Source organism: Lepus europaeus, chromosome 5, assembly GCF_033115175.1.
Source record: "Lepus europaeus isolate LE1 chromosome 5, mLepTim1.pri, whole genome shotgun sequence".
Classification (NCBI taxonomy): Eukaryota; Metazoa; Chordata; class Mammalia; order Lagomorpha; family Leporidae; genus Lepus; species Lepus europaeus.
In genome coordinates, this window is record NC_084831.1 from 19960626 (window position 1) to 20028634 (window position 68009).

At 56.8% G+C, this 68009-nt stretch overlaps 4 protein-coding genes across 4 annotated transcripts; 2 read left to right on the top strand and 2 right to left on the bottom strand.

Moving 5' to 3' along the window:
- The first annotated feature begins 5564 nt into the window (after positions 1-5564).
- ZDHHC18 (zinc finger DHHC-type palmitoyltransferase 18) lies at positions 5565-28635 on the top strand. The gene is made up of 8 exons (XM_062190711.1): positions 5565-5878; positions 9270-9430; positions 22607-22756; positions 24064-24201; positions 24313-24361; positions 24813-24915; positions 26078-26190; positions 26823-28635. Exons 1-8 carry the CDS (start codon positions 5565-5567, stop codon positions 26938-26940), a joined length of 1146 nt encoding a protein of 381 aa, XP_062046695.1. The 3' UTR covers positions 26941-28635.
- Positions 28636-35608: 6973 nt separating this feature from the next.
- SFN (stratifin) lies at positions 35609-36445 on the top strand. The gene has a single exon (XM_062193189.1). The coding sequence runs from the start codon at positions 35699-35701 to the stop codon at positions 36443-36445; it is 747 nt and encodes a 248-aa protein (XP_062049173.1). The 5' UTR covers positions 35609-35698.
- A 7958-nt stretch (positions 36446-44403) lies between these two features.
- GPN2 (GPN-loop GTPase 2) lies at positions 44404-57334 on the bottom strand. The gene is made up of 5 exons (XM_062190713.1): positions 56708-57334; positions 56021-56177; positions 54790-54950; positions 51848-51978; positions 44404-47789 (listed from the first exon to the last, which is right to left on the bottom strand). The coding sequence occupies exons 1-5, from the start codon at positions 57116-57118 to the stop codon at positions 47717-47719; spliced, it is 933 nt and encodes a 310-aa protein (XP_062046697.1). The 5' UTR covers positions 57119-57334; the 3' UTR covers positions 44404-47716.
- A 264-nt stretch (positions 57335-57598) lies between these two features.
- On the bottom strand, positions 57599-64549 carry GPATCH3 (G-patch domain containing 3). The gene is made up of 7 exons (XM_062190712.1): positions 64117-64549; positions 62799-63217; positions 60218-60392; positions 59628-59687; positions 58962-59083; positions 58708-58835; positions 57599-57991 (listed from the first exon to the last, which is right to left on the bottom strand). The coding sequence occupies exons 1-7, from the start codon at positions 64541-64543 to the stop codon at positions 57790-57792; spliced, it is 1533 nt and encodes a 510-aa protein (XP_062046696.1). The 5' UTR covers positions 64544-64549; the 3' UTR covers positions 57599-57789.
- Between the last annotated feature and the right edge of the window lie 3460 nt (positions 64550-68009).

The following is a 68009-nucleotide window of genomic DNA, read 5'->3' on the forward strand; positions in this document are numbered from 1 at the left end:
GGCAAAAAAAAAACAGACGTACAGGCTAATGGATCAGAACGGAGACCCCAGAAATGAATCCATGGATCTACGGCCAACTGATTCTCAACAAAGGTCACCAAAAATACAATGGAGAGAAGACAGCCTCTTAAATAAGAGGTGCTGAGAAATCCATATGCAGAAGATTGAAACTTGATGAGGACCAGCGCTGTGCTTATACTGCCACCTGCAGTGTCGGTTCAAGTCCCAGCTGCTCCACTTCCAATCCAGCTCCCTGCTAAGGTAAGCAGTGGAAGAAGGCCCAAGTCCTTGGGCCTCTGCTCCCACATGGGAGACCCAGATGAAGCTTCTGGCTCCTGGCCTCAGCCCTGGCCATTGCAACCATTTGGGGAATGAACCAGCAGAAAGACAGACAGAAGGGAGAGAGGGAGGGAGGGAGGGAGGGAGGGAGGAAGGAAGGAAGGAAGGAAGGGAGGGAGGGAGGAAAAAAGAAGAAGGTAAAGCATCATGACCCAAGTACTCAGACCCCTGCCACCCATGTGGGAGACGAGGATGGAGTTCTTAGCTTCTGGCTTAGGCCAGGCTCAGCACCAGTTGTTGTGGGCATTTGGGAAGAAAACCAGCACATGGAAGACCACTCTGTCTCTGACTGTCTCTCTCTCTCTCTCACTCTACCCTTCAAAGAAATAAACAATGTAAGAAGAAAAGAGTAGTGATTGCTATAGACTGGGAAGGGTGTGGGGGAGGGACAGAGGGAGGTTGGATAAAGGGTGGGAAACACAGCTGGAAGTAACAAAGCCTAGTGTGGCACAGCACAGTGGCGTGACCTTGGTTCACACCAACGTATTACGTAATGCGCACTGCGTACTGTGTGACAAACTGGAGGGGAGGGGGGATCAGCTCCGAGTGGAAAGAAAAGATAAGGATGTGGGAATGCTGATGCCTGATTGGAGAACATGCTTCCTACATGTGTTGAAATATTTTATGGCACCATAAATGTGCAAGTATTACATGTTAATAAAAGAAATTTAAAAGTTAAAAAAAGTAGGTAAAGTCTGAAAACAAGGACTCTGAGCCCGAAAGGTTTGCATTAATGAACAATGACCATGGTGCATTATCTGCTCACAAGCAAATCTATGAGGGACAAAGGAGCAAACCACAGTGGATCACATTTCTGAAGAGGGACCCCTCAGCCAGGGCCTCAGGCCGGTCCCTCAGCAGGTGTCCAGAGACAGGAGCGACAGCTCCGTCCTTGTCCTCATTACCTCCTTACCTGTGCAGACCGTTCAGTGAGGCCGTGCGGGCCTAGGCTAATGTGTGTGCTTGTGTCTTAGTTTTTTTTTTTTTTCTTTTTAAAGATTTATTTATTTATTTGAGGGGCAGAGTTACAGATATAGAGAGGGAAAAACAGAGAAGTCTTCCATCTGCTGGTTCTCTCCCCAAGTGGCCACAACGGCCCAAGCTAGGCTCATCCAAAGCCATGAGCCAGGAGCTTCCTCCCAGTCTCCCAGGTGGGTGCAGGGGTCCAAGAACCTGGGCCACCTTGCACTGCCTTCCCAGCCCATAGCAGAGAGCTAGACTGGAAGAGGAACAGCCAGGACCAAACTGGCGTAGGTGGAGGCTTAGCCCACTACGCCACGGTGCTGGCCCCTGTGTCTTAGGGTTTTTTGTTTTTTTTTAAGATTTTATTTATTTGAGAGGTAGAGTTACAGACAGTGAGAGGAAGAGACAGAGAGAAAGGTCTTTCATGTACTGGTTCAGCCACATGGGAGGAGATGGCACAGGTGAATCGGCAGGTGCAAGTCACACGAGCAGGGACTTTTCCTCTGACCGCAGCTCCCGCCCCTCACGGAGAGCTCCCCGTGCCTGCCTGGGCAGCAGAAACCTCAGCCTGGCTGACAGATGGTCCTGCACCATATGCCGCACCGCAGGACAGTGGAAGGCTGAGGCGAGAGCTCCGCCCAGGGCTGGCCCCCGAGGACAGTGATGTATCCCCACTGAGGATTCAACTCCTTCAGAAATGAAGGTTTGAGTCACCCTCCCAAGTACACAGCTCTGTACGACGGAGGCCCTGGCAGAGGGCAAAGGCAATATGGGATGCACAGTTGCAAAACAAAGTCACAAATATCACCTATGGCATTGTGACGACTTACAGAAAGGAAAACAGTTGGGGAGCACTGTGGTGCAGCAGTTTAAGCTACCATCTGTAGTGCCGGCATCCCATATGGATGCTGGTTCAAGTCCTGGCTGCTCCACTTCTGATCCAACTCCCTGCTAATGTGCCTGGGAAAGCAGCAGAAGATGGCCTAAGTCCTTGGGCCCCTGCATCCACATGGGAGACCCAGAAGCAGCTCCTGGTTCCTGGCTTTAGTCGTTGGCGAACCATCAGAGTCCTGCTTCTATTTCTATGCAATATACTTCATGGCCATTAATTCTGTGCCATACAGGGTTTTTGTGTGATCAACTTTTGCTTATTTACTTATTTGCATTTTAATGGGGGGGGAGGGAAGAGAGAGAGAGAGAATCTTCTCTTGAATCTTCTATTTGCTGGTCCACTCCTCAAATGCCCACAATAACCACAGTTGGGGCCAGGCTGAATTAGGAGCCAGGAATTCAAACCAGGTCTCCCAATGTGGGTGTCAGGGCCCAACTAGTTGAGCCATCACCACTGCTTCCTAAGTTCTACATCAGCAGGAAACTGGAACTGGGAGTGGAGCCAGGACTCAGGCCCAGGTACTCGGACATGGCTGAGGGCACTGACAGCAGAGTCTTAACTGCTAGGCTAAGCGCCTGCCCTCTTATTACTATGCCAGCACCCACTCCTGGGACACATTTACATATTAACAAGGGTCAGAGTTGCTCTAGGAGACAACCTCCCAAAACCAGAGGCTTATACAACAAAACTTTGTGGTGTTTTTTGTTTTTTTTAATTTATTTGACAGATAGAGTTAGACAGTGAGAGAGAGAGAGACAGAGAGAAAGGTCTTCCGCTGGTGCACCCCCTTAATGGCCGCCACAGCCGGAACTACGCTAATCCGAAGCCAGGAGCCAGGTGTTTCCTCCCGGTCTCCCACTTGGGTACAGGGCCCAAGCACTTGGGCCATCCTTCACTGCCCTCCCGGGCCACAGCAGAGAGCTGGACTGGAAGAGGAGCAACCAGGACTAGAATCCGTCACCCATACTGGATGCCGGCGCTGTAGGCGGAGGATTAACCAAGTGAGCCAGGGTGCCAGCCCCAACAAAACTTTATTTCTTGCTACGTCAGAGTTCAGTATAAGTGAGAAACAGCACAGAGACACTCTGCTCCATACAACTATGCAAGCACCCAGGTCCCCCTCATTTTGTGACTGCTGCCATGTCCGTGCCGCTGTAGGATCTCACATTCTCCTTTGCTCTGCATGCAGATGGGAAGAACAAGGAGCAGCACCTGGGTGTAGCACCGGTCATGTCCACGTGCCAGAATTCAGTCATGTGACCACAGCTAGCTGCAAGAGAGGCTGCGAACTGTGAGTCCTGGGGAGACGAAGTAGCTTATACCACACGACTGTGCTCACTGGTGGCACTTAGGACAGAAGTTGCCGGAGAGTGATGCAGAAGCCAAATTGTTAAAAGTTGAGAAATCATAAGGGACAAGGAAGAGGTAGCTGCTCTTTAATTTGACCTCGATGAAAGCAAAAAATGACAAACCTGAACCAGAGTGAGGAGGTGACCAGTGGTGGAAAGTTCTGTTGGTGTTTCCACCCGCTCTGCAATTGACACAGAATTGAGCACGTGTTGCAGTCTGGATGATACATCTCAAAGAGAAACAGGACGGGAGAGGAGGGCTAGCCATGGGCAGAGGGAGGCCTGCATCTTCCAGGACAGAGAGATGCAGAGTCACCAAGACAGAGAGAGGGGGACACCGTCAAGTAGGCTAGCTCTGGTTTCTGTGAAGTGACAGGGCAAGAAAAGGTGCCGGGTTGCAGAGGACCCAGCTGTGCTGGGACAACAGGAGCAGTGTGTCTAGTCGTGTCACTCTGCCCCACAGCCAAGGAGCAGGCGGGAGCAAGTTCTCAATGTGCTTCACTCCAGTGAGGTTCAGCACACCGGCAGCCTTCGGCCCCAGGGGCGTGGCGGGGGGCAGCCTGCATGTGTACCAATTAGTCATCTCTTTGCAAAAGCTGTTGGCTTCCTAACCCTCCCTGTGGGATAAGTTTTTCAAAGTTTTATTTAGCTAACTCATTCCCCAAATGCCTGTGATGGCCAAGACCAGCGTGGCGCTGAAGCCAGGAGTTGGGAACACCATCCAGGTCTCCCACGTGGGTGGCAGGAACCCAGGTGCTTGACCCAGCACCGCTGCCTCCCAGGATGTGCAACAGCAGAGAGCTGGAGTCGGGAGCCAGAGCCAGGAGTTGAATCCAGGTCTTACCTGGGACGTGGCCATCTCAGCCAGCAGCTGAAGTGCCAGGCCAAACACCTGCCACGCTCTACTCCTGTGTATTTTGATTTTGCTTCTTATTGTCCCCCATCCTAATCCCCAGTGCTCTTTCCCTGCACATTTTGGGTTTTCCGGTAACCCCAGGGTGACGCACAGATCCTAAGTGACCCCAGTGACTCCTGCCTCCTGGTGTCTGTGTGATTCCCTCGCCTCCAGTGCAAGTGGGACCTGTGGCTCGCTTCTGTCCGCAGACCACGGCAAAGGTGGTGGGTTGTCACTCCTGTCATTGTATGCTAAGTTATATGAAGCTCTGTGTTAGCAGGCTGGAGCCAGAATGTCCCTTGTCAGCTTCATGGGTAAGCAGCCAGGCTGTGCAGAAGGCCACATGGTGGGAAACCGTGGTACCCTCTGGGGAGCAGGTGGCTCTGGGAAGTCACAGGAGGTACAATCCGCCCGCAGCCTGAACCGCTGGCAAGTGGCTCCCTCCCCAGTGGGGTCTGCACAAGAGAATGCAGCCTGGCGACGCCCTGGTTGAGAAACCCTAAGCACAGGACCCGCTTGGGACTCCTGTCCGGACCCCATGAGATAATAACGCGTTGCTTTACACCTTAAGTTGGTGGTAATGTGTACCACAGCAGAGAGCGAAACACCCAGAATTCCCAAAGAGCACTCGGGCCCTCGGCACGACCCACGCATTAGGGGACAATCAAGGAAACTGGGGGTCCGGGCCCAGGACCCGGGGCGGGGTGCGGGAGCCAGGGGGTGCGCCTGACACACCCTTCGGGCCCTGCGAACTTCGACGCAGAAGTGAAGCCGCCCCCGGCCTGCAGAGCACATCGTGGTCCCCACACCCACGGCCTCCCGTCCCCCCAGGTGCCCACGGAGGCCTCAGGGACGGGCGACGCCGGCACTAGAGCACGACGCCCGCCCCTGGCATCGCGGCGCGGCTTTCCACGGCCGAGCGAGCGCCCGGCGCCATGCCGGGCCCAGGCGGAGGGGGCGCTGCGGCGGGAGGCCGGGGCGGAGCGGCGCGGGGCCGCCCCCAGCCGGAGCCAGCGAGCGAGCGAGCGAGCGCCGCGCGCGCCGCCGCCGCCTCCGCTGCTCGGCCCGGTCCCGGAGCGGCCCGGCCGGCGCGCGCGGCGCGGAGCCGAGGCCCGCGGCCGGCCGCATGAAGGACTGCGAGTACCAGCAGATCAGCCCCGGGGCCGCCCCGCCGCCCGCCTCCCCCGGGGCGCGCCGCCCCGGCCCCGCCGCGCCCCTCGCCGCGGGCCCCGGGCCCGCGCCCGTCGCCCCCGCCGCGCCGCGCTGGAGCGGCAGCGGCAGCGGCAGCCTCGGCCGCCGCCCGCGGCGCAAGTGGGAGGTGTTCCCGGGCCGCAACCGCTTCTACTGCGGCGGCCGCCTCATGCTGGCCGGCCACGGCGGCGTCTTCGCGCTCACGCTGCTGCTCATCCTCACCACCACCGTCCTCTTCTTCGTCTTCGAGTGAGTTCGCGCCGCCGCCGCCCGCACCCCACCTCCCCGGCCCTCGCCCGGCGCCCGCCGTCCCCGCCCCCTCTCGCAGCCGCCTCCGGCCCCTGCGTGCGGATCCCGGGGCGGCTGGGGGCTGCGTCCGCCACCGGCCCGGCCCTGCCTCGAAGCCCTGCTCGGCCGAGCCCCCGGGGTTGTCTCGGCGCGGCCTCCTGGGGGGGGGCCCTCCGGTCCGCCTGCCCGGGTCCGCTCTCGCTCCCCGAGGGCGCCCTTCCGGCCCGCCTCGCGGCCCCGGTGCGCTCCGGCCCGTGTCGCCCGCCGGCCCTCTCCTCACCTTCCCCGGGCTCCGCTCGCAGGCCGCCTGGGACCCCAAGGCGCCTCCGCGGTTTTTCTCCAGGGCTCCCCCAGCGGCTCTCGGCCGCACCCCTTCTTTGCCATGGCAGGAACAGCTGCAGCGCCCCGTTATTTTCCAAGGAAGACTCCGGAGCGCTTTGGGGTGTCAGGGCCCGTTTGCTCCCCCGACTGGCCCCCGGCGTGCCTCCACGTTGTGGGCGGAGGAGTGGGGGCTTAGGTCGCATATTGCTGTGGGAAATTTTCCTACCGCGCCCCCACCGGTGGTCTCAGCTTGAGCCCCCGCGCGCCCCCACCTCCCAGATGCCCCTGCGGTGCGGACGCTTCCTACTTTACACCGTGTGGCTCAGGACTCTGATGGAATCTCAGCTTCACACACTCAGCATGGGCCGGAGCAGTGGCTTCGCCCCTCGGAGCCCCATTTTTTCCCTCTGTAAAATGGGGTCTGTAATAGTGCTCGCCCCTGGGGTTACCCCGAGGTCACACACGTGGGCTGTGCCTCCCTGGCAGTCCTGCCGCCTGTGGCTTTGGAGAGGCTGTGGGCGCGGCGGCCCCAGGTCCGCTGTCCAGCGGCCAGCCGGGGCCTCTGCAGCCTCCCCGCTCCCCTTGAGGCAAGGTGAAGGCTTCCTGCCCGTTAGCTTCTCCTTTTCACCCTCGGGCTCGCCCTTTCTTTCTGACTCAGGGAGGATGCAGGTTCAGGGATGGTCTCTAAGCAGAAGCACGGCCGCCCACACCCATGAGCGTGGCCTCGGGGCCGAGTTTCAGATCCAGCTCTGCGGCCCAGTGCTCTGGGAAGTGCCGTTTCCAGGCCGTCGTGGCCGCGGCGGCCGCACGCAAGAAGAAGCAGCACTTGGTGTGGTGGGTCCCTGGGGCCCACCCTGTGGCGAGGGACAGGGTCAGTTCAGAAACTGACTTTTGTCCGGTGCCTGGTCTGGCCCGGCGAGAGAGGAGGCAGGACCTCTGGGTTTGGGGACAGCTGGTGCATCATCTCGCCTCTTGTCTGTGCTCTTCCTCTCCTGGGGCGGTAGGTTGGGCAAGGAGGTTTGGTTTGGGCCGAGAGCTCACCTAGGCTGGGGTGAGACCTCCGTAGGGAGCTGGTGTGGTGCCGGCGCTGTTGGTGAGGGGGGAGGGTGAGGAGACACTCACCCCTCCCCTTTGTGCAGGGGCACTCCTGCTGTGAGTGGTTGGGTGCGGTGTTGCCAGGCCTACCCGGGGGCTCCAAGCTTGTGCCCCCTTCCCACCCTCACAGCAGCCAGTGCCCCCTTAATTCCCAGTCAGAGCCCCATTCTCCTGGACTGTCGGGGTAAGAGCAGGGCCCCTGATAATGGGCTTCCTCTGACCCCTGCTCCCCCACCGGGCAGTCCCCTCAGCCCACATCGTTGGTGACACACGCAGGGCCCAGGGAGGGCTGAGGTCTATGGGCAGAGTGTGGCCCTGGGGATCTCTACCCTCCAGGGGAAGGACCTCGATGGAGGCCTCAAAAAGGGTGTGTGCGTGTCCACGGGTTTGCCTCCTGCCTCTGTAGGGGCTCCCGTGGCTGGGCAGCCCCTCCCCCGCTCAGGTCCACCCTGGCTTCGGGAGGGAAGGCAGTGAAGGGTGGTGGTTGTTAGTGCCCCGAGCTGCGTGGCCTGGGGTGGATTCCTTAGGCAGTCTTGAGCTTCCGTTTTCTCACCTGTAAGGTGAGGACTTGGGTGAGAAAGTGGGACCTGGCCCACCGCAACCATCCGTACTTCAGACACTGTCAGTACCTGGCTGGTTAGGGCAGTGTCTAGCACACAGTAAGCCCTCAGTAGATGGGAGCAGTTTTTCTGTCTGACACCAGGCGAAAGCCATTGGATCAATAATGACTGCTTGTGTGTGCAAGAAGGGTGCGCGAGAGAGGGCGGTCCCTGTCTCAGGGGCTTACGTTCTGGCAGGGGAGAGGCAGTCGACACAGATGGACAATCCAAGCGCCGAGAGACGCTGTCCGGGAGCTGGAGTGCTGGGAGGCCTGCTTTGCCGTTGTTGGGGAAGTCCTGAGGGGGAAAGACATTGCAGAGAAAAGGACCAGCAGGTGCAAAGGCCTGAGGGCAGAAGGAGCCAGGCTCCTGCAAGGCGAGGCCTCTGGTGGGCATAGAGGGGCCGGGGAGAGGTCCGTGGATGAGGCTGGAGAAGCCTTCAGTGGGGTGCAGAACGCTGTGGCCAGCGGTGTGGGTGTTGCTTAAAATGTGGCAGGAAGCTGTTGGACGGTTTTAAGCAGAGAAATGACACTCTCAAAAGCTGGCTCTGGCTTCGGGGTAGACAGCAGAGAGCCCTGATGGGTTCACTCTGTCGTGAAGCAGCGCCCCCGCCCCACCTGGCATCCATGGCATGGAGAAGGTTCCTGCCCTACGACGGAGGAGGGGGCTTGGACAGGGATGTAGGGCCCTGTGGCAGGCAGCCTGTCTGGCGGTAGAGGAGGTGTTCTCCCGGCCACGAGGGCCAGGGGCCTGACGGCCGCCTTGAGGACACCATCCCGTGGGTGACAGGGGCAGCAGCTGGTCCGAGCTGTCTTCAGGCCCTCTGCCCCTTCTGCGGCCTCTGGCTTAGGTGGCGTCTCCTGCAGGCGTGCGGCCCCTGTGTGGCGGTTCCCCGTCTCCCTGTCTGGCAAGCCGCGTGGGGGCAGGGTGCCCTTCTTGGTCACTGCCCTTGCTCCTGCTGCTTGGTGAAGGTGACGACCTCAGTGAATGTGTGGAGTGCGTCACTGACCCACTGGATGAACGGTTTGCTCTGGAATGACGGTCGCTCGTGCCATAGTGGGCATCTGAGGCTCTGGGTTTAGAAGGACCGTGAGGATGCAGCTCAGCACAGGGGTCAGTGCTAGGGCCTGTTGGTTACACCTGCCTTGCGCTCCAGGGGAAAGCGCAGGATCTGGTGGTTATCTGGGCTATGGGCACTTGTAGGGGGAGTGGCCGCATTCCCCAAGGGCTGTACCTGCCTCAGGGAGAGGCAGCAGCACCTGCTGGTGCTGTGGCCCAGTGCTCCAGGCAGCCCTCCGGTATCTGCTGATCTCTCTCCCCCGTCTGTCTCGTTCCAGCTGTCCCTTCCTGGCCTGTGAGCTGACTCTCGCCATCCCCATCATCGCCGCCATCCTCTTCTTCTTCGTCATGAGCTGCCTGCTGCAGACGAGTTTCACCGACCCCGGCATCCTGCCCCGGGCCACCGTCTGTGAAGCGGCTGCCCTGGAGAAGCAGATCGGTGAGGCCCCAGCCCCCAGCCCAAGCTGCAGGTTCCCTGGCTCAGGAGGAGGCCTGGTGCTCTCTCCTGACTGCGTGGAGCGAGCAAGGCAGACGGGCTGCCTCTGGCTAGCAGGAGACAGAGGGTGAACAAGTGAGCGAGCGCGTAAGGCAGAAATGCCAGCGAGCGAAGGCTGTGGTAGTGGCCAGCGGGGAACAGAGGACCTTCCGGGGGCCCGGCACTGTTTTAAGCTCTTTATTCGCAGGATCTTTCTTAATCCCCTAATAATCCTATGAGGTAGGTTAGTTGTGATTCTCCTTGTACCGTTTAATTAAGTTGAGACACAGAGAGGTTAAATGGCCCAGGATCACACAGTAAGTGGAAGAGTTGGGATGAGATTCCAGGCAGCCTGGTCAGCGCCTCAGCTCTGAAACTTATGCTTATTCATTTCTTTCATCAAACATTTATTGAGCCCCTACTGTGTACCAGGCACTTCTCTGGATTCTGTAGTAAACAGAACTGACAGTCATCCACGCCTCCTGGAGGCGACATCTCCCTGTGAGGAAGAAGAAGGCAAACAAACACATCGTTTTTATTTTTTTAAGATTTATTTATTTATTTGAAAATCAGAGTTACACAGAGAGAAGGAGAGCCAGAGAGAGAGAGAGAGAGAGAGAGAGAGAGAGAATCTTCAATCCAACTGGTTCACTCCCCAGTTGGCTGCAATAGCCAGAGCTATCCCGATCTGAAGCCAGGAGCTTCATCTGGGTCTCCCACATGGGCGCAGAGGCCCAAGCACTTGGGCCATCTTCTGCTTCCCTAGGCCACAACAGAGAGCTGGAGCGGAAGTGGAGCAGCTGGTACTTGAACTGGCGCCCGGATGGGATGCCGGCACTGCAGGCGGCGGCTTTACCTGCTACACCACAGCGACAGCCTCCAAACAAATAATTAAACAGAGAGGGTGTCAGAGAAGGGGGGACTGGGGGAGGATGTTGTGGCTTTAAACAGGGCGCTCAGCAGACATCTTGCCAAGCAGGATCTGCTGAGCCCGGGCCTGAAGAAGTGGGGGTGGAGGCTACAGGGACCTGGGGACCTCTACGGTGGGCGTGGGGCTGCCAGCGGGTTCTCGCGAGGTGGCAGAGGAGGCCTCTGGGAGACCTGAATGGTGTGGGAATCTGAGGACCTGGAAAGAGGAAAGGCAGGAGCCCCGAGGAATAGCAGGACGTTCCAGTGAGCCAGAAAGCGGCTGGGCTCCCTGCAGCTGAGCTGGGCCCTGATTCCTCGCAGGCAGGTGCCCCGTGGCTCCCCTGGTGGCTGGGCTCTAGGGCCGGCCTTGGTCTCGGCTTGCTCCACCCCAGCCCCTTCCTGCTGAGGAGTGACGCCCGGTGTTTGCACACGCCGGGGTTTCCGCCCCGTGGCTGGCTCCTTCCCCTAACAGCGTGGCTGCACGCAGCTGGCCCTCAGGAGATCTGCTGGCGCACCCTCCTCCACACAGCCTTTCCCTGGGTCCCTGGAGCAGCTCCAGGACCTTCCCCGAGCTTTGTTCTTTGTCTCGTTCTCCTGCCCAGGCCGCCTCAGCCACGCCCATCCTCGCTGCCTTCCTCTCAGCACCATCCAGCTTCCTTCCCCTCTGCCCTCGGCCTCCCGGGTTCAGCTCCTTCCGCGGCCCTGGGCCTGTGTGCCGGCGGCTGGGGAGGCTCGATGGCAGCCTGTCCCCCACCCCTGAAGGTCGGGGCTAATCACAAGGCAGGATTACTGTCCTGCTCAGCCGGGCAGGTCTGGCCTCCTGTGGGCTCTCGGGTAATACCCACAGCTGTAATCCCCGTGTTTGGGAGTGGTTGGCATGTGCTGAGCGCTTTGCATCCGTTAGCCCACAAATCTTCACAGCATCCTGGCGAAGGTGGCCCTGTTAACCCGGGCAGCAGACTGCTCGGCCAGGGCAGCAGAGATGGAGTGTGTGCCTTCTCCCAGACCCCTCAGCCTTGTCGTCTTCTTTTTCTTTTCTTTTCTTTTTTATTTCTTTCTTTCTCTTTCTTTCCCTCCCTCCCTCCCCCTTTTCTTTCCTTTCCTTTATGTATATCCATCCTCCCTCCCTCCCTCCCTCCCTTCCTTTTGTTAAAGATTCATTTATTTGAAAGACATACAGAGAAGGACAGAGAGAGAAAGAGATATTCTGCCCATTGGTCCATTCCCCAAATGGCTGCAGCAGCTGGGACTGGGCCATTCCAAAGCGAGGAGCTCCATCCAGACCTCCTGTGTGGGTGGCAGGAGCCCAAGTACCTAGGCCATCTTCTGCCGCCTTCCCAGGGAGCTGGCTCTGAAGCAGAGCAGCCAGAACTCAAAGCGCTGCTCATATGGGATGCTGGCGTTGCAGGCTCTGCTTAACCCACTGCACCACATGCTGGCCCCAAGCTTTGTCTTCTGAGATGGGAGCAGGGACACACCCCCTTCATCCTTGTCTCCGGTGTCCTGTGCTCTGGGAACCGCCCCCGACCAGGCACTCCTGGAGCGTCCTCTCCTTCCTTCCCTGTCCCCATTGTGCGATTGTCCTTTCTGCTGGGCTGTGAGGGCGTGGGACGTGAGTGCCTGTCCACCTGTTGCCCTTTTGTGGCTCAGTGATGCGCCTCGTGGGTGGGTGAGTGAAGAACCGCAGGGTCTGCGTGAAGGCCCTGCCTGCTGTCCCGAGGGGAAGGATGGAAAGACAGTAGGAACTGCTCCCAGTCAGGAGCACCCGTGTTTGCTCGCTCGATTGCATGTTAATTCTGAGAGAAAGAGGAGGAGGTGAAAAATAGATCCGATGTAGAGCCTGCCCTCCGGAGGTCTGCAGTCTGGGTCAGCCGGGATGGAAGACCCGCCCGGCCAGCAGGAGCGAGACGAGGAGCGTCTCCCTCCTGGAGGACGTGGGGAGGCCACCGGAGAGGTGGTGCCTGAGCCAGGCCTTGCAGCTCGGGTGGAATTCGGCACAGGACGGATGTGTGGAGAGAGCCCTCTGGGCAGGTGGGACTGAGGGAGGAGAACAGGACTGGGAAGAGGAGGGGCAGGAATGGAGCCTCTGAGCTGAGCAGGCCATGTCGGCTGGCGTATGAGGCAAGCCTGTGGGTAGAAGATTTTCCTTCGAGAACCGTTCCCAAGCCTTAAGGAGGCATCTTTGGGACCTTTGGACTTTGGATTCTCTCATGCTTTTTTTTTTTTTTTTTACTATTTATTTATTTGAAAGGCAGAGTTACAGAGAGGCGCAGAGTCAGAGAGAGATGTTCTGTCTATGGTTGCAATAGCCAGGCCTGGGCCAGGTGGAAGCCAGGAACCTGGAACTCCATCTGGGTCTCCCATGTGGGTGGCAGGGGCCCAAGCACTTGGGCCGGCTTCTGTTGCTTTCCCAGGTGCATTAGCAAGGAGCTGGATCAAAGGAGGAGCAGCCAGGTCTCAAGCCAGTGCCCACATGGAATGCCAGCATTGCAGGTAGTGGCTTAAGCTGCCGTGCCACAATACTGGCCCCGCCTTTGAATTCTTGAACTTGAGTAGAAGCCAAAATTCCGGGTGTGGCCAGGAGGCTTCTGACCAAGGTAAAGCGTGTTTTTTCAGAAAGGACAAGGGTCACTGAGCCGTCTGAGAAAGGTGGCGGCTGGCTCCCGGGCGGATGGCTCTGCCCGTGTAGGCGTGAGCTGCTGCTGGTCCAGGTTCCTGCCCTGCAAGGACAGTGTGAGGTAGGGTGACCGCTCGTCACGGCATGCACAGGACTGCCCCAGGTTAGCGCCGACAGTCTCCTGCCGTGGGGAACCACTCCATGCAGGCCACCTGGGCGGTCGGTCACCATACTCTGAGAGCTGGACTTGTCAGCTGGTGGGTCACATAGCTAGATCATCCTGCAGGCTCCTGGCAGTGGGAAAGGGGTAGGGGACGGGAATATTGTTCCCAAGGAGCCCCCAGGCTGGTGGGAGACGCAGGGTGTCTGAATCTGAGTGACAGCTGCCCGCCCAGACCCTGCTGCCGTTCGTAGGGCAGAGGCAAAGGCAGCTTCCCCTCTGCCGCACACGGCTCACACTGCCTGCTGTCTGTCTCCCCAGCTCCTTGTCCCAAAGCCACCTTCCCAAGGCACACCTGCCTCATTTTCCTCCTGGACTGGCTCTGCTGACCAGGCCCCACACACCTGGTCTCTCCCTTCCCTTTTAGTTGTCTCCCAACACCCAAATTTGTCCCCACCCTCCTGGACTCAGAATTTGGGAGAGTCCCCAGTGCCATCATCATTGTCTCTAAATATTGGTCACCTGAGTTCAACCTATGTGATTTTTGCCCTTTCCACATCCCGTCTGGTTTGTATCTTCATTTCTTTAGTATTTTCGTCCAAGTAGCTGGCTTTTAAGAATGGTTGTGTACTGTGGGCGGGTGTTGTGGCTCAGGGGATCACAACTCCACGTGGCGCGTCTGCAGCCCCTCTCAGAGGGCCAGTTTGAGTCCTGTCTGCTTCCGAGGCAACAGATCATGGCCCAAGTACTTAAGCCGCTGCCACCCACGTCGGGGATCCAGGTGGAGTTCTGGGCTCCTGGCTTCAGCCTGGCCCAGCCCTTGATGATGACATCTGGGTAATGAGCCAATGGATGCAAGTTGTCTCTCACTTTCTCTCTCTGCTTTCCAATGGATTGAAATAAATAAATGCTTTAAAAGATGTCATGCACTGCACAATGATGTTTAAGCCAATAACAAGCTGCGTATATAACAGGGCCCAGATGAGTATATTGCTTGGTGTCGTCATGGCCATCGTGTGTGTAAGCACCCTCCATGATGTTGCACAATGAGGAAATTGCCAAATGACCCACTTCTTCTTCTTCTTCTTTTTTTTTTTTTTTAAAGATTTATTTATTTGAAAGTCAGAGTTACAGAGAGGCAGAGAGAGAGAGAGAGAGAGAGAGAGAGGTCTTCTATCTGCTGGTTCACTCCCCAAATGGCCGCAATGGCTGGAGCTGAGCCAATCCAAAGCCAGGACCAGGAGCTTCTTCTGGGTCTCCCATGAAGGGGCAGGGGCCCAAAGACTTGGGCCATCTTCTTCTGCTTTCCTAGGCCATAGCAGAGAGCTGGATCAGAAGTGGAGCAGCCGTGACTTGAACCAGCGCCCATATGGGATGCCGGTGCTGCAGGTGGCAGCTTTACCCACTACACCACAGTGCCAGCCCCCAAATGACCCATTTCTCAGAACATATCCTGTTCCTTAGGTCATGTGCAACTCTGTGTGTGTGTGTATACACACACATATAATTTTAATTTTTACTCGAGAGGCAGACTTACAGAGAGCTCCTGTCCTCTGGTTCACTCTCCAGATGCCCACAACAGCTGGGACTGAGCCGAGCTGAAGTCAGGAACTGGGAATGCAGTGCAGCTCTCCCACCTGGGTGGCAGGGACCCAGTGACTGGCACTCAGTCACTTGAGCCATTGCCACTGCTTTCCAGGGTCTGAATGAGCAGGAGGAGGAGCTGGAGCCGGGTGTTGGACCCCTGCTAGGATATGAGAGGTGGGTGTCTTAACTGTTAGACCAGAAGCCCGCCCTGTGTGTTTTAAGAGGAAAATTTGTATCACCCGTGTTAAGGGGAAAGGCAGCCTCCCTTGCTTTCATACAAGGTAATCAGGCAAACGTGACAGCGTTGCTGGTTTCTTGGTGACTTGTGAAGTGTCCTGAGGCTCACAGGTAATGAGAGTTTCCCCTTGATGGAGTCACAGACTGGAAAGGCAATGACTTCCTCGTCGGGTGATTCAGTGTTGCTTACTGTAAGGTCAGGAAACAGGCTCAGGAGCTGCAGGCTGCCCGCCTTCCCGCACCCCTGCCTGCCGTGCCCACGTTCCCTCCACTGCTGTGCCCCCCTCTGGTGAGCCTGCGGTCCCATTCTTTCTGGTCCAGCTTAAGTGCCCCTTCTTACTTCCTTGCTGTCTTGAATGCCCCTCCTGCCCCTCACCCACATAGGCTTCTCTGTATGCTGGAGGCATTGCGTGTAGATGTCGTTGTTAACTGATGGTTAGACCTTGATATTATGTCATCTGTAACTTACCTAAAACCTTGCAGGGTTGCTATTATTACCCATTTTAGAGGTGAAGAAACAGAGACCCAGAGCAGTTGAGCTGCTTCCTCCAAGTCACATGCCACGCCTGGTTTCAGAATGAGCGCGTGGTGGCCTTGACGCACTGTGCTCCCACAAGGCCCTGCAATTATCTGCCTCTCGGACTCTGCCCTCAGGCTGAGCTTCTCCTGTATCCCCAGGCCTCGCTCTCAGCCGGGTGTAGGGTGGGACTCCAAAGACCTCTGAAATGAACAGAAATGGCCAGCAAACCAGCCTGGGCACTGTGGCTGACCTTGACCTGGCCCTGGGGTCTGGGAGACCGCAGTTGCACAGCTGTTTCCTCCACAGGTGGCCACAGCGGAAGGGCAGCCGGCTCTCAGCAGCCTTCCTTCACTTAGGCCTTCTCAGTAGGCCGGGCCAGCCCCCGGGGACTTCCACAGAAGCGTCAGTGGCCGCCCCAGCAGCTCCTCGAGGGCTGTCCGGGGATGCGGAGGTCCACAGTCTGCCCCTTGGCCAGCAAGGCGTGGGGAAATCTGTCTCCTTCCCACAGCCACTCATGAGGGTGAGCGCCTGCCCTTGCTGCCGCACCGTCAGAGCTGTGGCTTCTTGTCCGGAAGGGCTGGGCAAACAGGCAGGCCTTTCTCCTCTGGGAGCAGCCTGGCCTCGCAGAAGGCGCCCTGGAGTGGATCTGAGGTCTGCAGGGCAGGCATACATCTCTCTGTCACTCCTGCCCCTTTCATTTGTCAGCAAACATCTTGAACATCTGTGTGCCAGGAAGGCACAGGATCATCAAGGCAAATAGCTTTTTTTTTTTTTTTTTTTTTTTTTACATTTTATTTCAAAGGCAGAGACAGAGAGGAGTGAGAGCTTACATCCACTAATCATTCCTCACACACTTGCAATGTCTAGGGCTGGACCCGTCCAGGCCTTGGAACAGAATCTTGCATATAGCAGGCCCCAGGGCTTGAAAGAAGGGACAAATGAATGCTGTGGAAAACAAGGCTTCTCACTTCAGCCCCACCTGGTACTACTAGAGAGAGCTTGGCTTCCCAGCTGTGGCGTGGGAGTGTGGGGCCCCTTGCCCAGGGGCTGTCAGAACGCTTTAAGGATGAGTTTTCTGTAGGAAACTTAAGAGGTTTGAGCCTTCTGGCGAGGGGTGGCCGGTGGACTCGCTCCAGGTACTGGGAGGAGCAGGTGGGGGGAATTCGGAGGCTGAGTCCGGCGCGGTGATTGGCCAGCACTGGCCCCCGCACGGCATCGCCAGCCCCTTCCCTGCTGGTTTCCCTTCAGCACCTGGATGGCCCCCTCTCCAGTGTGACCCCTCCTCCCGCCTCCCTGGCTCTCGGCAGCTGGGTGGGCAGAGCCCTCGGGCAGAAGCCTGGCAGCCAAGGCCAGAACACGCTTCTTGGCAGTCCCTCCCTGCCTTGCGGAGGTCCCTTCCTCTCTGGGGAAGAACTGTAGGGATCCAGGGAGCTTCCAGTCACTTCCCTGGTGCTGAAGAGGGTCGGTGGCTGGCGGGCGCTCGCCGCGGGTTGCAGTCTAAGGATTTGGAATGCAGTGTTTCATACGGGCCCAGGAATAACGGCAGCTAGTGCCAATTCAGCTCCCGCCGGGTGTGAGACACTTTGCTAAACCGTGCTTGCTGAATCCTTGCCTGAAGTGGGTTTAGTTTTTCTCTGCTTTATTTTGAGCCAATGATGGCTCAGAGAAGTTCAGTGACTCAGCTAGTGAGTGGCTGGCTAGAGACTGGTAGCCGCGGGTCTCACTGGCTCCAGAGCCTGTGTCCCAGCCCCGGAGGCAGCAGTGGGCTGGGGGCCAGTGGGGCAGGGTTAGTGCCTTGGTTTGGAGCAGTGTCAATAGCTTTGCAGAGAGCTGGGAGTTTGCACACTGGCCTGCTGGTCAGGACCAAGGCCAGAGCTCCCATGACTCCGGCTCTGTGCCCATGGCCGTCCTCACAGCCTCTCATTCAGTCCTCACCCCAGCCCTGTGAGGTTGAGGCTGGCTTCTGTCCGTCTCGCAGATAGAGAGACTGAAGTGAAGGGACTTCCTTGAGCAGCAAGTGGATTGGATTCCAGCGGATTCCCAGGGGTGTTCTCAGGCTGCAGAGGCCGCCCCGCCCCTCCTGAGAGGGGCTCCGAGTTGGGAACCGAGTGCTGGTTCCTTTATGGGTATTACTTCCGGATCCTCACAGCCCTGCAAGGCAGCTGTTTGCAGCAGGCTCTCAGAAGCTAAGTAACTGCACCACAGCCCCAGCCCAAACGTGGAAGGGTAGGATTTGAACCCCAGGCTGAGCCCAGGGCAGGTCTCTCTCCTCCGTGCTTGCTGCCTCATCGATGGTGGTCCCAGGACTGCCTCTCCATTACACTGGCCCTGCTGTCAAGGGGCGTCCAGTCAGTTAGAGAGGTCAGTACATGACAACACAGGCTGGGGCCTGCACTGGGGCTCAGCAAGTCAAGCTGCCACGTGAGAAGCCCACGTGCCACATAGGAGTACCTGGATCGAGCCCTGCCTCTGCTTTCATCCAGTTCCCTGCTAATGTGCAACCTGGGCAAGACAGCAGATGATGCCCAAGCACTCGGGTCCCCCCGCCACCCTCCTGGGAGACCCAGGTGGAATTCCAGGCTCCAGACTTAGGCTGCCCCGGACCTGACTGTTGGAGCCATTTGGGCAGTGAACCAGCAGATAGGGGAGCCCTCGCTGTGTCTCCGTCTCTCTCTCTCTCTCTCTCTCTCTCTCTCTCTCTCAAACTAGTCTGCCTTTTAAATAAATAAAACAAACCTTTAAAAAAAGAAGAAATAACGGACCAGGAAGGGACCATTCTGATGCTTCACATTTACTGAAGAGCTCTTGCCCAAGCTATGGGAACTCGGGTACACGTCCTGATTCCATAGTCCTAGCTGTGTGGCCCTGGGCAAGTCGCCTCGCCTCACTGGACAAGTCTGAGCTGTAATGCGGAAGGAAGGTCATGTCTGCTATGTGCTCGGTATACAGTAGGCGCTCAGTGACATGTCCCCCCATGCCCCTTCACTTGTTTCTATAATTCCATGACTGATAAGTGCAGCTCGCACTTGGTTAAACATTTGCTTTGCTATTTCCACTTCACATGTATCCATTCATTAACTCTTGTACCGACACTTGGGAGATCTGCATTGAATTCCTGGCTCCTGGCTTCAGTCTTTTTTTTTTTTTTTTTAAGATTTTTATTTATTTATTTATTTGAAAGAGTTACACAGAGGGGAGGCAGAGAGAAAGAGGTCTTCCATCCGCTGGTTAACTCCCCAATTGGCCACAACGGCCAGAGCTGTGCCGATCTGAAGCCAGGAGCCTCTTCCGGGTCTCCCATGTGGGTGCAGGGGCCCAAGGACTTGGACCATCCTCTACTGCTATCCCAGGCCATAGCAGAGAGCTGGATCGGAAGTGGAGTAGCCGAGACTAGAACCGGCACCTTTATGGGATGCTGGTGCTTCAGGCCAGGGTGTTAACCCGCTGCGCCACAGTGCCAGCCGCTGGCTTCAGTCTTGCCCAGTTCTAGCCTTTGCAAGCATTTGGTGAGTGACCCAGCACATGGAAGATGCATTTTGTCTGTATGCCTTTCAAATAAATTTTAAAAATAATTTTTAAAAAATATTTTACTTCTTTTGAGAGAGAGAGACAGGTCTTCTATCCACTGGTTCACTCCCCAAATGGCCTCAGTGGCTGGAACTGGGCCAGTCTGAAGCCAGGAGCCAAGAGCTTCTTCAAGATCTTCCATGTGTGTGCAGGGGCCCAAGCACTTGGGCCATCTTCCACTGCTTTCCCAGGCCATTGCAAAGAGCTGGATTGGAGAAGGAGCAGCCAGGACTCAAACCTGCGCCCATATGGGATGCTGGCGCCACAGATGGAGGCTTTAGCCCACTACACCACAGCCCCAGCCCCATAAAATTAATTAAATTTTTAAAAATGTAATGTGTTTAGGGGCCAGCGCCTTGACGCACTAGGTTAATCCTCCACCTGCAGCGCTGGCGTCCCATATGGGCACTGGGTTCTAGTCCTGGTTGCTCCTCTTCCTGTCTGTAAATAAATTATTTACTGTATCACTGTCAAATAAATAAATTAATCATTTATTTTATTTTTTTTATTTTTAACAGGCAGAGTGGACAGTGAGAGAGAGACAGAGAGAAAGGTCTTCCTTTTTGCCGTTGGTTCACCCTCCAATGGCCGCTGTGGCTGGCGCGCTGCGGCCGGTGCACCGCGCTGTTCCGATGGCAGGAGCCAGGTGCTTCTCCTGGTCTCCCATGGGGTGCAGGGCCCAAGCATTTGGGCCATCCTCCACTGCACTCCCTAGCCACAGCAGAGAGCTGGCCTGGAAGAGGGGCAACGGGACAAGATCGGTGCCCCGACCGGGACTAGAACCCGGTGTGCCGGCGCCGCAAGGTGGAGGATTAGCCTAGTGAGCCGCGGCGCCGGCCTAAATTAATCATTTTAAAAAGTAATGTGTTTAGGGCCACAATCCGTGCAGAATCGAATGTTGTGTTTGGTGAGGGGCTGGGGTATACTTTCCCCACTCTGTATTTCCAGGGGACCCAGTGCCATTTGGGGGGAAAAGGCCATCTTCCTTCGCCACTCTGCAGTGTCGCCTGTCAGAGTCACATGAGCAAACACATGCTGGGTGTGCGTCTGGTCCTCCGCTCCACGGGGCAGCATCCTGCACCAAACCAGGCTGTCTTGGGTACTGTAGCTGCTTTTGCATCACATCCGTGGGAGTCGGAGCCCCCGAGCTTTGTTCCGCAGCAGTCCTCAGTCTGGGTCCTTTGCATTTCCCGGGAATCCGAGAACAAGTTTATCAGTTTCCACAAAACTGCTGGGCTTTTTGACTGGGCTTGTGTTGAATTCATTTTGGGGAGAATAAATCCTTTGATAATATTTCTGTCTTCCAATCTTGTTATAGCACTGCATTTCTTTTTCTTTTAAATGTTTTAACATTTTTCAAACACATAGGAGAGTGGGAAGAATTGTAGTACAACAGGGAGACAGTGTTGTAGCACAGTGGGTTAAGCCACTGCTTGGGACATCCGCATCGCATATGGGTGCTGGTTTGAGTCTCAGCTGCTCCACTTCCATTCCAGCTCCCTGCTAATGCACCTGGGAAGGCAACAGGAAATGGCCCAAGTGCTTGGGTCCCTGCACCCACAGGGGCAACCCGGGTGGAGCTCCAGGCTCCTGGCTTCAGCCTGGCCCAGCACCTGTTGTTGCCACCATTTGGGAATTGAACAAGTTGGTGGAATACCTCTTCTGTCCCTGTTTCTTCGTAACTGCCTGTCAAATAAGTAAATAAATCTTTAAAAAAATTATAATACAACAAATTCCTATGCATCCATCATCTAGATTTGGTAGTTATTAAGAGTGTCTTATTTGTATCATATGTTTGTATATTTTTTAGCTTTTTAAATTACAAATTTTGGGAGCTGGCATTGTGGTACAGCTACAACCTGGGAAACCGGCATCTCATATTGGGGCGCCAGTTCAGCTGCTTCCTATCCAGCTTCCTGCTAATGCACCTGGGAAGGCAACAGGAAATGGCCCAAGTGCTTGGGGCCCTGCCACCCACATGGGAAACCCAGATGGAGTTCCTGGCTCCTGGTTTCAGCCTGGTCCAGCCCCACCTGTTGTGGGCACCTGGGGAGTGAACCAACAGAGGAAAGATCTCTGAGAGAGACAGAGATTTTCCATTCACTGGTTCACTCCCCCAGATGGCTGCAATGGCCAGGGCTGAGCCAGGCCAAAGTTAAGAGCCAGGAGCTTCTTCTGGGTTCTGGAGCCAGGAATGCAATCCATGCCTCCCCCATGATTGGCAGGAATCTGAGTATTTGAGCCATTATCACTGCCTCCGAGGGTCTGCATTGGCAGGAAGCTGGAGTTGGGAGTCGGAGCCAGGCACTGTGATGGGGATGTCTTAATCACTAGCCAAATGTCCACTCCCTAATTTTTATTTTTTTAAACCATATCATAGTAAATTGTAGAAAGCATCGGTGTTACCCATAAATATTTCAACATGTATCTTCAAAACCTAAGGACAGTCTCCTACATAACCGCAATTCCATGATTGTATTCAGGAAAACTAATAGTTCACTAATTTTTTTAAAGATTTATTTATTTATTTATTAGAAAGGCAGGGTTACAGAAGCAGAGGCAGAGAAGGAAGAATGTAGAAAGGGAGGGAGGGAGGGAGGAAGGGAGGGATGGAGAGAGATGGAGAGATTGATCTTCCATCTGCTGGTTCACTCTCCAAATGGCTGCAAGGGCCGGAATTGGGCCTATCTGAAGCCAGGAACCTGGAGCTTCTTCCAAGTCTCCCATGGGTGCAGGGGCCCAAGGACTTGAGCCATCCTCTACTGCTTCCACAGGCCATAGCAGAGAGCTGGATCAGAAGCAGAGCAGCTGGGACTCAAACCGGCACCCATATGGGATGCTGGCACTGCAGGTGGCAGCTTTACCGTCTACGCCGCATCGTTCACTAATTCTTACTCTACATTCAGATTTCCCCAGTGACAAGATTGGGGGACAGGTGTTAGGGCTGTTTGAGCCGCCACTTTTGAGCCCCAGCTGTTGCAGGCATTTAGGGAGCGAGCCAATGGGTGAAAGACTCTCTCTCTCTCTTTCTCTGCCTTTCAGATTAGGTAAATAAGTAAAAAAAGTAAGACAAGACCCACTCCAGGATCATGTATTGGATTTGTTTACTCCAAGGTCTCCCCTGTGTTTTCGTCAGTGACGTTGGCTTCTGTTAGAGATCAGGCCGGGGTCTCGTAGATGTCCCACGTTCCAGATGTGGTTGCTTCCATCTCCTGAACCTCCTGTAAACTGGAACCTAGATTGGGGCCTACTTAGATGTAGATAAACCTCCCAGGTCCTCCTGGGGTCTCCCTCTGTGAGGGCCCTGATGGGGGTTGTATTAGGCCCGCAGGTGTGTGAGCAGGTGGGACACGGAACCTGGCATGCAGGAGGTCTCTGTCAGTGCTAGCACCTCTTAGAGTCTGCTCCTGCCTCTGCCAGTTTACCCCGGTGTTCATTTGTTCCTGGGGGCCTGCCAGGCAGCCGCAGCTCCCCACCACCCCTGCTAGGGCCCCTGGCCTGGCTGCCTTGGGCATCGTCCATCTTTCTGTCCTCCACCCTCAGACAACACCGGCAGCTCCACGTACCGGCCACCCCCTCGGACACGGGAGGTGATGATCAACGGGCAGATGGTGAAGCTGAAGTACTGCTTCACCTGCAAGATGTTCCGGCCACCCCGGACCTCCCACTGCAGCGTCTGTGACAACTGCGTGGGTGAGTGGGAGGCTGCAGGGGTGTAGGGATCCCCGAGAGACCGAGTCCTGGCTGGCGTGGGCAGGGTCTCCCAGTCTTGCCCTGCCTGGGTAGCTTTGAGGGCTGCCAGTGGCTTGTGGCTTCAGCCCAGGGTTGGCAGGTTCCTCCCTCAAGCTCTGACAAGCGCGGTGGACACAGCCAGGCCGTGAACCCTTCTCCAGGTTTTAGCCTGGTCCTAAGTAGGTCCAGGTTCCCAGGACCCAGAGTCTGGAGCGGTAACATTCCGGGTGTGTTTGGGCCATAAAGATTTGTCCTCCAGTGGCTGAAGGCCGCCTCTGTGACTTCCATGGGTTCCCAGGGCATGGGAGGGACAAGACTGGGACTGCTGGGCTGGAGAGGGTGCCCGGGAGCGGGAAGCCGGGCTCCTGACCCACACTGCTGCACTGTCCCCTTCCCTGCTTTCCAGAGGCCCCCTGGGGGTCCCCAGGGAGAGTGTCCTGGGGGAAGGGCTGTTTGAAAGGGCCCAGGTGAGCTGAGCCACGGTGATGGTGCACAGTGAGCTCACCGCGCCAGCTCAGCAGGCCCCGAGCCAGAGAGCAGTGGGAACACCCATGAGGCAGGCAGTGAAGTGGGTGACTCAATGGGTGTCATTCATCCCCGAGACTATTCCACCCACCCCATGCAAGGCGCTAGCCTTGGCACAAGGCCTGCAACGGGCTTGTGACCCACATTCTCACAGCTACTTTCCTCACCAGCCTGGGTGTGACCCCACCCCCGGGGACATGGTACTGGTGTGAGCTCAGCCCTCGATGCCAGCTGTCCGTGAGCTCCGTAGCGGCCCAGCCCCTCTCTGGGCCTCTAGTCCTGGGGCTAGGGTCGGGGTTCATTGGCTGTTGGCTGGGTGGTAGGTCGGGCAGCTAGTTCTTTCTGTGGGCCAGGTACTGCTAGCCCGGGGATGCAGTGGGTCGGGAGCCCTCCTCCCTGGAGCGCACAGTCAAGCCAGGGTATCGGCCACTGCGGTTGCTGTAGATACTCATGTCAACACACACAATGTGCATCACAGCAGAAGAGAAGTGAGGGGCAGGTAACAAGGGACCCCCACCTAGCCTGTCCGAGGAGACTTACGGAAGTGGCTGTGCAGCTGGGACACAGGAGTAGAGGCCAGGAGGCATATGTGAGGCGAGACCGGAAGTGTGTCCGAGGGACTGGCTGGCAGCTGGAGTGGACAGAGCGAGGGGTAGGAGAGGCCTGGCTGTGGGTGGGGCCTCCAAACACCCGTGCTGGTCACGGGCCTGGCGCACACTGACCGCCTCCCTCATCCCCTCCAGAACGGTTTGACCACCACTGCCCCTGGGTGGGCAACTGCGTGGGGAGACGGAACTACCGCTTCTTCTACGCGTTCATTCTCTCCCTCTCCTTCCTGACGGCCTTCATCTTCGCCTGCGTGGTCACCCACCTGACGATGCGTGAGTTGGGGGTGAGGGCAGCAGGGAGTGAGGGGCTGGCCTGCAGGCTCTGAGCCGTGTCCCTCCCTGTGCCCCTCTGAGCCGTGGCCCTCCCTGTGTCTTCCTCCCCAGGCTCTCAGAGAAGCAACTTCCTCTCCACTCTGAAGGCGACACCGGCGAGATATCCTTTGTTGGTTTCTAGACGCCCAGGGAACGCCCCTCACAGGGTGGGCAGGCTCCCGCACCTCACCCCATGAACAGGAGGGAGCCATATTTATCACCTAGTGTCCAGCTACCGCAGCCCCCGCCCGAGCTAGGCTGATCCTACAGGGCCTGGGCTGGCCAGGCACTCTCAGGAGGCGTCCTCCCGTCTTCAGGGGCCTGGAGGAGAGCGCATCCCTTGCGGTGCCAAGCTCCCCAGACTGCGCCGTGCCCGAGGCCGTGTGGGACCCTTAGTGCCCTGTGCCTTCCGTCTCCCTGGTCTGGTCTTGCTCTGGGGGTGGGGGTGGAGCGAGGACCCAGGAGGTGATCCTTTCTGAAGCCCCAGAAGTTATCCCTCTCTGGGGAATGGCCGCTCGTGGCCAGCCCCCGGGGCGCTCCGCCCCTCCATGACAGCCCTTGACTGTGCCCACTGTGCTGGAGTTGGTGATCTGCTTCTTCTCCATCTGGTCCATCCTGGGCCTCTCAGGGTTTCACACGTACCTCGTCGCCTCCAACCTGACGACCAACGAAGACGTGAGTGCGGCTGGAGCGGCCCCCGGGCCTGGGCAGGCTGCCCAGGAGGAGGCGGGGCTGAGGGGTCCTGGGGCTGCTGGAGAAGCAGGTGTGGTGGCGTGGCTCAGCCAGGCGTCTCCCGGCACTCGGCCTGGCCTGGGCCACCTGACGCAGGCTCCCGAGGCGCCCAGGTGGCTTCCTTCAGAACCCCACGAGTGGCCAACACCCCGGCTTACAGCGCTCTCAGTTCCGTTAGCTCTCTGGGTCCTTTTGCCGAGCCTGAGGCAAGAGGAGCAGGGGCGACAGCTGGGAGGGGGCAGAGCCAGGGTTGGTGCCCAGAATCCCGGTCCTGCCGTGCTCCGCCACACCCCACCCGCAGGCAGCAGAGCCGTGACGGGCTCGGGGGTCCTTCATGAGGGCTGCACGGGCCCTGCCTGGCAGTCTGCCACCAGTGTGTGCCCAGCCGTGGGCCACACCTGGCCTCCCCTCCCCACCCTCCAAACACTGAAGAAGCGCATGAGAGCATCTGTGTGAGCATCTGGTGCAGCTCAGACCCTCCGCCACCGGCAGGTGCGCTCCGGCTGTCAGCCTCTGCGGAGGAGACGGGCGTGATGTGCTGAGTGACAGGAGCAGCAGTGACGTCAGCCAGCGTCTCCCCAAGTGGCTTCCTGGGTGCTGAGTCAGCTGGATCTTACCGGCGCTTAAGCGAAAAGGGCTGTTGTAGTCAAGTCAGTATAGAACGTTCTGGCTGGCATCCTCTAAACTCCAGCGCCTTCCGTGGCCGATGTCACCTAGCAGGAGGTGGGCAGGGCTGCACCTAAAGCTGAGCACGAGGGTCTCTGCTCTTTGAGATGAGGACCGACCCTGGCGGAAGTGGTCTTCTCAGGGTGGTGCTACTCCTGAGTGGGCGCGGCCAGGGTTCTCAGCCCGGTCAGCCGAGCCCTGTGTGGACTCGCCCAAAAAGGTGTCCTCCAGAGACTTCTCTTTGGCTCTGTCTTCTGCCCTGGTTGAAGCCTCCCAACTGCTGCTGCCCACCCCGGCACATCCTCAGGCCTGTGTTAGAGACCTGTCCCTCTGGTAGTCTAACCAGAACCGCTTTAGAGGCTCTTGGCTTCTCCCTCCCTCCTGGAAAAGTGAAGCTTTCAAAGGGGGCACCTGACCCAGGCCTCCTTCCTGCTTGCAGATCAAAGGCTCGTGGTCCAGCAAGAGGGGCGGTGAGGCCTCTGTCAACCCCTACAGCCATAAAAGTATTATCACCAACTGCTGTGCTGTGCTCTGCGGCCCCCTACCTCCCAGGTGAGCAGCGGGGCCTGGTGCTGGGCCTGGCCAGTGAGGGTGGCCAGTGAGTCCACACCTCTCAGAGGTTGGGGGATCCCTATAAAGAGAAGAGTATTCAGCGTTACAAGTAATCCCACTCCCCAGGGATAGCCATTCCTGCACTGGGTGGGGTCTTCCCCCTCTGGGCAGAAAGGAGCCCTAGGGGCTGGGGGAGTCTCCTGACACCAGGGGGCGCCAGAGCCCCAGAACAGGAATTGGTTGCTGGGCACACTGCTGGGGCCAAACTTGCCCACACCCATGTCCTTCCCACCCCTTCCTTCCCTTCCCCCAGCCCAGTATTCCTGTCACCCACCCTGAGGGGAGGGGCAGTGGGAACCTCATTATCCCCCCCACCTGCAGCCTGGCTCCCTGGCAGGCAGGTGGGCCAGTCTGAACTGACAGTAAATTCCATGGCCAAAAGCCAGCTGCCCAGAGGGCAGAGAGGCCTTCCAAAAGGGAAGGGTCTTGAGCTCCCAAGTGGAGAGCAGCTCCCCTCCCCTTAGCCTTTCTAGGACTGGGTCTCCGTGGCTGGGAGGCCGACTCTGCCTTCCAGCCTGGGGCCTGGAGTCCTGGCCTTGCTCACGGTGCCCCGCCCCTTTGTGTTTTGGAAGCCTGATTGACCGGAGGGGATTTGTGCAGCCTGACACCGTGTTGCCCTCACCCATCAGAAGCGACGAGCCAGCCTGTGGAGCCAAGCCTGATGCCCGCATGGTAGGAGGCCACCCCTGAGAGGGGCTCAGTATTGCCACCTGCTGGCCTGTCCACCCCTCTGCACTCACCCGCGCCCTCCACACCTGCCGGGACCCTCCCCATCCCAGCCGAGGGGAGCAGAGCTGCCAAAGACTCAAGTCTTTTCGTATTTATTTCCCACTCTGCGTGGCTTTCCTCACACTGCCGTGGCTGTGCCCTCTGCTCCCTAAGCCCAGGGCTCGAGGTCCCCTGAGCTGCTCCGTGGCAGGAATGACAGGAGAGGCCACCAAGGGGACCACGCCAAGTGTCTGCTCGTACCAGGGCGAGCCCTGTGTGAGTGAGGGTGTGAGCTGAGCGTGAGGCCTCCCAGTGGGGGGCACTGTCTGGGCCACGCTGCGCCAGGCTCTCAGGGTGCTGCAGGACTGCAGGCAGTCAGCTCTGGGCGGCCGTGGACAGGAAGGCCCCGGGCGCTGCTGTGGTTGGGGGCCCCTGCACTCTCTTGGGGGTTATAATTGTTTCCTCTGATGGGTTTTTTGTTTTTGTTTTTCTCTGTTTGGAGCTGGTCGGTAGGATAGGGCAGGGTTGGGGGAGGCTGGGAGGCAGCCCAGCCAGGCAGCCAGAGCTTCAGCCCCTGTAGGGGCTCTCCCATCTGTGGGGACTCACTAAGGGGTCCCAGCCCCACCCAAGCCAGGGCTGGGGCTGAGCAGATTATATTCCTGCTGGCGATACTTGAAGCGGGTTTACTAATGCCGGGTATTTTGCACAATTTTATAGACCTTTTTTCTACATAGCATTTTTTAAAAGGGAGAAAAAAGTCAGCTTACGTTGCTATCTCCAGTGCCAGGCGAAGGCTTGTCAGGGGGCTGGTTGGTTGTCATAACTTATTATAGAAGACCTTCTGACTGTGAGAGAGGGAGCGTGAGTGAGTGAGTGTGTGTGTGTGTGTGTGTTCACGTGTGCCCTTATACGAATGTGGCTCCCATATTCCCTGGGCTGCCCCTCGCCCATCTCCAGGTTGTCCTGAGCAGCCTGAGCCAATGGGGACAGGGAACAAATATACTGGTCGTAAGAGACCCCTGGGCTCTCCAGGGGCTCAGCCCCCATCCTCTTACCTTTCCTTTCTCCAAGGACTTCAGACAACCAGTGACTGGGGACTTGGCTGCCCCCTACCCGCGCCCCAAGTTAGGCTTCCAGTTGGCATCTGCCCAGACAGGCCAAGGCCACAGGGGCAGGGGGTGATGGCTGTGCGGCGTGGCTGCTGTCCTCTAAGCCACACGCCCTCCTCAGAGCGCTGAGTCTTGGACCCAGTGCCACCTGGGAGCCTCCACTAGGAGAAGAGGAGCGGAGGAGCAGGGTGGGCCTAGAGGCACCTGGAGGTGGCCCAGGTCTGCACCAGAAAGCAGGGTGTCCCTGTGGTGGGAGCTGCAGTTTCCCGTCAATAGGCAGAGAATTGTCCCTCTGGCCTCTCCCATAGCCCTCCAGGTGGCTGAGGCCTTGGAGAGGGACATAGGAAGTCGCTGGGTCTTGTCCTTCTGGGTCACAAACAGCTGCGAAGTGGCAGCCACAGAGGGTCCCCTCTGGGAAAAGTAGCTTCACCCAGCCTCAGGGCCCTGGGCACAGGGAGGGAGCCAGCTAGAGGGGAGGGGCTCCCACATGCCTCTTCTTTAAGTCAGTATCCTTTGTTCCTGCTTGTAATAAAACTTTGGTTCTTAAGAGTTGATTTGCTTTGGTTTGGTTTTTGTTTGCTTTTCCTTTGCTGAGGCCCAGCTGGCAGCCCTGGGTTCTTTCAGATGTGGGGAGACAGAGGAGGCAGCAGGCTGGAGCCGTGTGCTTCAGGCAGGCAGAGCAGGGGGCTGTGACCCGGAGGCGTGACCAGAGGCCAGCCTCCACCATCCCCTGCCCCCCGCTGAGGCCAGAGACGCCACGTCCTCCCCCGCTGCCTCTCCGCTCTCACCCCAGTGACCGCCCAGCCCAGAGCGCATGTGAGACCTTAGATTCCTGTTGGAGAGCCACAGCCTCCCCGGCCACCGCCCTGCCTGGGCAACAGGGCCTGGCCAGACAACTCATAACACTGGCCCGCCTCTCTGGTATCTCCCCCAGGAGGACACCTGTCAGGATTTTGCCATCTCCTGCACAGCCTGAGGGGCGCTAACAGGCCTCTTTGCAGAGGGTTAGCTGGTAAGACCGGATCTCCCCTGGCAGCCAGCACTGCCCGCTCCCCTACACACCATCTCATCTCATCGCATGCCTCGCCACCCTCACCGAGCCCATCCATCTGTCTGGTGTGTGGTGCAGCGTGTGTGCTGATGGTGGTAGGGCCCCAGGTCTCCACGCTGGGCAGAAGACCCCAGCGCGGGGAGCACGGCCCAGAGCCTTGCCCGCTCTGGGCTGAGGAGGTAGCTTTGCACAGAGCAGCTCTCCCGCTGGAAGGCTGCGAGGGGTGTGGGCCTGTCCCGGTGGTGTCCTGGTGTAGGGCCCCTCGGTCACTAACACGTGCGCCCTGGCTTTCCGTCCCTGTCCAGCTTTCACCTGCCCGTCTTCTCTCCCGCTTTGTTGCCTGCTGCCCGAGCCTTGGTTCTTCTCTGGGGGAGTGGCCGGTGCTGTGGCAGCCTCTGTCCCCACCGCCGTGGGGCCCTGCAGACCGCCTCTCCCCTCGCAGCCCCGCTAACCCTCTCTCTTCTCCTTCTCTGCTGTCCTGCCGGGGATGTCCAGTGTGTGCGAGGGCTTAAGGACCTCCTGAGGACCGCTGCTCTCTGCCTCTCCAGGAGCGGCCTGGGAGGAGACAGGCACCCGGCACCTCCACCTGCCTAACCTGTGGCCCGTCTGCCACCATCTGTGCCTACAGGGTCTGCCCCCGCCTGCCCCACATGTGTGCCCTTGAGGGCCCCCGCCCAGGGGGACGGGCTGGCCTCTGCCCCTGCGCCCCCTCCATGCCAGTGGAGTGTGGAAAGCCATAAGGCAGGGGCAGCACAGTAGTGCCACACGACGCCGAGACTCCCGCCCTCCTCTGCCTCACCGCCCCTTCCCCAGCGTGGCGAGGTGTTGGGCCTCGAGGAATCTGGCCTTCCTGCCCCTCCCCCAGAGCAGGCCCAGCCACAGTCAAGCCGAGCAGGTTTCTTCAGGAGCCGGCTGGGGTGGTGGTGGCTGCCGACGCGGCTGAACAAGTTGGGTGACTGTTGTAAGCACGAAGGGCTTGACGCCGTTCCCACGCCCGCGCCCCCGGAGTAGGCAGGATGCCCCCTCCGGGCACTGAGGGGCCGAGCTCGCTCTGCACAGCCCTGAGTTCTTCAGAGGAACTAAAGGAAGCTGGGCCTGGCCTGGGAAAACCCACTGAGCCCAGGGCGGGGGCCGCTTATCTGCTGTCCTGTACCTTTTATAACTAAATAAAGATTCCCCTCTTCTTGCCATAGCCTTGCTGTCTGGTGCCACCTTTACTCTGGGGCCAGGGGTGGGCCCTATGTTCAGGAGAACATCTGGCTTATCCTCACTTCCAGCCATGTGCCCGCTCCTCAGGGCCGCTCTGGAGTTTTATTTATTTATTTATTTTTTAAGACTTATTTATTTGAAAGAGTTACAGAGAGGCAGAGGCAGAAAGAGAGAGAGAGAGGTCTTCCATCCACTGGTTCACCCCCCAAATAGCTGCAATGGCCGGAGCTGGGCCAATCCGAACAATCCGAAGCCAGGAGCCAGGAGCTTCCTCCGGGTCTCCCACATGGGTGCAGGGGCCCAAACACTTGGGCCATCTTCTACTGCTTTCCCAGGCCATAGCAGAGAACTAGATTGGAAGTGGAGCAGCTGGGACTCAAACTGGCACCCATATGGGATGCTGGCACTGCAGGCCACCGCGTTACCTGCTACACCACAGTGCCAGCTACTGACCTGGATATTTTTAAAAGACACAAGCCAGAAGGAACCTAGAAGGGCCAGCGGCGCCTCTACTCCTATGGACGAGAGACCTCTAGGCCTTAGCTGGTCCCTGTTTTAACTCCAGTCAGGGACTGTCACACCCTGAACCAGGGTAGCCCCCTCATGCAACCTTCTCGCTCCCCAGAGGCTGTCCCCCCATGTGGAAAGAGACACGCGCACACCCGCTGTACCAAAAAAACATAATGACCACTGGCATTTAGCAAGGCTTGCCAAGTGCCTTGACCTGTAAGAAAGGTAATGACCTTTTGACACATGAAGAAAAGAACTGAGGCTTGGGAGGTACAGGGACTGCTCCAGGTACCCAGCAGGCAGGATTGGAACCCACGCTCTTCCCCAGTACCTGATTCGATTCGTCTGCACTACCCCGGAGTGAACACAGACGGGGTCTCTGAGAAACCCCGACATGAGAGACGGCCATGGCTCGCAGGGGCTGAGATCATGGGGGCCAGCCCCCAGAGGCAGGAAGGGGCCTGCCCGAGGCCTTACGGCAGAGCTGGGATGTGGTCCCACACGCTGACCTCACTCCGTTCTCTTTCCATAAACTCTAAGCTATCTCAGACTGGACTGGTTCAGCAGATGTGGGGTACTCTGAACAGCAGTGCCTTGAGAAGAGAAAGATTCAAACAGCTGAATCACTTAAAAGAAGTGGCATGCTCTTCTCACAGGCAGCTACATCCACAGCTAATGAGGGGGAGAAGGAGCTACAGCTGCCTCTGCTCACAGGTTTAATTTTTGTTGCAAGACTGAAAAACTCCCTAGGAAGTTCTTTCTGGAATCTACCCAGTCTCTTCTGTTGTAATCAGAGCCCTGTCCTCTATTCTTTCTCTTCCTTCCTTCCTCCCCTCCCTTCCTTCCTCTTTAAATTTATTTGAAAGGCAGAGAGGGAGGAAGAGAGAGATCTTCCATCTGTTGGTTCACTTCCCAAATGGCCCCAACGACTGGGGCTGGGCCAGGCTGAAGCCAGGAGCCCAGAACTCACTCCGGGTCGCCCACACGGTGACCGGAGCCAGAGCGCTGTGTCATCCCTGCTGCCTCCCAACGTGCACATTCGTAAGGAGCTGGCTTGTCAGGGGATCCAAGACGCAAACCCAGGGACACTGCTGTGAGACGAGGGCGCCCCAAGTGGCTTCTGACCCCTACACCAAACGCCTGGCCCTGGCCTCTGTTCTCAGTGGGGATAGACAGCAGCCGGGTGCTGCCTTTTCTACATCACAGTCCTTCAGAGCTGATACCACCCGCTGAAGGGGCTGCTTGACTGGGTGCAGGGACCTTTACCACCCGCTGAAGGGGCTGCTTGACTGGGTGCAGGGACCTTTACCACCCGCTGAAGGGGCTGCTTGACTGGGTGCAGGGACCTTTACCACCCGCTGAAGGGGCTGCTTGACTGGGTGCAGGGACCTTGAGCCCGCCGGGGGCAGATCCTGTACAGAAGTGCCGAGGCAGCAGGCAGCATGAGGAAAGCCCCTTTGGGCTGCAGCCCCAGCTCCTGCCCTGCTGACTCAGGGAGCACACGGTGGAGCTCTGAGCCCTGCTAGGGCCTGCTGCCTCCTGCCCGCCTGGGCTCCTGGGCTTGGGAAATGGAGGCCTGGAGGCAAAGGGAGGAACCTGAGACAGGAACTGAGTCAGGAGCAACAGGCCAGAGCGGGCAGGAGGTGTCGGCTGCCTGGCTCCCGGATTCATCCCTGACCTGCAGCCCAGCGGGAGGAAGAGTGAGGGCCCCCCTCTGCCTCGCTCGCGCAGGGCTGAGCTGAGGCAGTCACAGCACGTGGGCTAAGCCAGGCCCCTCCTCGGATTCAGAAGAAGCTCCAAAACTCCCACGCCTGCTGGGCCCTGCCTTCCAGGTACCCCCAACCCCCCCAGGACTTGGGGAAGCCCAGGGAAGCCCTGGCTGGCTGACTGGTGCAAGGGAAGCTCCCTGAGGGCCCAGAGCCTGCCCGGTGGAGAGGGGACGGCAGAGCTGAGTGCACCTGACAGTTCATCCCTTGGAGAGGGAAGCCTGGGCAACTCTGCCCCCTCTCCCTTGTGGGCAGGGCCTGGTCTGGGACCCTTCCTCACGGCCAGCACCCAGCTCTGTGTGTATATGTCTACGGAGTTGGCTGGGTTTCTTCATGTAGCAGTAGTCACCATCCACTCTAGCAAGTGCTTCCCACGAACTCATTTAATGCTCACAAAAGCCCCATCTTACACTGCCAGGAGCTGAGGCTCAGAGGGTGAGCCACTGGCTGTCACCACCACAGGCGGATTCAACTCGACAGTCTGATCCCAAAGATGCAAGGCCGCTCTGTCTTTCAGAGCAAAATAACACACATGCAGCAAGAATAACTGAGAGAGCCGGCGCCGCGGCTCACTAGGCTAATCCTCCGCCTTGCGGCGCCGGCACACCGGGTTCTAGTCCCGGTCGGGGCACCGATCCTGTCCCGGTTGCCCCTCTTCCAGGCCAGCTCTCTGCTGTGGCCAGGGAGTGCAGTGGAGGATGGCCCAAGTGCTTGGGCCCTGCACCCCATGGGAGACCAGGAGAAGCACCTGGCTCCTGCCATCGGAACAGCGCGGTGCGCCGGCCGCAGCGCGCTACCGCGGCGGCCATTGGAGGGTGAACCAACGGCAAAAGGAAGACCTTTCTCTCTGTCTCTCTCTCTCACTATCCACTCTGCCTGTCAAAAAAAATTAAAAAAAAAAAAAAAGAATAACTGAGAGAATAAAGGTTAAGAGGGCCGGCGCTGTGGCTCAGTAGGCTAATCCTCCACCTTGCGGCGCCAGCACACCGGGTTCTAGTCCCGGTCGGGGCACCGATCCTGTCCCAGTTGCCCCTCTTCCAGGCCAGCTCTCTGCTGTGGCCAGGGAGTGCAGTGGAGGATGGCCCAAGTGCTTGGGCCCTGCACCCCATGGGAGACCAGGAGAAGCACCTGGCTCCTGCCATCGGATCAGCGCGGTGCACCGGCCGCAGCGCGCCAGCCACGGCAGCCATTGGAGGGTGAACCAATGGCAAAAGGAAGACCTTTCTCTCTGTCTCCCTCTACTGTCCACTCTGCCTGTCCAAAAATTAAAAAAAAAAAAAAAAAGGTTAAGAGGGGGAAAAAAAAAAAACACGAAGTTTCACTAGCAGATACTCTGGCTAAACTGGTACTCGAGCCTAGTTCCTTTCCTTCGTCTTCTGTGTCAGCGCTCCGATTTGAGCAGAGCTGTCAGGATGTCCGGGCCAACAGCGGGTCTGCTGCCTTGGAAGGCCTGGCCCAAACTTGTCCCTTGTGGCAGAGAGCCAGATGTCATCCTGGATCCTCAGAGTTCTGGCCCAGGCCACTCTCCGGGAGCCAGGTGAATGTTCAGACACTGAGAGGAACCGGCCCAGACACAGGCCTGTGAAATGGTCCCAGCTGAAGGATTAGGCTGGCTGAATCCCAGACGGGAGCCGCACCCCTGAGTCCCAGCTAAGCTTTGGCTAGGGGCAGGGCAGCTAAACAGGAACCCACCCTCCTTGGCTCAGTGCCAACGTGAAACTCGAGGACTGGGCCCCCACAAGCAGGGACAGAGGTTGGTGACAGAGGTCTCCAGCTCCGACACCTCTGCTGTGGTCAGATCGGGGGCCGTGGTCAAGCGCAAGGGACAAGGAAACTTCTGGGGACAGGCTGGGGGGAGGCGTCACTCAGCTTCCACGGCTGCCCCATAAAACAAAATGGTGTGTGTCAGCGCCACCTCCTTCTCCTCGGCCCCGACTCTCCCCGGGTTGCCTGCGTCCCCCCTGGGGGACCAAACTGGACTGAGCACCCAGGTGGCCTGCTTCCCAGCCTCTGACGGAGGACAAGCTGAGTCAGGAAGGAGAGTGGGACCCTTCGTGAGCCCTGCTGCTCTGTGATGGCAGGCGGCGTGGAGGGGGCAGCTGACCCGGCCTGGAGAACCTCATGGGAAGTCCTCCAACAAGTGGCAACAGGCCACCGACTTGAAAGGGAAAATTGTGCTGTGAAGGGGAAGGTGTCCGACGAACCTACTGGGTGACTAATTACGCAGGCCCGGCTGGAGCCTCGGAGGCCGCTCGTTAAACACGTCATTAAGTAGCACCCTGACAGCTGCCACCCTTCGGGGAGCATTCTGGGAGCTCGGAGGGGACCCTGCGCGGCTGAGGCCCTGGGGCGGGAACTGTCTCCCAGCAGACTCAGGAAGAAGCCTGGGCCTCACTTCTAAAAGTCTGGAGCTCCCAGGTCGGAGGGGGCAGGGGACCTGGCGTGCAGAGCCCATAGGAGAGAAGCCCAAGGAAGTTGGGTGCAGGAGAGAGCCGCAGGGACTTGGTAGCTGTGTGGCCCTGCGCAAGTCTCACAGCTCTGAGAGTGAAGAGGCTCCCACACCACGTCAGGGCCGCACACCTCACAGTCACGGTGGGGGCTGCACCCAATGAGGACTAGGGAAGCGCTTGGGATACCTCGCCTGAATGGGGGGGGGGCAGTGCACCGGCAGGATTAGCAACCCCATCTTCCTGCACCCACCTGAGCCCACAGGCTATGCCGAAGCCGCCAGGTAGCTGAGCCGTCCTTAGCTCCTGGCAGCTTCCTAACGCGGGCGCTGGACAGGAGGGGGCAGCCTGGAGCCCAGCGAGGTGCCCGTGCAGGTGGGGCCCACGCCCAGATTTCTCCTGCTGACTGTTCGATGACTCACCCCCACATCCCGGCCCTTTTACCTTTAAGGAAGAGCCGGAAAGGGTGTGGGGAGAAGACAGGGAGGCAGGTCCTGGGCCCCAGTCCCGCCCCCCCGCCCCTCCCCACCCTTGCCTAGGCCAAGCCACCCAGCCAAAAGGCAGGTTGAGAGCAGCAGAGGCACAGAGTCCAGCCTTGGTCCCCAGGCAGCCAGCTCGCCCGCCGCCCGTCTCTCTGTCCCCAGAGCCATGGAGAGAGCCAGTCTGATCCAGAAGGCCAAGCTGGCCGAGCAGGCTGAGCGCTACGAGGACATGGCGGCCTTCATGAAGGGCGCGGTGGAAAAGGGCGAGGAGCTCTCCTGTGAAGAGCGAAACCTGCTCTCGGTGGCCTACAAGAACGTGGTGGGCGGCCAGAGGGCGGCCTGGAGGGTCCTGTCCAGCATCGAGCAGAAGAGCACGGAGGAGGGCTCGGAAGAGAAGGGCCCGGAGGTGCGCGAGTACCGGGAGAAGGTGGAGAAGGAGCTCCGCGGCGTGTGCGACACGGTGCTGGGGCTGCTGGACTCCCACCTCATCAAGGAGGCAGGCGAGGCCGAGAGCCGCGTCTTCTACCTGAAGATGAAGGGCGACTACTACCGCTACCTGGCCGAGGTGGCCACCGGCGACGACAAGAAGCGCATCATCGACTCGGCCCGCTCCGCCTACCAGGAGGCCATGGACATCAGCAAGAAGGAGATGCCGCCCACCAACCCCATCCGCCTGGGCCTGGCCCTGAACTTCTCTGTCTTCCACTACGAGATCGCCAACAGCCCCGAGGAGGCCATCACGCTGGCCAAGACCACTTTCGACGAGGCCATGGCGGACCTGCACACCCTCAGCGAGGACTCCTACAAGGACAGCACCCTCATCATGCAGCTGCTGCGAGACAACCTGACGCTCTGGACAGCCGACAACGCCGGCGAAGAGGGCGTGGAGGCTCCCGAGGAGCCCCAGAGCTGAGCCGCCCGCCGCCGCCCTGCCCCCTCCGGTCCCCGACGCCCCGCGGAGAGGACTACTACGGGGTGGGAGGCTCCCCCTTCTCCCCCTCGCTGCGCCGCCCCGGCTCCCAAAGGCTCCTTGGAGAAGGGAGCCGCTGAGCCGAGGCCGCCCGGGGTCTCGCTCTCCCTGCAAGCCGCGGGGCGCTCCCAGCCCCTGGCCGCTCCCCCCCCCCCGCTCTCCGCACCCCTCCCCTCCCGCCTCGCCTCCCTCCTGCCCCGGCTGCCCCCCCCCCCGGCTGCTCGCCCTGCGGCTGAGCGCGGGGCCGGGCGGCAGAGGCGGAAGCTGGGGTGCGTGTGACTGTGAGTGAGCGAGGGGAAAGCGTGGTCTGCCGGCGGCGGCCGGCTCGGCTCAATAAACTCCCCGTGACACTCACTCCTCCGGTCTCCTCCAGTTATTGTTGCTGGGCTGGGAGAGGGGCGGGGTGGGCTTTGCACAGGCCCTGATTTCCCCCGCGGCCGAGACCTTGCGGGGGCCTCTCTCCCCGCCCCGGGTGGCCCCCAAACTGGTGTGGTCCCGGGAGGGGCGGAGAGCAGAGGCCGCACTGAGGCGCCTCCCTCGGGCTGAGGGGAGCGGGTGCCTCAGGTGTGAGGTGAGGCCGCGGGGTGCTGCGCGGAGCGAGCGGCACGGAGCACCCCACCCTCGAGAGCGAGTGAAGGGTGTACGACCTGGGGCAGAGGCACGGCGCCGCCATTAAATGCCCAGACCTGAGGAAAAGAGAACGGCCCCCCGCCCCCGGCAGCGCTCGGGGATGCGGAGGAGGCACCCGCTGGGTGGGAACGGCCTCGGGGGGCCTGGCTCGCTGGACCCGCAGCCTCCACCCCCGGCAGGAAGCAACACGCCGGGACCGCAGGCTGCCGCGCTCCGCCAGCCGGCACCCTGGAGGCGGGGCCGGAGGCCGACCCAGCCCAATCACAGGAGAGGGTTTCACGGGGTACCGCCCTCGGGGCGCAATGGCCCAATGAGGGAGTGAGCAGTGGAGCCAGCGTCCCGCCCCCCCGGCGCGGCTGCTCGCGCTGACCGAGCGGGGGCGCCGAGGGGGCGGCGCTTTCCGGGTTTCACTCAGACAAGTCGCCACCCGCCCGACCCGAGAGGCGGCTTCCTCCGGGCGGCGGGACGGGGCGGGGCCGTGCGCAAAGTGCAGTCCCCGCCCTTTGAGTCATGCGTTCACCGGGCGGTGCCGGGCGGTGTCGGGCTGGGCCGGGCTGGGCCGGGCTGGGCCGGGCCGGGCGGGCCGGCAGGCGCGGCTGGCGCGGCTGGGAGAAAGCCCGCAAGATGCCCCACCGCAGCCTGGCCCGAAGGGGGCTTGGAGTGTCAAGGACTGCCACCTTGGAAAAGCCCTGGGCCTCAGTTTCCCCTTTGTGTCATAAGGGGCCTGACCAAAACGCTCTGACGACTGGGATCGACTCCCAGCCGGCCTTGCTTGCCTTTGTGTTCTCGTTTTCAAGGGAACACTAAAAAAACAGTACCTTCCGGCCAGGCACTGTGACAGCAGGCTAGGCCTCCGCCCGCAGTGCCGGCATCCACGTGGGCTCGGGTTCGAGTCCTGCCTGCTCCACTTCCAGTTCAGCTCTCTGCTGTGGCCTGGGAAAACAGCAGAAGATGGCCCAAGTGCTTGGTTCCCTGCACCCACGTGGGAGATCAGGATGAAGCTCCTGGCTTAGGCCTGGCCCAGCTCCAGCCATTGATTGTGGCCATTTGGAGTGAACCAGCGAGTGGAAGCTTGCTCGCTCTCTCCCCCCCACCCCGTGTGTGTGTGTGTGCGTGAGTGTCTCCCTCTCTCTGTAACTCTTTCAAATAAATTAATCTTAAAAAAAACAAAACAAAACACAACACAACACAACAGTACCATCTTAGAGTTGCCATGAAGTTTGAGAAAAGAAGTGCACCTAAAGTTGTTCCTGTTCACACATTTTTCAGTCTTGGCACCAATAAGTCTAGGACTCAACCAGCTTTGCTGCACACTAAGCAGAACAAGCCAGGCTCAGCCGCAGGCTGGGCCCCCTGACAGCAGGGGTCGCTCCGCCTCCTGGTGACATCGAGGGACCGCGGGCCAGACTCATCAGGTTCCCCAGTCTTAAGTCTGGCTGCACCCATGGGACTCCACCCGGCAGGCTCTTGTCACAGCTACTTCTGCAGGGGAAGCTTGCGGAGACGCCCTGATGCCCCTGGGTGCCTGGTCTTCTCCCTTCCTTTCCTGGAGGTGTGTCTGGCTTCAAGGTTCCAACCCAGGCAGAAACTTTGGGCCAGGGCAAGTGACTCCCTCCGCTCTGGAGGTGACCTGGTTTCTTTCACTAGACAGGTCTGGTGACTTTCTCTTAACAGGGTAGGTCGTGGGAAAGGAACTCTTTCTTTTTTATCTATACCTCTTGACTCGTGTCTGTGGGCTCCAGACTACGCGTGGCTGCCCTGTATGGAAAGACAGAAGCTACTCGAAGCTGGAGTTGGTGCTGAAGGGATTTCCAAAGCAAATGCTATGGACTAGATCATCCGATCAGGTGTTTATCACTGGGTGTGAGCTGGTTTGGGCACCAGCTTCTGATCATTATGGTTGCAGATCATTTTGTTCATGACATATTAAAAAAAAAAAAAAAAAACCAACAACGCAGCATTTCTTGCCACCTTTTCCTGGCCCAGATTTGACATTTACAAACTTCTGTTTTGGGGGGAAGGGCAGTCAGGCATTGTGGCACAGTGGGTTCATCGGCTGCACTAGACTGCACTGGATGCCAGCAACCCTAGCAGAGTGCCTGGGTTCAGCCTCACCTCCACTTCCTATCCACCTTCCTGCTGATGCTTCCAGAAGGTAACAGATGACGGTCCAAATTCTTGGGATCCTGCGACCCATGTGGGAGACTGGGATGGAGTTCCTGGCTCCTGGCATCTGCCTGGTCCAGGTCTGGCTATTTGGAGGCTTGATGACATTTTCTAGATTTAAGTAGAATTGATAGCTGAACAATTTTGTGAATATATTAAAATCCAAAAGAAGGGTGACTTTTAAGATGTGTAAATTACATCTCAATTGGGAAAAACTGTCCCAGAAGGCAGAGCAAGTAAGAATGCCAGGTTCCCCTGGAAATTTCATGGTGGCCATTCTACCCACTGTCCACCACCACGTCCATTAGGTCATGCTCTTTTGACCTTTTCCAAATTTCAGAATCCATGTTCAGGTCAGAACGTGACTGGCCATCTCCCTTAACACACTGGTGAGGCTGCTACTGTTTTCCCAACTCCTGGCCTCAGTGGGTGCATCTATTCAGTTACGATTCCTTATCTGCTTGATTCACTTAGTGGAATCTCAGCTGTGTCCTGGTTTGTTCTGTCTCCTCAGAGAGTTCCCTTAGACCAGTAACTCTGTCCTATTTTTCTTCCTTTCTTCCCATAATGATAGCAGCAAGGCTTGTGTGTTCAATGAGCTGACCTGGGTATAAAACCAGCCTTCCAAATGCCTGGAAGCCAGGTTAGTGCCAGATCCTTTATCATGGGAATGGCCATATACCTGGTCCTCGGACGTGGCTGTCTAGACAGAGATCAAGCCCACAAAGATTCAGCCCAGGCCTTTCTACATGGAAAATTGCTAACCTAAAATCCCCTAAAGGTATCTACTTTCCTCAGAGCAGCAAAGCCAGAGAGCCACGTCCAAGCTGGCACTGCAGCCCCACGAGAGCAGGTGATGGGGACAACACTGCCTTCTCAGGGCTGCCCAGGCACCCAGGAGGGGCCGCGGCACTGGGGTCAGGCCGGCCACTCTGGCTGCTTTCAGGAAAACAAGGTGCCTCTCCCCTCCTCCACGACCACCACCCCTACCCCCCACCCCGGGCTTGTCCAACGCCCAGACTGCGCAGGCCCTTTCCAGGGGATACCCCCTGGTCTCAGATGCCTGCGCTACTGCTTCTCCCCAGTCACAGTGGCTGGCAAGCCGGGCGGGCGCCAGGCAGTTCCATCCCACAGTATGTATTCTTTTTCTTTCCCATATGAAGAGACTGCGGCTCAGAGCAGCTGAACAAGCTAACAGCCAAGGTTCCACTTACCTATGGGGGACTGGAACCAGGGCTGACTGCAAGGCCCAGGACTTTGGAACTGTAGCAGCTATTTCAAACTTTGTTCAGAGGCTTCCCCAGAATCTGCCAAGGGGTAGGGGCCCAGTGATCAGAGTCTTCACTCACGCTTCGGCTAAAACAGCCACGCGGATGTCTGCTTTGTCTACTGCGGTTTCAAAATAGGTTAGAAAAGAACATTATGCCATGCTACCCTGCTCCTGTCTTGGCATCGAGAGAGCGGCCGCAAGGAACTGAATTAAATGAGAGATGGTGAAGTGGACCAGCGTCTCAGCTCACTCCCTAAGTTTGGCTTCCTGAACCTGGTTCCATTCTTTTTCCTTTACTCATCCTTCAGAGGCCGCCCCACCCCCATCCCTGCCATGTGTGGGGTGGGAAGGCAGGTTTCTGCAGGGTCCCTGTCTCTCTCTCACCGGAGAACCCCTTAACCCCCCCCCCCCACCGAGTCAGCAGGCAGGAATGTCTGTGGGGGCAGCAGACAGGTTGGTCGCCCCCGGGGTGTCAGGTGACTCACTCTGCCCGCCCAGCCTTCTCCTCACTGCTAGGGGAGATTTAACTCTTTGTCTAGGGATAAGAGGGGAATTCTGGACTCTGCAAACCAGAGTCAGGGTCTGTGGGCAGGCAGGGCGTTCACTGCTGCAGCTGCGGAAGCGGCAGGGAGGAGGGCACAGGCTCTCCCTTTCCTGCTCCCGGGAAATCTCACCTGGGATTTCTTTGCCTGACTACAGAGTGGATGTTACGTTGCAAGTAGATTCTGTGACCTCGGAGAGGACTTGTATGCGGGGCTTAGCCATGCCCGGATCTCCGTTCTTTGCTATTTGCTGTGATGCCAGAGAGCAATGTGGAGGTGCCAGGGTTAACTGGAAGAACTCAGAGGGGACAGTTCAGAGCACAGGGAAGCACTGAGGGTCACCCCTTGGAGCTAAGTTAACACAGCCCACCTGTAGCTGGAGACTTCACGGTCATCTGGAATGGCTTGGAGGGCCTCCCATCTCCCTCCACACCGCTGCCAGAGTTGTAGAATGAAGGAAAAAGCCTGAAGACCTGCTGTGTATTTTTGTCTGGAGCATTTTATCAATACCTTTAAAAAACTAGCTCAGGTGGACCCCAAGTACCCAGCCTACCCCTCACAGCCATCTGAACAGGAGGGCTTCCAGGGCTGTCAGGGCTGGGAAGGAGGCAGGTGGCTCCCGCACCCCAGGCAGGCCTGATGCTACGGGGATGTGCTCAGCTGGGCGCCTTCCTTCTCAAAGGCACAGAAGAGGAGGCGGTGGCCCAGATCAGCCTGGGTAAGGGCTCACTAGCCAGGGACCAGGAAGAAGCAGAGAGAGGGAGTGCAGGGAGCTCCTCAGAGTGCCGGAGAATTTCTGTCCAGGTTGTCTCACTGCTTAGGAAAACAGTGTGGGGCCAGCAGTGTGGCGTTGCAGCTAAAGCCTCTGCCTGTGACGCCTGCACCCCATATGGGCAACCATTCGAGTCCTGGCTGCTCCGCTTCTGATCCAGCTCCCTGCTAATGTGCCTGGGAAAGCAGTGGAAGATGGCCCAACTGCTTGGGCCCCTGCACCCACGTGGGAGACCTGGAAGAAGCTCCTGGTTCCTGGCTTTGGACCGACACAGGCCTGGCCATTGCAGCCATTTGGGAAGTGAACCAGCAGATGGAAGATCTCTGTATGTCCCTCTCTCTCTGTAGCTCTGTTTTAAATAAATAATAAATCTTGAAAAAAATAAAAGAGAGAGAGAGAGAGAAACAGTGTGGCCCCCAGTTGTGCGATGGCTGGTGTGGATCTGAAGCCACTTCCCACCTCCATCCCCCAGCTCAGGATTCTTGAGAAAGGTGAGAGTCCCTCAGCCCTCCCTTCCTTTCTCCTTCCCCCACACCCTAATGGAATCAGACTTCCCACTCTCACTTGGCTGTGGTGAGCGCTTGGCTAACTCGGGCCTCTCCAACTCCCTGCAGCCCCCAGTGGGTTCTTCAGGTCCATGCGACCCTCCACCTGCTGGGTCTCCCATTCCGAGCTGTCAGCGGTTAGCAGGGATGATGGAAAAGGGTTTCCTCCCTCCACGCCTGTGTGTGGCTGCGGCAAGCGAGGTAAGCGAGGTGAGGGGCAGCTGCAGACACTTTCGGTAGATGTCCAGCAGTGTGAGTGAGGAAGGCGTTCCACAGCCCGGAAAATGGCAGCTCTTCCATGTGCAGGTCTATAGCTTAAGTTAGAAATCAGAGACTCAAAGTTGGGCACCAAGATGTTAATCACGGCACAATTTAAAACAGCTAAACAGGAAATGACTAATAATGGATAAACTGTTGCAGCCACACCACCAAACATTCCCAGGCAGACAGGAGAGGCCTTCGCGGAGGCAGCCGCTTGGGGCGCCCGCCCGCCACATCAGTGCTTGGCTCTGAGCCCCAGCTCCGCTCTCACCCCAGCTTCTTGCTAATGCGCATGCCGGGAGGCAGCGGCTGGTGGCTGAGGCAGTGGTGTCCCTGCCACCCTCGTGGGAGATCCAGATTGAGTTACCTGCCTCTGGCTTCAGCCTGCCCCAGCCCTGGCTGTTGCAGGCATCTGAAGGATCTGTGTATCTCTGCCTCCCAAATAGAGTAATCTTTATTTTTTACACTTCATCTTAGCCAAAATGCCAATTCAAATAAATGCAATTCAAATAAAATAATTTAAAAAAATTTCTTTGGGGATTGGTGTTGTGGTATAGTAGGTTAAGATACCGCCTATGACATTGGCATCCCATATAGAAGCCTTTTTCTGTGCTGTCTGCTCCATTTCCACTCCAGCTTCCTGGAAAAAGCAGTGGAAGAGCCCCTTGGGCCCCTGCCACCCACTTGGAAGACCTGGAAGAAGTTCTCGGCTCCTGGCTTTGGTTTGGTTCCGCCCTGGCCATTGTGGCCATCTGGGGAGTGAACCAGCAGATGAAGTGCTCTCTGTCTCTCCTTTCAAATAAAAAAACTTAAAGAAAAAAAAAAGTTCCTCATATATATATATATATATATATATATACATATATTGACAGGCGGAGTTAGACAGTGAGAGAGAGAATTATAGACAATGAGACAGAGAAAGGTCTTCCTTCTGTTGGTTCACTCCCTTAATGGTTGCTACAGCCGGCGCTGCGCCGATCCGAAGCCAGGAGCCAGGTGCTTCTCCTGGTCTCTCATGCGGGTGCAGGGACCCAAGCACTTGGGCCATCCTCCACTGCCTTCCCGGGCCACAGCAGAGAGCTGGCCTGGAAGAGGAGCAACCGGGACTAGTACCCGGTGCCCCAACTGGGACTAGAACCCGGGGTGCCGGCGCCACTGGCGGAGGATTAGCCTAGTGAGCCACAGCGCCAGCCTGTATGTTCTTAATTATACAGTATAATTTGTTAACTAAAAAGAGCAAGATCAATAACAACTACAAAATATCCCACGGGGCCAGAGTTGTGGCGCAGCAAGGTTAAGCCTCTGCCTTCACTGCCAGCCTCCCACGTGAGCGCTGGTTCCAGTCCCTGCTGTTCCACTTCCCAGCCAGCTCCCTACTAATGTGCCTGGGGAAGCAGGGGATGTTCCAAGTACTTGGGCCCCAGCCAACCACATGGGAGACCCAGAGGGAGTTCTAGGCTCCTGGCTTTGGCCTGGTCTATCCCTGACCATTGTGGCCATTTGGGAAGTGAACCAGTTGATGAAAGATCTCTGTAACTCTGCCTTTCAAGTTAATAAATAAATCTTTTAAAAATTCCACTTAAATGCTGGGATTTGAACCGGCACCTATATGGTATGCTGGCATTGCACGCGGCAGCTTTACCTCCTACATGTCAGCTCCACCATCCCTATGTATACAAAAGACTGAAAGAATACACAAAATGCATTCACACATTTGATAGACAATTTATTATTGGTTATGGATATTAATGATCATTTCTGTTATAGGATTATAAGTGACTTATTTTCTCTTTTCATTTTTCAAATTTTTTTTTTTCATTTTTATTAGGAAAGAAAAAAAATAATGAAGACTTGGACTGAGTTCCTGGCTTCGGACCCCACCCAGTCCCAGCTGTTGTTGGGTACTTGGGGAGTAAACAAGTCTTGGTTGTGGCTGTGGTTGTGGTTGTGGCTGTGGGGTAGGCATTTGGTGCAGCCGCTGGAATGCTGCTTGGGATCTCACATCCCACACCTGAGTTCAAGGCCAGCTTCCTGCTAATAGGTAAGGTGATGGCCCACGTACTTGTCCCTGCCACCTACTTGGGAGACCCAGAAAGAGCTCTAGGCTGTTAGCTTCAGCCTGACCTAGCCTTGGCTGCTGTCAGTATTTGGAGATGAAACCAGCAGATGGTAGATCTCTTTCTCCCTCTGCCTTTCAAATAAACAAATAATTTTCGAGATGGCTGCCATGTGCCAGTCTTATTGGAAGATGAGCTTCCCCTTACCTTACACCATTGTTCACTGAAGGGGCCTCACTTGGAATCCAGGCATCTCTCCCCCTTTGCTGTCCCCTCCCCATTACCTTGGTGTCTACAGAGAACAGAAGGTCATTTTGCCATCAGTGGCAGATGGAAGCTCCATTTACTGGGGGAAGAGGATACATCAGCAGTCACACCAAAGCCTGAAATGACTACAGAGGCTAAATGCTGAGGGGGCCTGGACATGAGGTCATAAAGTCCGCGGTGACGCCTTCCAGCCCCATCTGGGCCATTCCGGTGACAGCTGGGGCCTCATCGATGGGCAAGCATCAAAACTCCTGACCGCAGCTACTGGTGCTGTCTTAAGAAACCCTCACGCCCTGATGAGGGATTTGTTCAGCAGCCCGGGCGTCAGGGTTCCTGGGCTCCAGGCCCCACAGGTGACTCACAGCCAGCCCCAGGCAGTGCCTCCTGGCCTCAGTTTCCCTGGCTTGCTCTGCTGGTACTCCCCACTTGCCGTACAGGGTGTTAATAGGGCTGAGGTGCTTTGAAGTCCAGATGAAAGAGACTGGGGAAGCAGCACTCCGTCATTATCCCCTCTACAGCCAGGCGTGGGAGCCGAGCCGGCTTTCAGACTGTCCCAGCCACGGAGGCCTCCCCGCAGCGCCCACTCTTCTGCCTTCAGCTCCAGCTCCCGACACTGGCAGGCAAGGCTGTTAGCCCTGTGTCAGTGCTGGGCAGAATATTCTCCCAAATGGAATTCTCCAGCGGCTCAAACCACCAGTGACTACCTTTCCCTTAACTTATACGTTAGAGGTGCCCCGGTTCTTTCTCTCTATTGGCTAGATTCTGTGCAACGAGGGCGGAGACACTTCACCACTAAGTCAACCGCAGACGCCACAGTCACAATTCAGTCAGCAAGGCAGGCTATGAAAGAGAGCTGGGCCAACTCAAGTTCAAATCCTCACCTTTTGGTCTCATTTCCATAAAAACAGGTGCCAGATGGGCATCGTGGTGCTGAGCAGTAGGCCGCCACTTGGGTCGCATGCGTCCTACATTGGAGTGCTGGTTCCAGTTCCAGCTTCCTGCTGTGGGCCCGGGAGGCAGTAGATGATGGCCTGAGCTCTTGGGTCCCTGCCACCCACACAGGGGACCAGGATGGAGACCCTGGCTCTTGCTGGGCCACTCCTGGCCATTGCAGGCATTTGGAGAGTGAACCACCAAATTGAAGATCTCTCCGTCACTCCCTGTCCCCATCACTCCATCATTCAGGTAATGGCACAGTGATATTCCCAACTGTCTACTCGAGGAGTTGCTGTGAGAACCATATAAGGGTGAGATGTGTGGAAGCTCTCTGTAAAATACCATGGCCTTCAGCTGTTAACAGGCCCCAAATGTGCACAACCACCTTCCCCAGCTGTCTCCAGGTTGTAACTGTAAAAAGTCAGGGACGCCACCTACTGGCTCAAAATATGTACTGTACCTGACCAGCGGCAAGAGCGAAACCAATCTCAATTTCTGCCACACCTTTGTAATTGTTCTATCATACACTTTACATTTTCCTTTAACCAACTCAGTTTGTAGAAATAGCATCTTTGAGGTGAACTTCTAGTTGTTGTCATAAGTGGAAAATTAGGCTGAAACCTGCCAAAAAGAGCAAAACTATGAAATACAAAATAAAATATTAAATAGGACGGGGGTTGGTGTTGTGGTGCAGTGGGTTAGCTGCCTGCAGTGCTGGCATCCCACACCGGCACCAGTTCGAGTCCCGGCTGCTTCACCTCTGCTAATGTGCCTGGGAAAGCAGTAGAAGATAGCCCAGTCCTGCTGCACCTGTGTGGGAGACCGAGGAGTCCTGGCTTCAGCCTGGCCCAGCCCCGGCCATTGTGGCCATTTGGGGAGTGAATCAGTGACTGGAAGACCTCTCTCTCTGTTTTTCAGATAAATAAATAGACATTTTTAAAATAAATAGGATGTGTTGCCTGGAAAAGGTGGAGCTCGAGGCTCCCCGATACAACAGGGATTAACAAAACGCACGACTGGAGACGCTCCGTTCTCCGGCAGATGGGGCGGGCTCGGCACAGAGCTGTGTTTGGGACCTGCACGTCCCATACGAAGTGCCTCGGTTTGAGTTCTCCACTTCTGCATCCAGCTTCCTGATGATGTGCACCTGGGGACGCAGCAGGTGGTGACTTCAATACTTGGTCCATCAGAGACCTGGGTTGAGTTCTGGTTCCTGTAGCCTGGCCCAGCTCTGGCTATTGCAGGCATCTGGGGAGTTAGTGGAAGATGGAACATTTCTGTTGTACTGTTTCCAAAAAATTCATTAAAAAGAGGGAAGGGAAAGGGAGGGGAGGGGAGGAAGCCAGCCTCTAGTGTGACACATCATGTGCTTGGGAAACCCTGTCGGTATGAATGGGACTCTTCCAAGGGAGGGTGACATCCCCTTTGCTCTGCTCAAGCTCCCTGAGCCTGGAGAATTGAAGAAAATTTTTCAGCCACAAAAAACCAGAAAATAAACTCTTATATTGTAGCACTTCCCAGCACAGCCCAAGCGGGGCCAATGTTCAACTCCTGGTGCCAGGGCCCACGGCTCCCGGGCACTGCGGAGGGTGTGGTGGGCACTCTGCTCAGCGCCACGTCTGGCTTTCTGGCCAGAAGTCCTTCGCTGGATGTCCCCGGGCCAGCATCCCGGCTCTGGCTCAGAAGCCTGCCGAGCTGGCCAGCGCTCACTGCCCACTGGGAGCCTCTGCCTTCCCCAGCGCTGGGTCATGCACCCTGCTTTCCGCGGCTAGAGCTGCATGGCTTCCTGCTCCACTGGTTGGTCCGAGGGTGCCAGGTATTTCTCTTGGATGCCCAGCGTGCTGAGGGAGGGTGTGTCAAGGCTGATAGCACAGGCAGATGGGAAACTGGTCTGGGCAGAATCAGACCTCCAGGGATGCCTGCCCTCCAACCCCCCCACCCCTCTTCCTTCTCCTAATTCCAGCTTCACACCACAGGCCGCAGGGACCCAGGAGATCTGGGAAGTCCACCAAGGCAGCCGGACCCGAAGGCTCCTGGATTTGCCTCTTCGCACACTGCTGAGGCTCACAGGAACAGCACAGGCACCAAAGCCAGACCAGGGGGTTCAAATCCTGGTTTTCCCACTTCCTTCTTCTCATCCATAAGTATCACTTGCGTTGTTGTGAGGATCAGATGGGACAATGAACAGGAAGTTCCGGGCATGGCACCTGCGCATACTGGGTACTCAATAAATGGTTGTGACTTCTCTTTTTCTGCCAGAGAAGGAATTTATGGGAGCCGCTGTTGTGGAGCGGGAGGTTTTGTCACTGGTTCCGATATAAGCACCCCTACTGGAGCGCCGGTTCAAGCCCTGGCTACCTTGCTTCTGGTCCAGCTCCGTGCTGATGTGTGGGGAGGGCAGCAGACGGCGGCCCCTGCCGCTCACGTGGGAGCCTGGCTGGAGTCCTTGACTGTGCCGCCCTCTGGCTCCAGCCATCGGAACCCATCTCACCCCTACTCAGACTGATTCTGACCTGTGCCCCACGTCACTCGGGGAAGTTGCCTCTGACAACGGCTCAACGCCACTAGAGTCCATCTTGCCTGACCTGTCGCGATCAGAAACCCTTCCCTGAGTCCATGCTCTGAGCAGGGCCCCGGAAGCTCTGCATGTGGCCCCATTCGCCACAGTCCGAAGCCCCGCCCCGCCCACAAGTCATGCCATCTGATTTGAAGCCCCTACACCTCTGCCTGTAGTGTTCCTGTTCCCACTTAGGGCCAGGTGAACCCTCACTTCCAGATGACACATTTTCCAGCACAGCCCAAGCGGGGCCAATGTTCCTGGTGCCAGGCCCCACGGCTCCCGGGCACTGCTGCGGGTGTGGTGGGCACTCCGCCCGGCCCCATGCCCTCTGTGAAGCTTCTCTCACCCATCTGCCCCCCTCAGTAGAGCTGTTCACTCCCTTCCTTGTGCCAACCTCTGGTTTCTTACCCACAGTGGAGTGGAACCTTAAGGGGGTTAGGATGAGGGGCAGAATCTAAAACTAGAACGAATATGTATGGGCAAAAGTGCCCTGGAACACTGTTCCAGGGGCTGGCACTGTGCAGCAGGAGGTTAGGTTGCTGCCTGCAGCACCAGCATCCCACATCCAAGTGCCAGTTGAGTCCCAGCTGCTCTGCTTCCAATCAGCAATCTGCTAATGTGCTTGGAACAGCAGCAGAAGACGGCCCTGGTACTTGGGCCCCTAGATGGAATTCCTGGCTCCTGGCGTTGGCCTGGCCCAGCCCTGGCCTTTGTGGCCATTTGAGAAGTGAACCAGCAGATGGGAAAATCCCTTCTGTCTCCCTCTCTCTCTCTGCCACTCTGCCTCCCAGACAAAAAATAAATCTTTATTTAAAAAATATTCTTCAAGGCCGGCGCTGTGGCTTAACAGGCTAATCCTCCACCTTGCGGCACCGGTACACCGGGTTCTAGTCCCGGTCGGGGCGCCGGAGTCTATCCCGGTTGCCCCTCTTCCAGGCCAGCTCTCTGCTATGGCCCGGGAATGCAGTGGAGGATGGCCCAAGTGGTTGGGTCCTGCCCCCCATGGGAGACCAGGAGAAGCACCTGGCTCCTGGCTTTGGATCAGCACGATGCGCCAGCCGCAGCAGCCATTGGAGGGTGAACCAACGGCAAAAAGGAAGACCTTTCTCTCTGTCTCTCTCTCACTATCCACTCTGCCTGTCAAAAAAATAAAAAATAAATAAAAATAAAAAATATTCTTCAAATCACTTGTTAAATGCAGCGATATCCACAGTTCTGTGAACACAACCCTGTGTGACGTGCGGAGCACATGAAGTGGTGTACAGTAAAATATTACAGCAACATCATACACAGCTTTTTTTTTTTTTGACAGGCAGAGTGGACAGTGAGAGAGAGACAGAGAGAAAGGTCTTCCTTTTGCTGTCAGTTCACTCTTCAATGGCCGCCGCGGCCGGTGCACCGCGCTGATCCGAAGCCAGGAGCCAGGTGCTTCTCCTGGTCTCCCATGCGGGTGCAGGGGTCAAGCACTTGGGCCATCCTCCACTGCCTTCCCGGGCCATAGCAGAGTGCTGGCCTGGAAGAGGGGCAACCGGGACAGAATCTGGCGCCCCAACCAGGACTAGAACCCGGGGTGCCGGCGCCACAGGCGGAGGACTAGCCTATTGAGCCGCGGCGCCGGCCTACACAGCTCTTTAAATCCCCTCTCCTCTTGCTAGCACATGCAGCTGAATTGGCCAACATTACCCCTGGTGCAAGGTGGCCCCTTTATGGCTCCATCACACCCCACTGTCACTGCTCCTCACTCCTCTGCTTCTGGGAGCTCTGTCCCCGCACAGGAAAGCATCTAACACAGAGCACAAAGTGCTGGCTGGAAGTGAGGCTCTGCACCCGAACAGTCTGGAGCCCCCCTCGTCTCCTGCGGACTCTGAGACCATCAGCCTGGAGGGCCGGGGCTGCCCTGTCCTCTTCACGTGCGGTCTTTGTGACCTGACAGACACCAGCCCATGACCACTAACTAACTCCCTCACTAACTCATGACCCCCTCACTAACTCAGCTCCAAAGGCCTCACTGTCTCCTCTATGGCTCTGGACACAACACATCGGGGGCCGACATTGTGGTGCAGCAGGTTACATTGCCGCTTGCTGGTTTTATGTCCTGGCTACTCCACTTTTTTGTTTCAAAAATGTATTTATTTGAAGGCAGGGTTAGAGAGAATCTTTCACCCACTGGTTTACTCCCCAGATGGCCACAACAGCTGGAGCTGGACCAAGCCGAAGCCTGAAGTCAGAAGTCAGGAGCCAGGAGCTTCATCCGGGTCTCCCAGGTGGGTGCAGGCGCCCAAGCACTTGGGTCATCTGCTGCTGCTTTCCCAGGCCATTAGCAGGGAGCTGGATCAGAGGTAGAGCAGCCAGGTCTTAAACTGGTGCCCATATGGGATGCTGGTGTCACAGGTGGTAGTGGCTTTACCTGCTATGCCACCATGTTGGCCCCGCTACTCCACTTTTGATCCAGCTTACTACTTACATGCCAAGGAATGGAGCGAAGATTGCCACTCTTTTAAGACACCAGGATGGAATTCCTGGCTCCTGGCTGTTGCAGATATTTGGGGAGTGAACCAACAAATGGAAGATCTCTCTCTTCCTGTCACTCTGCCTTTCGAATAAATAAGTCAATCATACACACAGATCTACAGAACACACCTGCCATCTGCCGGCTCCCACCTCATCTCGCCCTTACCCCTCTTCTGCCACGGTGACTGGCACAACCACCCATCCCACCGTCTAAGCGGGAAGCCTGCAGCCTTTGGTCTGTTCCACCCGTAACCATTTAGTCGCCAGCTCCTGCAATCCGAATCCTTTTCTGATCTGTGTTCTCTTTCTTGTCTCCCTATAAATATTTCATTCTGTTCTCACTTAGCAGGACTAAAACTCTGCCGTCTCAAATCACATCCCTTAAGTGCACTTTCCACACTCGGAAGAGCTTTTGTAAAATGTGCATCTGATCCAGGCGTGCCCTGACAGCACCAGTTGAACAGTACCCAGCCGTGAGCTGAAGTCCACACTCCGTAGCAGGGCATCCAAGCCCTCCACTGCCAGCCAGCCTGCCCCTGCACCCCGGCACCCTCCAATGCCCTCCACACACAGCACTCCAGGCCAACAGAACCCCTGCATTTCTCCCAGGTGACGGGTCACTTCTGGTCTAAGGCGCTGCTCCTTCTGATCGGCACCCTCTCCAATCCTCAGGACAGAATCCTGAAGCACAGAAAGACGGTCACAAGGAACCCACCTTCACAGAATCGGTCACCTACAAGGGCAGTGACCGCACCTCCTGAAGCCACTCCTAGACCCCATGTCTCACCCGCTCGGCTACGGCCAGGGGAGGCTGGACAGAAAGGATACGAGGAGAAATGGAAGTCGGCTCCCATTGCCGCAGACATCATGGCTTCCAGGCTTCGCTGCTCTTGGACTCCAAAACAGTAGCCATTGGCTTTATCCACAGCCTGCAGGACTCGCTGGATGCTCTCCTTGTCCTGAGCAGGGAGGACAGAAACAGCCCTGTGAGGATGGCAGCTGCAGCGGACGGCAGGCCTCCTCCAAACACACCTTCCAGGCACTGTCCGGCCCCGTGGTGCCTCTGGGCACACAGCTCCCCAGGCCTGGGGGGAGTGCTGCATGGCTCTTTCCTGATGCAGCCACCCTGACCAGAACACAGAAGCTCCTCCATCTCCTCCAAGTTCCCCTGGATTTCCTTCTGTAGACGCCATCCCTCATCTTTTTTTTTTTTTTTTTTAAAGATTTATTTATGGGGGCTGGCGCTGTGGTATAGTGGGTGAGGCTGCTGCCTGCAGTGCCAGCATCCCATATGGATGCCAGTTCGAGTCCTGGCTGCTCCACTTCCAATCCTGCTCTCTGTTATGGCCTGGAAAACCAGTGGAAGATGGCTCTAGTCCTTGGGCCCCTGCACCAGCATGGGAGACCCGGAAGAAGCTCCTGGCTCCTGGCAGCCACCTAGGGAGTAAACCAGCAGATGGAAGACCCCCCACTCCCCTCTCTGCCTCTCCTTCTCTGTGTAACTCTGACATTCAGAAAAGATTTATTTATTTGAAAGGCAGAGACAGAGAAAGAGGTCTTCCATCTGCTGGTTCACTCTAAATGACCGCAACAGCCAGAGCTCGGCTGATCTGAAGCCAGGTGCCAAGAGCTTTCCCTGGGTCTCCCGTGTGGGTGCAGGGGCCCAAGCAATCAGGGCATCCTCCCCTGCTTTCCCAGGCCACAGCAGAGAGCTGACTATCCTTCACCTTATGAACATCTATCAACTAACCTGCCTCCTCTACCCAACCACGTCCCCTGTAAGGCCAGGGGCTTGTTTCAGAGAGATCCCCAGCCCTGGCTCAGTGTCACTGGTCATTAAGGAGGCATTCAGTAAATATGTGTGGTATTTAACTACACTGGTTCTTCACCCACATGGTGTTAAGAATAGTCCACATCACTGAATGGGGATGGATCAAATTACTTCATGTATAGTCCCTGTCACAGTGCCTAGCAGAGAAGGCCTTCAGTAAGTGCTACTTGCTATGTTAACACACAGAATTTGCCATCTCATAATAGAGAACAAAGTATGGATTGGGGTCAGCGCTGTGGTGCAGTGAGTTAACACCCTGGCCTGAAGCACTGGCATCCTATATGGGCACCGGCTCGAGACCTGGCTGCTCCACTTCCTGTCCAGCTCTCTGCTACGGCCTGGAATAGCAGTAGAAGATGGCCCAAGTCCTTGGGCCCCTGCACCCACGTGGGAGACCGGGAAGAAGCTCCTGGCTCTTGGCTCCTGGCTTCGGATTGGCACAGCTCCAGCCGTTGCAGCCAAATGGAGAGTGAACCATCGGATGGAAGACCCCTCTCTCTCTCTTTCTCTCTCTGCCTCTTCTCCCTCTGTGTAATTCTTTCAAATAAATAAATAAATCTTAAAAAAAGTATGGATTACAAAGGGAAGAGGGGGGCCTGTATTATGACACAGTGGGTTAAGCCACCCCCCGCGATGCTGGCAATCCACGGGAGCACTGGTTGGTGTCTCACTTGCTCCACTTTCTATCCAGCTCCCTGCTAATGAGCCTGGGAAAGCAGCAGAGAATGGCCCAAGTATTTGGGTCCTTGCCACCCACGTAAGAGACCAGGATGGAGTTTCTGGCTCCTGGCTTTGACTTGAACTAACACTGGTTATTGCAGCCATTTGGAGAGTGACCAAGTACATTGAACATCTCTATCTATGCCTTTCAAATAAATAACTCTTAAAAACAAAAGAAGAAAGAAAAAGGGAAGAGCCAGGGACAGGCAACTGACACGAAAATTAAGATGCTGCTTAAGGGCTGGTGTTGTGGCATCACAGGTAAAGCTGCTACTTGCAGTGCCTGCAACCCATGTGGGCACTGGTTTGAGTACTGGCTGCCCCACTTCCGATCCAGCTCTCTGGTATGGCCTGGGAAAGCAGTGGAAGATGGCCCAAGTGCTTGGGCCCCTGCGCCCGCATGGGAGACCCGGAAGACGTTCCTGGTTCCTGGCTTCAGATCAGCCCAGGTCCAGCCATTGCGGCCATTTGAGAAGAAAACCTCTCTCTCTCTGTAACCCTGCACTTCAAATAAATAAGTAAATCTTATAAAAAACAAAACAAAAGGTGCTGCTTGAGATGCCAGCCTCTCATACTGGGTGCCTGGGTGTGAGGCCCGGCTCTGTGACCAATCCCAGCTTCCAGCTAATGCACACTCTGGGAGGCAGCAGGTAAGGGCTCAAGCAGTTGGGCTCCTGAATTCCAGACTCTTGGCTTTGGCCTGACCCAGCCCCAGCTGTTTTAGCATGTGGAGAATGAATCGCAGATCTGAGCTCTTTTTGCCTTTCAAATAAACAAATAAATAAAACAAGAGAAAGGGTAGAGGCAAGTCCGTTCAAGGAAAGGAATCTACGAAGTACCTGTCTCTCCCAGGTGATCTCTGCAGGGTGCAAGGTAAGAGGCACAGGGTTTGGGCACCTGCCCAGCTGGCGGGCCTGACAGACACGCCCTGGACGAGGACAAGTGTCTCGCTGAGGGCTTTCTGAACTCAGCTTTCTTCACACCGAGGGGGACGCGCACGGAGGGGACCCAGGACTCCAGAAGAGATAGGGTGAGAACATGGCCTTCTCTCTTTCCCGGAATCCTGCCCCCCACAGCCTTTCCCACCAAAACCAAGAGGACCCTGTGACAGTCCAAGCCAGGATGAAGACCACTGTCTGCATAGCTTCCTGTGCCCCTGGCTTGGGGAGTCTCAAGCACAGTCAGACAGCAGGGGAAGAGGCCTGCTAGTGCCCAGTACCTGGATGTTCAGAGGGATAAAGGAGACCAGGCTGTAGTCTTCGATGAGCTGCACCAGCTTCTCATTGAGCTGGCGGTAGTGGCAGAAGAAAGGGTCAGAAGCCAGATGGTCGAGCAGGTAGGAGAGGTCCAGGACCTCTGTGTAGTAGTCCAGGTTGAAGGCTAAGGAGAGAAACCAGTGTCAGGGGGAGCTGGTATCAAGCTGAAGTCTGACGACTGCCACAGTATTTTCTTCTGGTGCAGCTGGGATGAGACCAGCATACTGCACATGGCAGAGTAAATTAGCACAGCCATTTCAGAAAACAATTGTCAACGTGCAGCAGGCTCCTATCTACACGCAAACACACACACACATTACCATACCTTGACTCAACCTCACTTCTGATAATTTATCTGAAGCAGGCATTCATCGGACCCCAGATCTGCCAAAGCCTCATCCAGAATTTCCTGGCTTCCAAAACCGTTGTGGTTGGCCGGCGCCATGGTTCAACAGGCTAATCCTCCGCCTTGCGGCGCCGGCACACCAGGTTCTAGTCCCAGTCGGGGCGCCGGATTCTATCCTGGTTGCCCCTCTTTCGGGCCAGCTCTCTGCTATGGCCCGGGAAGGCAGTGGAGGATGGCCCAAGTGCTTGGGCCCTGCACCCGCATGGGAGACCAGGAGAAGCACCTGGCTCCTGGCTTCGGATCAGCACGATGCACCAGCCGCAGCAGCCATTGGAGGGTGAACCAACGGCAAAAAGGAAGACCTTTCTCTCTGTCTGCCTCTCACTATCCACTCTGCCTGTCAAAAAAAAAAAAAAAAAAGAAAGAAAGAAAAGAAAGAAACGTGGTTGAACCCAGCTGGTCTACGGCATTTTGGGTGCAGCAGCCCAAACCAAGACAAGGCCTTCATGTCTCCTTGACCCTCCACTGGCTCCTCCTCGACACTCAGGCCTCAGCTCAGAAGCGACGGCCCCAGAGCAGTCAGACACCGCTCAGCCCCCACTCACTGCCACTGTCACATCACCGCGCTTTAATTCCTTCACATCTACGTCACCAACCGCAGCTCGCGTCTCCAGAATCTACAACGGTATCTGGCACAGTGACAGAAACGGGCCAGATCAGGACCTGCCTGTGGTTACCATCACAAGGCCTGCGCGGCCCGAGGCAGCCTCCTTCTGCTGGGACCTCGGCCTCAGCCTGGCCGGCTGCAGCTGCTTGCGCCTCTGCGTGCCCGGGGCGGGAGGTCTTACCCAGCTTCCCGTAGTGCTCAATGAGGTCCATCTTGGAGAGGAGGTTGACGTGAGGCAGCTCCACGTGCAGCATGGTGGCCAGGGAGGTACACAGTACCGAAATGAACTTGGCTGGGTCTGTGCAGTAGTGAGAATCCACGAGGTGCACAGCGGTCAGCTGGAAGGGGAAGAGACGGGAACCTCAGAGCCCGAGTCTCCCCCATCAGGCCGGGGGCTCGAAGACGGCGTAAGTTGTCCCTTTCAGTCTCCTCCTCTTTCTGTTTTGTTCTAATGCCACCCTCATCTCCTTCTCCCAGGATGTAAGGTGCACTCTTCCTACAAGATGCCTTGCCCCTGCGCCTTCCGGTGGGCAGCAGGCTCGAATCCCACTGCATCTGATTTCATTCTTTCACTTCTGCCCACCAACTTAAAACACTCACCATGTCACTCTTTACAAAACCCCTCCTTACTCCCCAAAATGCCAACTCCAGAACACACACATCCATTTAACAAATAAGAAACTGAGGTTCAGAGAGATGAACCAACTCACCCAGACCACACAGCGAGTCAGCGGCACAGCCAGGATTTGAACTCCCATCTATTTTACTCCGAAGAGAGGCTCAACCTCTACCTCGCTGTGTGACATGGGGGCGTGGCATCTGTCCTCCTCCCTCTCTGTTTTGCAAATGGGTCTGGCCCGAGACGCACCCTGAGGTCCCACTGTGCCATCTGGGAGAAGATGTTGCGCAGAGCGCCATGGTGTGTGCACAGCTCCACCTGGCCCGGGCAATCGAAGAGGAAGTAGTGACCGCGGAGAGGATCGAGCTTGGCACGCAGCCAGTCCAGGTTGGCTTCCAGGTACTCCATGCAGTAGAGGAGGCCGCCGTTGGGTCCCAGTCGCAGCGCGTCCATCACGTCGCCCAGCCCCACCAGCTCGCCCACGTCCACGGCGCACTCGTATGGCAGCCCCTCGTTGGCTGGGTCCAGGTTCACCACCGCCACGCGCCGGCCCAGCGCGCGCAGGAATTCACTCATGCCCAGACAGTAGGTGGTCTTCCCCGAGCCCGGCGGGCCGATCACCGCCTGCCCGAAAGCGGTGGCGGGAGCGGCCTCTGCCATGGGCGCAACGCGGCCAGGCCGAATCAGGGGGAAAACAGGACAGTCAGCCGCGCAGGAGGCAAGACCGGCGGCGGAGACAAGACCTACTGGTCTGCAGTTAGCCGGAGGCTGACGGGGAAGGCCAAGTGTCTCGTACCACAGAACAGCAGAGACCTAGCGGTACGCTAGGGGAGAAAATGACCCGGTACCACCCGATCGGCCCGCGACTTCCGGACAGCGCCGGAAGCGGCGGGCCCTGGGGGCGGAAGCCCCGCCCAAAACCCGGAGACGTAGTCCGCGAGAGGGCGTGGCCACGCAAACGCATTTCTTCCTGGGAGCGGAAACGCCTCCTGTCATTTCGCGGCCTTCTCCAGGCCCCAACTAAGAGAAGGGGATGCGTCGGTAAACTTTATTCTCCCATCACGTCGCAGGCCTGGGGCGTCTCCCGCGGGCTCGCCGCCGCCCGGTGCCGGCCAGTCAGGCCCCGACCGCCCCGAGCGCACCTGGAGCGCGCCCCTCTTCCCAGGCCGCGTGGGTAACTGCGGACAGCCCAGCTTTTCAGAGCACGGGGGCCGGGCGGGGGCTTGGCAGACCCACGGGCAGCGCTCGTCAAGCCTTGAAGTCCGAAAGGCGGGGAGCGGGCTTCGGTGACCGTGTCCCCGCCGGCGGCTGCCCCCGCACGGCCGGCGCCGTCACTCGGGCTCGGCGCAGCTGGCTGCCCTCACGAAGGCGGGCTCTGTCCGAAACTTCATGCTGGTGGCTGGCTGGCGGCGCAGCAGTGCCTCGCCCTGGTCCTGAGGTAGGGGCTCGTCGTAGATGGTGGAAATGAGCCCCAGGCCGGTGCCGCGGGGCCTCTTCTGCTGCCCAAAAGGCTGTAGCTTCTCTCCGTGGTACCTGGATGACAAAGGCTCCCCGTGAGAGGGCCGCTCTCTCTCAGACCCGTCACAGGGCCGGGGGAGCGCAGGGAATAGGGCCGCACCGTGGGTGCGGGTGAGGCCACCGCCTGCCATGCCGGCATCCCACATGGGCCCAGGCTCATGCCCCGGCTGCTCCACCTCCAGTCCGGCTCCCTGCTAACGCACCTGGGAAAGCAGCGGGAGATGGCCCAAGCGCTTGGGCCCCTGCACCCACGTGGGAGACCCAAAGCTCCTGGCTTCACCTGGCCCAGCCCTGGCTGTTGTGGCCATCTGGAGAGTGAACCAGTAGATGGCAGGCACCCCCCCCCCCCGCCTCTCTTACTTGCAAATAAAATAAATAAATCTTAAAAACAAGCTACAACAATCTGGCCTGGATCTTTGCTCTCGGCTCCTCTATCCACTGACAGTGTCAGCAGCCGGGGCCACAGCCACACCCTGGTTCTGTCACTGCAGACGCCCCAGCAGCTCTCAAGTCCTAACTCTGCAGACTGGAGAATGACCGAACCAGGGGATCAACAACCTGTGAAGTCTCAGGGCTTGGTCTAAAAACAGAGTGTCAGAACCACTTTTTCCTTCTAATTCTGCTTCAAAGTTTGTCCCCAAGCACCTTCCCACGTCCAAGTGGGGAAAAGGAAACCAGGGCACAGCTGAAGGCTGCCTTGGAGCCTCAACAAGCCCCTCAGCCACACTCACCCCAATCCACGCTTGCATCTGGGGTGCTGGCCATCACCATCCAACGCCTCGGGCACCCCTGAGCACCTGCTGCCCAAGCCTTGGCCCTCGGCCCATCCCTGTCGCTCCATCACCTTCCGCCCAATGCCCTGCAGAGGGAAGGGACAAGACGCAAAACTTAGGGCTCCACCGAGGAAGAGGATGGGGATGGGAGGAGGGAGAACGGAGGTAGAGAAGGAAAAGGGGGTCAGTGAGCGAGGCACAGCACTACTCACCTTGGTGTGGCGCTCAAAGGTTCCCACCTGGCGTTCAATCACAGAGCCATCTTCCCGGCCTTCACGGAGTCTCTGTTCTAGACGCATCTGGACAGCGTCCCGGGCGTCCTTGTCTCCAGCACCTGGCGCACCAGAAGCCAGTTTGTGGAAGGGGCCCCTCAGCAGAAGGGGAGAAATCAGGCTTCTAGGACCCCTAAGAGACTTATTCATTTCACGGTGCTCCGTTATGTTCTCTCACTAGACTGAGTGCCGGGCAACATTAGGACCAGGCTGCCCCACCCCATCTTACAGGTGAGGAAATTCTAGTGCAGAAGTCGCAGCACCAGCAAATGAGGGAGGTGGGACTGAACCCAGTCTCCCCTCTACAACCCCCCACACTTGTTATTTTTTGCTGCTCTGATCAGAACTTGAGCTCCTGACTATCCCACTGTACTAGCACCAGCCCACGAGGCCCAGAGCTCCCAGAGACCCTGTCTTCTCCACAAAGAAAGAAAAGTTCTGTCTACAACCACTACTGCATGCACTCAACGAGGGGTGATTTAAGAGAGGAACTCTCAGTGGGCTGCCCCAAGGGAGCTGTTCCTCTGTTAAACAGGTCTGGCAAAGTGTCATTGCAAGGTCAGGCACCAGTCTCCCCTCCCGTGGTTGCCACCCCTTGCCCAGTACCTCTGTCGTAGTATATACTCATGTCCACGTCCCAGTCATCGGCTGTCTGTTCATCGAAGTCTGTAGGGATAGAAAAGCATCCAGAAGAGTACCGTAAGGATCTTCAGTTCTGCTGAGAGCTAAACCTAGAGTTAAGACATATGTTCTACAACTTGGGACTTGTGCTTGTATTTTTATGTTATTATTTTTTATTTGAGAGGCAGAGAGACAGGCTCCCATCCTCTGATTCACTCCCCAAACGCCCACATCAGCTGGGGCCGGCCTGAGGCCAAAGCTGGGAGCCTGGAACATAATCCAGGTCTCTCATGTGATTGGCAGGAACCCAATTACTTGAGCCAGCACCGCTGTTTCCCAGGGTCCACACTGTCAGGAAGCTAGAGACAGATGCCAGAGCTGGGGACAATGACGAGGCTGGAACTCATCTCTCTCCATCCCGCTGATAACCCACTCCCAAAAAGGAAGACAGGTCTCAGGGTAAGCTGATCCCTGGCCTTCTGTCTGAGCTTACCACCAGGGATCCGCCATGCGGAAGAGGGGACCCCAAGAGAATGCAGCGATGGCCCCTGCCCTCGCCTGGGCGCCGGCCTTACCTCCTTCTTCTTCCTGCCAGAACTGGGCGTCGGTGTAGAACACCAGGCCGGAGCCGCCCTTCTCCCACTTCAGCTCGATCTCCTCCTCGAAGAGCCGCTCGGTGGTTCGCTCCTGCCTCGTCACATCCTCGTGCAGCGCTTCGTGCCGCTCCCACTCCTCACCCCGGTCATCGTCCTGGGGGAAGGAGGGAGGGTGACCTGCCTGCTCCCGTGCGAGACGCGCGTGGGAATGGGCCCGCACCTCCATTCCTTCCTATTTCTCCAAGCAGCAGCAGGAGTTTGGCCCTTGAAGCCTTGGCCAACACACCCCACCTTCCCCTTCCCCCACAAGCCCGATTCACTCTTAGCTCTGTGCGTTTGGTCATGTGGTTCCCCTTGCCTGAAACGTCTACCCTCCCCTCCAACAGCCTCTTCTCCAGATGTCCCTCGGGTCCTAACAGCTGCACAGAGCCCTCCCAAACAGCTGCCTCGCCAATCGCAATGCTAATCAACACATCCAGTTTAGGCCTTTATATGTGTCCCAAGAAAGAAGGACAAGAACTAACACTGCGTGGCTTCTGTGTCAAGCCCTGCAGTCATCCCAGCACCCTGTGAGATGAGGACCGTTACTCCCATTTTCCAGATGAGCCAAGGTTCCGGAGACTTGCCCGAAACATGAGACCGGAGAGCGGAGCTGGTGTGCAAACCAAATCGCCACCCACACAGCCTTTCCAGAAGCTGCTTCTCTCCCTTTGTGGAAACGTTAGCTTCCCGGAGGGCAGGAAATGGCTCTTAGGTTGCCTTTGAACAAAATCTTACACTAGCCCCTGGCTTACAACTGGGGTTGGACTTGTGGAAAGACAGGCTGACTGCTGGAGTGAACCCTGTCCCAGGTAAACCCCAGGAGGCTGCAGCAGGGGCTGGACACTGTCAGGATGGTAGCACCTCAAGGACATGGTCCAGATGTACTAGCTACGCTGGGCTGAGATCTTTGGAGCACGGGTCACTTACTTTTTGTTGTTGTTGTTAATTTTTAAAGATTTATTTATTTACTTCAAAGAGTTATATATGGAGAGAGAGAGACCTTCCATTCACTGGTTCACTTCCCAGATGGCTGCAATGGCCAGGGCTAGGGCAGGTCAAAGCCAGGAGCCAGGAGCTTCAGCTGGGCCTACCCCATGGGTGGCAGGGGCCCAAACATTTAGATCATCTTCTGCTGCTTCTTCCCAGGCAATTAGCAGGGAGATGGATCAGAAGTGCAGCAGCCGGGACTCCAACCAGTGCCCATTCTGGGTGCAGGCAGTGGCTCTATCCACTATGCTACAACGCTGGCCCCAGGTGAATTACTTTTCACCCAGAATAGGCACTAAAAAAATTCCTAACTAATCCCACATCACTTGATTTTATGGATGGACAACCACGCTTAGAGAAGGCAATCAAAGATTTGTCCATTCGCTGACAAAGTCAGAGCAGAGGCTGGTGTTCAATCTGCTGGTTCAAGGTCAGAAAACAGAAGTTACTGCCAGCCACAGGGTGGAGGCCCACGGAGGTTAGAGAAGCAGGGGGTGGAGGGGTTCACATCCCAGCGCTGTCTCTACTTAGATGACCGTAGGCAAGTCACTGTGCCTCTCTTGGCTGATACGTTTTCATTTGTGAAAAGCCCTTCTATTCCTTCTGAGGGAATGAAAAGATGACCCACTTAAAAATCTAACTACGGGCTGGCTCCTTGGCGCAGTGAGTTAAAGCCCTGGCCTGCAGCCCCAGCATCCCATATGGGCACCAGTTCAAGTTCCGGCTACTCCACTTCCAATCCAGCTCCCAGCTAATGCACCTGGGAAGACAGGAGAGGATGGCTCAAGTGCATGGGCCCCTGTACCCATGTGCGAGACCCGGAAGAAAGTCCTGGGTCCCAGGTCCTGGTTTTAGCCTGGCCCAGCCCCAGTCACTGTGGCCCTTTAGGTAGTAAACCAGCAGATGGAAGACCTCTCTCTCTGTCTCTATCTTTCTCCATAACCATGCCTTTCAAATAAAATCTTAAAAAGAAAAATCCTCCAAGGCCAGCGCCGTGGCTCAAAAGGCTAATCCTCCGCCTTGCGGCGCCGGCACCCCGGGTTCTAGTCCCGGTCAGGGCGCTGGATTTTGTCCCGGTTGCCCCTCTTCCAGGCCAGCTCTCTGCTGTGGCCCGGGAAGGCAGTGGAGGATGGCGCAAGTCCTTGGGCCCTGCACCCGCATGGGAGACCAGGAGAAGCACCTGGCTTCTGTCTTCGGATCAGCGCGGTGCGCTGGCTGCAGCGGCCATTGGAGGGTGAACCAATGGCAAAGGAAAACCTTTCTCTCTGTCTCTCTCTCTGTCTACTCTGTCTGTCAAAAAAAAAAAAAAAAAAAAAGAAGAAGAAGAAGAAGAAGAATCCTCCGACTAATGCTCTGGACCTTCCCACTACAGAAGTGCACACACACACCTGTGGCCTCACAGTCAGTGTCAGCGAGGCCTCCTGCTCCCTGGAGCCCTCCCAAGGACCCCAGGTTAGGAACCCTGTGATACACAGCTGAGGTGTGGTGTTGCCAACAGTGCCAGCAAGAACAGGGCTGCAGGCATACTCACATCTTCTGAGTGCGGCTCCTCCTCCTCCTTCTCCCCTTCCTCCTCAGGCCCTCCACAGGGGCTGGCTGGCACTTCGAGGCTGGTTCCCTGCGGTATTTCCTCACCCTCAGCTGTGTACACAAGCTCTTCCCGCTCCACAGTCTCGGAGTCCTCGTACTCGAAGGGCACATTGCCGTAGCGTCGAGAGGATCCCGTCTTGGGAAACTGGAGCTGCAGCTGGGTGATGATCCGAGGGGGCAGGCGGCAGGCCCTGATTAACTCCAGGAAGACCCGCAGGGGAGTGCCCACGTTGCCATTGGGCATCAGCACCGGTGGGTTCAGCTCTGGCAGCTGCCTCAGGTCGGCCAGGGTGAAGGCTTCATCGTCAGCCTTCCGACTCTGCAGCTCCTTCCGGGTCTTAAAGGGAAAGGAGCCCAAACCTTGGAAGGAGAGAGAAGGGTGGATCTTGGAACACAGAAGCTTCCAGAACACATGAGTAGAGATCTGTCGAGGTTTAATGCTATTAGCCCAATGCTGCTCCTTCCTCCCTTCCTGGCCAGAATCACCTACTAACCATGCCACTTGTCATCGTCTTGGCTGGGCACATAAGCTTGCTCCAGATCTCGTTCCTGCTGACCCTCTTGATTTTCAGCTGTACCAACTCCCACTCCTTCCCTCTGTGACCCCTTTCACCAGCTTTCACATCTCTGTGTCTTTGCAAATGCATTTACCTTGAACACCATTCTTTCCCACAAACTCAAGATCCAGATGAAAAGCCACACTTCCAGATCTCTCCAGAAAGCCAGTGTTTGCCAACGGAAGGAAGACCTCTCTCTCTGTCTCTCCCTCTCACTGTCTGTAACTCTACCTCTCAAATAAATAAATAAATAAATAAAATCTTTAAACAAAATAAAACAAAAAAACCTTTGCGGCCCTGGGCAGGCCCCCTCCGTGGTTCACCAAGGTACGTGTATCCCCATTGCGATCTCTCTTTCTCTCCTGAATAAACTCTTCTTTGGAGAGCTGGTCTCTGCCGCTTGTTTTTGGTTGACAGAAACCTGTGGCCCTCCTGTATCAGTGCAAAACCAACCCCTTAGATAGAGCAAAGGGTATCAGAAAGAACCAGATAAATGAAATATGAAAGATCATCCGAATAGGCCTCTCTTTGTTTTTTCCTCTCCGCATTAAATTAAGGTGCAGGTTGGACCCTAAGCTCTCTCCAGCATCCATCCAAACTCCGAAAGAGCGGGAACAAGAGGCCTGACTCAACCCTCACTGCCCCCAGGAGAAGCGCCTCTGTTCTAGCGCCCATGGATGCAGCTTATCATCTTTCTCGTACCTGATGCCTCAGTAGGTAGTCGAAGTCTGCGGATGAGACAGCGACCCGGCAGCCAAGTGCCCTGGGAATCCAGCCACCGGCGGCCCGAGTACATGCGGAGAAATCGCTGGGCTTGCGCCAGCCCTCGTACCGAGATCACGCAGCAGCAGGTGCGGGTCGAGCCAGCGCGGGCATCAGTGGCCGAAGTCTCGGCGAGAGCTGGACCCTCAGCAGCAGGGCCGGCAGCAGTCGGGGCAGACTCGGGAGCGGCGTGGGGAGGGGCGCGCTCAGGCCGATGCCGGTAGTGGAAACAGAGGAAGCCTCCGCCGCGCTGCTCTCGGAACTGGCTAAAGTAGCTCCGTAGCTGGGCCGAGCGCAACCCCGGGGGAATACCACTCACGACCAGGTAAACTGCTGTCTCTTCCTCCGCCTCGCTGGGCGCCGCCATCTTGGACTGTCACATGATCGCCTGTCACCAAGTCTCGCGAGAGTATCCCGCCCTGCACTCGGCGTCTACGTCATGAGGTTGTGGACCTGGGATTAATGTATGTGCTGGTTGTGGTTGGTGAACGATCCCGAGCTGGCCAAGGCCAGCAGAAGTCCTGAGTCTCTTTCCCACAGAGGGAAGCCTGCGATGAAGGGAGCGCTTTCGTCAAATTCTCGCGAGGGTCAGAAGGACGCCTCCGGGAGGGCTCATTTTTTAAGTTACTTAGCTTTTGTTTTAAGATTTTATTTATTTATTTGAGAGGTAGAGAGGTTTTCCACCCGCTGGTTCACTCCCCAGATGGCCTCAACAGCCGGAGCTGAGCCCATCCAAAAGCAAGAGCCAGGAGCTTCTTCCAGGTCTCCAACATGGGTGCAGGGGTCCAAGGACTTGGGCTGTCCTCTCTTGCTTTCCCAGACCAAAGCAGAGAACTGGATGGGAAGAGGAGCAGCCGGACACAAAGCGGTGCCCATACGGGATTCCGGTGCTGCAGGCGGAGGCCTAGCCCACTATGCCACAGCCCCCGGCCCCAATACTTAGTTTTTGTGGATCGGCCAGTTCTCATCTCTGTCTTCCTAAACTCTGAATCGTTCCAGTCGTTTGTCTGATTATTCCTCCAAAACATATTGAACTCTCACAAATCTGTAAGAAAAATAAACAACCCAACAGAAAAACGGGGCTAGGCTTCTGCCCCCTCTGAGTTAACAGTGAAAGATGCTCAATCTCGTTAAGGAAGGAAATGCAAGGAGTGGGGCATCACTGCTGCCACGTGGGTAGATTCTTGAAAGCTTCACCGCGTGGCTGTTAGCCCAGTGGTGAAGATGCTTGTGCCTGGTGCTGGAGCGCTGGGGGCTCTGCACCTGAGTTCAGCATTCCTGCTAATGCAGACCCTGGGAGCCAGCAGTGAAGGCTTAAGTGGCAGGGTCTCTGCCAACCACGGGGGAGACCTACATTAAGTTCTTAGCTCCAGCCACTGCATGCATTTGAGAGTAAACCAACAACAGATGAGACATTCTCTCTCTCTCTCCCCCCCCCCTTTCTCCCTCTCTCCCTCACTTGCTCCTATTTCATAATAAAAAATATAAAAAATAAACTGTCAGTGTTGGTGCTGTGGTGCAGTGGATAAAGGCCACTGCCTGCAGTGCCTGCATTTGAGTCCTGGCTGCTCCACTTCTGATCCAGCTCTCTGCTGTGTCCTGGGAGAGCAGTGAAAGATGGAGCAAGTGCTTGGGCCCCTGCACCCACGTGGGAAGCCTGGAAGAAGCTCCTGGCTCCTGGATTTGAATTGGCCAAGCTCTGGTTGTTGGGGCCACTTGGGGAGTGAACTAGCAGATGGAAGCCTTCTCTCTCTTTCTGCCTCTGCTTCTCTGTAACTCTGTCTTACAAATAAATAAATAAATCTTTAAAAAAAATTTCTTGCAGGTGTTTGTCAGGTGTATTAGCAATATTGACCTTGACCCAAGCCCTGTAGGCCTGGAAGACAGAGAAGGTTGAACAAGCTCTCCACCCTCTTGTGTTCTAGAACATGGCTTACCGCAGAGAATCACTGTGTGTGACTTAGACAAGGTGCGCGATGCCCCTGTTCTTAACCCAGCACTGGGCCGGACACAGACTCCCTGCTAGTTCTCCTGGAAGGCAGCCAGTGGTGGCCCAAGTATTCAGACTCCTGCCACCTAAATGAGAGACTGGATAGAGTTGCTGGCCCCTGGCTTCTGCCTGGCCCAGCCCTGGCTGTTGGGAGCATTTGGGAAGTAAACCAATGGATGGAGGACCTCTGTCTCTCCCTATCTCTCTGCCACTCTGCTTTTCAAATAAACAAATCCAGATAAATAAATAGGGCTATCTGTTTAAAAGTAAAACAAGAAAGAATAAAAAAAATGCCCTCATGGCAAGTTTCAGAGTGTTATACCTCATGCATTGATAGCAACAAGGTGAACATGATAGGGATCTGGAACATGATCTGTTTCCTCCATGACTAAGACAGTAGGGAGAAGGCGACTGCCTTTATAAATCGGGTCCCTCTCTTCAGCAGCTTTCCATCGGCCTCCTGCTCTTCTTCTTCTTCTTTTTTTAAAGATGTATTTATTCATTTGAAAGAGTTACACAGAGAGAGAAGGAGAGGCAGAGAGAGAGAGAAAGTGAGAGAGGTCTTCCATCCACTCGTTCACTCCCAAGTTGGCCACAATGGCCAGAGCTGTGCCGATCCAAAGCCAGGATCCAGGAACCCCTTCTGGGTCTCCCACACGGTGCAGGGGCCCAAGGACCCAGGCCATCCTCCACTGCATTTCCAGGCCACAGCAGAGAGCTGGATCGGAAGTGGAGCAGCCGGGACCAGAAATAGCACCCATATGGGAGGCCAGCACTGTAGACAGTGGCTTTACCAGCTATGCCACAGCACCGGCCCCATTCTTATTTTTCTTCTTCTTCTTTTTTTTTCTTTTCTTTTTTATTTATTTATTCATTTATTTTTAATTTATTTTAGGGGGTCCAGTGCTGTGGCGCAGCTAGTTAAAGCCCCAGTCTGCAGTGCCAGCATCCATATGAACACCAGCTCAAGTCCTGGCTGCTCCATTTCCAATCCAGCTCTCTGCTAATGTGCCTGGGAAAGCAGTGAAAGATGGCCCAAGTGCTTGGGTCTCTGCACCCACGTGGGAGACAAGGGGGAAACTTCTGGCTTCAGATTGGCTCAGCTCCTGCTGCTTGGGCCATTTGGGAAGTAAGCCAGTGAATGGAAGATTCTCTCTCTCTCTCTCTCTCTCTCTCTCTCTGTGTGTGTGTGTGTGTGTGTTTGTAACCCTGACTTTCAAATAAATAGATACATAATTTTTTAAAGATTAATTTTATTTATTTGAAAGGTAGAGCTGGAGAAAGAGAGTGGGAGAGAGAGAGAGAGTAAGAGAGCGCTTCCATTCACTGATTCAGTCCCCAAATGGCTACAATGGCTGTTGCTGGTCCAGGCCGAAGCCAGGAACCTAGAAGTCCATCTGAGCTTCCACATGGATGGCAGGGACCCAAGCACTTGATCCATCTTCCTGTGGAAGTGGAGCATCTGGGACTTGAACCGGTGCTCATATGGGATGCTAGCACCATAAGGCTACAGCTTAACTCACTGCACCATAACACTGAACCCAAGACTTTATTATCACTCTCCTTTCATCTTATAGTGGGGTGGTGAGGAGAAAGGCTCTGGTCCCCATTATTTATTCCCAGTTGATCATCTCTTTTTTTTCTTCATGAAAACACACGTCTATGGTCTCTTGAAACACCTGTAACTGGCACCCAGTTGTTCACCCACCTGGAGTGGAAGTTAATCACCTCCAGGAACAGAGGAGAAATTCCAGCCCTTGTTTGGGGAAAAAGCCAATTGGCCCTTGGATGGCCACAGAGCCAACAGAAAGGGCAGGGAAGGGAGAGACCCTGAGTGCGGCCC

Coding starts and splice junctions, on each gene's coding strand:
- ZDHHC18 (XM_062190711.1), top strand. CDS start 5,565: ATGAAGGACTGCGAGTACCAGCAGATCAGCCCCGGGGCCGCCCCGCCG. Junction 5,879..9,269: donor GTCCTCTTCTTCGTCTTCGA/GTGAGTTCGCGC, acceptor GTCTCGTTCCAG/CTGTCCCTTCCTGGCCTGTG. Junction 24,362..24,812: donor CTGAAGGCGACACCGGCGAG/ATATCCTTTGTT, acceptor GACTGTGCCCAC/TGTGCTGGAGTTGGTGATCT.
- SFN (XM_062193189.1), top strand. CDS start 35,699: ATGGAGAGAGCCAGTCTGATCCAGAAGGCCAAGCTGGCCGAGCAGGCT.
- GPN2 (XM_062190713.1), bottom strand. CDS start 57,118: ATGGCAGAGGCCGCTCCCGCCACCGCTTTCGGGCAGGCGGTGATCGGC. Junction 54,951..56,020: donor TGAGCACTACGGGAAGCTGG/GTAAGACCTCCC, acceptor TTCTCTCCTTAG/CCTTCAACCTGGACTACTAC. Junction 47,790..51,847: donor GCCGACTTCCATTTCTCCTC/GTATCCTTTCTG, acceptor ACCCTCCCTCAG/CACGCTGGGCATCCAAGAGA.
- GPATCH3 (XM_062190712.1), bottom strand. CDS start 64,543: ATGGCGGCGCCCAGCGAGGCGGAGGAAGAGACAGCAGTTTACCTGGTC. Junction 60,393..62,798: donor AGGAGCCGCACTCAGAAGAT/GTGAGTATGCCT, acceptor TCCTTCCCCCAG/GACGATGACCGGGGTGAGGA. Junction 59,084..59,627: donor GAGTATATACTACGACAGAG/GTACTGGGCAAG, acceptor CTGGTGCGCCAG/GTGCTGGAGACAAGGACGCC.